Source organism: Paramacrobiotus metropolitanus, unplaced genomic scaffold (assembly GCF_019649055.1).
Source record: "Paramacrobiotus metropolitanus isolate TYO unplaced genomic scaffold, Prichtersi_v1.0 Parri_scaffold0000082, whole genome shotgun sequence".
NCBI lineage: Eukaryota > Metazoa > Tardigrada > Eutardigrada > Parachela > Macrobiotidae > Paramacrobiotus > Paramacrobiotus metropolitanus.
Window position 1 is genome coordinate 155,931 of NW_026570302.1, and position 67,537 is coordinate 223,467.

Sequence of the window (67,537 nt, forward strand, 5' to 3'; positions counted from 1 at the left end):
GAGAACGATTATCGCAACATTGCAATATTATAGCCTACGTCCTACCCTCCTTTAATAATTCGGCGGTAACTAACGGGTAAAACCGCCAGCTAGGAAATTCACTCCGACAACGTTGTCCGGATGCGGAACGCCGAATGCGCACTCCGACTAAACCGTCCGGTCAATACTCTAGACCCCACCATTTCACAACAACGAAGTGTTCAGAGTACTGGGTAGACAAAATTTATGGTAGGCGCTCTTTGAGATTGATAAGCGGTATATTCGTCCTGACGGTTTAGTCGGTTACATGTAGCGCTTTTACACCGTACCATGAAATGCTCCTTCGATGGGGACTGCCAATCCAGCCGGCGACCCTTGCGGCATTTCCAGCTGATATTTCGAAGAGGGACGCTCGAGTGCATAACTAAATGACGGCGACCATGAGCTTTTCCTATATAACCTAAAATTCCCTCAACACGCTCAACTTTTTTCAGTTTGCAGATGCATGCAGCCCAACCCAGTCGTATCTTGTTTCCCTATCAGTAATGATGTGCGATGGACTGACCATAAACGTTAAAACGCCGTGGTCATTGTTGGATGTTTTCTCCTAGGCGTAAGATGTTGCAGTAATAATTGTTGTCCGTTACGCAAGTACGAAGAACTGTCGATGTGCAAATACATCTCATGTACTAGCACGCACCAGTAACCGGCAATAATGACCCCGGCAAAAATATCTCCACTGGCAGTTTTTGGTGCCTCCTAAGGCACCATCGCAAAATAGCAGCCTTTGCTGATATTCTACGATATCAAGGAGCTACATGATAAAACCTCGGTAACTTGCTTCCTCTTCTGCCCATTAGAAGGTGAAGACTCATAGCTGCACTTCTATACCCGTGGTTAGTACTGGCTTTGTAAAATATTTTTCAAAATAGCGTTTTATCTCTAAAAATCGCGCGTTCAGAATAACTGATAAAAGTGTTTTTATCCAGTATTCGGTAAATCTGCGGCCTCTCCTATCCCTATCAAGTAGCTTAGCAGCCCTAACGCTCTCTTCACTTCCCACTCTTTATTTCGATTCATAATTCTTCCCAATCTTTGCAGTCCACTCGCGCAACTTAAGTGACCCCGGGTATGAACATGGAGATGGATGTGAAGGATTTCGAGGCAGTGTGGAATTGGCAAGCCAGTGATACGTTGTTGCGGCAATATTTGATGCTGGAGAACGTCCGACCGGCGTCCGCTCTTTTTCGGCCAGCTATTGGATAAACCTAAGTAGCGGGTCGACCATCTGTAGTCAGTCTTAAGATAATTTATGGTCTTTTCCGTTGTTATACTCTGTAAGCTAAAAATTCGACGGACATTTCCTAAAGATATTCGTATCTCTTTAGACAGGCTTACGTGTAGTGAACCTGTACTTTGTGGAATATTTTGTGGAATCCCTTTCGATTTTGATTAAACAGTTTTGTTAACTTGTTACCGCTCATTGTGTATGCTACAGCAGTACAGCGTAATTGTAACCTCACCATCAATCAATCAATAATCAATTATTTGGAGTAGGCAACTGAGTAGCTGACGTACAGCACCACTTCCTGAGAGCATCTTTGGTTTATCTTGTTGATTTCAAAAAATTAAATGGTGCTATGCGGAGTCAAAAGTGGTGTACAAAAGGTCATGTTAGCCTATTAGGAGCCAAAGGTAGTAAAAGGTGGTACTAGGAGCCTTTACCTTTACCTATTATTAATTATCAGTTCCCTGAAATTACAGTATCAGTTTATTTATGAGAATGCGGAAATGTAGACTTCCATGAACAGCATAAAATAACGCTGAACGTACGTATCGATCGAATATCATTACTATCCCCGCCCCTGCGTGACGCAGTATTGTGAGCACTGTTTATTAGAATCGGCTTACTGGAGTAGGCTATTGAATTTTCCCAGCTCACACTCACTGGCATGGCGCATTAGCAATTTATCAGATGTAGATAAATTAGCAATTTGTAATTTTTTTATTTTTATGAACATACACATATAAACAGACGCATAGCCTGAATTAATTTTTAAATCTGTGAAAATTAATTTCTAAATAAAAATACAGGTACATGCACGATTGTGTATCATAACGGGCAACGGCATGCTTACAGCTAGACTGCCGACTGGCAGTCATCAGCAAAACTGTGAATTACATTGCATGTCTTTCTTACAGCTGGTGGATATTGAAATCCGGCTTTTGCGCCACATTTGTCGCACTGGCTCACATCTGAGTATAAACAAAAAATATCTGGATGCGCGGGAATAATTTAATCAGTAATAAAGCCAATTTTGAGTAAAGCAACCTGCTGTGCTTAGCGTTTCTGAAAGATCGGGAAACGATACCTGCTGTCAGCAGGTATCGTTCCCACAAGCTGCATTTGGCACAACGTGTCATAACGAATGAGACGCTCGCCGGTTGCACCCCATGTCCTGTAGGGGGTGTTCCCGGCACTATCCGATAAAAAACTTTTTCCACCTACTCCTCATTGTATCCTCCTCTTGTGTATCCGTTAGCATTTACACAACAACGTCAGTCTCAGTGCGCTGTCAGTGTACCGTAGTGAGCAGCCCGTAATTTACGGTTCATCGGTCATTCTTATTAAAATTAAGAAGCTCAGTCCTTAACTTACGCTCTGTCGCTCTAATTAAGAAGCAGCCATGGCTTCGATATTCGATCGCCAACGGGAATTTTGGGACAACCTTGACGAAGATACTAAGAGGGGGATTTATTTCGCTATTGGACTTGTGGCCTGCATCATCGTTTTTATAATTGGTTACTGTTGCAGTAAGTGTCACATTTCTGACTACATTTAGTAGAAAGCTCGCGAATATTTTTTCCCGTTGGACGCGTTTTGCGTTTAGTCGTTGGCTCGGTCGTTGGCTCGTTATAAGGTCATACATAGCATTTCTGGCTGTTTTTAATTATTAACGGAAACAAGCTACGACAAACAGACTTTTTACCTTATAAAAATCTTTAGGTATTTTCAAGATCTAGTACCTGGTTGGTATCTAGTACCCGGTTGGTGGAAGTAAGTACAATTACTCGTACAGCTAGTTCGATGCAGGCTAATTCCGGTGGTGTTAGAATTCCTTTGTTCATCTGGTCGATCCAAAGGTTTCAGGTTGTGGTGGAAACAAAATTTTTTCTTTGATAGCGCCACAATGCGGAAAACCCAAAAAGCCAGCCAAGGCAGCCATCATCGAGCAACCTCAGAGCAACGACGGTAACGACATCGACGAAAACGACGACGACGACATCGTCGAAAACGTCACATGGGTTTGAAAAAACACACACAGTGGAGACACATTCTCAAACGCGGACAACCTTTTCCTAAACCGGCGCAAGCATTACTGTGGATGAAGCGCACCTTTTTTTCTGATTGTGAGCCTGATCTTTCATTTCCGAGCACCCACCGTCCTCCTCGCAATGTCTGGTACTAAACCAACTTGCCAACTTTTCCCCGTTCTGCATAGCTTCGTTTTTTTAAAGTGTTTGAGAAATCCCCGCAATGCAACACTGTCTCGACCGCAATGCGTACGCCGATTACCCATTTTAACGCTGTCATAATACTATGCAATATGTTGCCGGATTCTTAATAATTTGTTAAAAATTCTGTGTAGAGCAATTAAAAATTGCTCCAGTTTGTCATTGATTGTAAAGTAAATATGCCAGGGTTGACACATCACATACCTGTCATGGTTACAAAATAAATTAAGTCACGAAATAAATTACATTTTGATGTCAGTACGAACAATAAGTAATCGTAGGTCGTATTATGTATACTGCAATGATTGCAATCTAGTTGTAGGGTTTTTTTGTACGTTGCAATACCAATGCGAAATACTCTGTACGAGAAAAAAATGCTAGTAAATAATAATACATGATGAAAAAGAACGCGAGGCGGTCCATTCCATGTGAGTCTGAAGGCTTCTTCACATAGCGACTCGTAAACACACATGGTACTCGTAGTCGAAATCTGTTATATCTCGTCACGGATGTCGAAATTGTGGCGTACCATAAGCGGTGTTCCCATATGGAACTACATATTCGTGGACCATTTTGATTAAAACCGGCAGTTTCCAGTCTCCAGGACTGAAATGGCTGCACTCCGGTCTGCCAATGCATTCTTTCGTGCATCCTTCTAGTATAAATGTATAATCAAGAACAGGGAGAACATTTAAGGGTGACACTATAGCCACCCCAAACACCCCCCTGTTTTATAGCTACCCCTTTTCCACACCCCGTTAATTATAGGTACCCTTTTTTCATGAATCAATTTTCTTTTAAGACGACACCCTGTATTTTATAGGCACCCTTTTGACATTTGACAAGTTCTAAGGACTAACGATAAGGTTGTATGGTACAAGGTAGCCTCGCGCATCCGCGCTCGGCACTTAAGTACTGGATAGTATTGGCTTTGTTTTGGAAAGGTCATTATAAATATATAAAGGCTGGCGTTCGGAGTTTCTGACGTTCTGACAATTTTAATTTTTCACGTTCTGAAGTTCTGATGTTCTGACGTTCTAACGTTCTAATGTTCAGTTACTTTATGACTTTATGACGGTTTGACGTTCTGACGTTCTGGTTCTGACGTTCTAACGTCCTCACGTTCTAACGTTCTAACGTTCTGATGTTCTTACTTTATGACGTTCTGACGTTCTGATGTTTTGACGTTTTAACGTTCTGACGTTGTTTCGTTCGGACGTTCTAACATTCTGACGTTCTGATGTTCTTACTTAATGACTTTTTGACGTTCTGACGTTCTGACGTTCTGACTTCAAAAAAAATCCTAACTCACTTAATTTCAGTACCTACTCGTAAGCCAATATTCATCCGTGCTCATCTTGTTATATGAATACTAAACATCTCTAGCAGGTCTTTGGGGCCTCATGTTAGACCGCGGTAATCTCCGCTTCTGCTCATCCGATCTTCCTGCTTCAAAATGTTTTGAAAACCTTCCAGTCTGGCGGGTGATCTAAGACCAGTCGTTGTTTGTTGAATTCAGAACCGCAATCCCAGTGGTCACTCAAAAGCTTGTTACCATGGATGCCATAGGTCTAACATGGGCTGGTCTGTTACCACGGTCACAATTATACTCAAACAAGAAACAGCTTTGGCTTCGCCTCTGCGTTTCTCATGGTCCAAAATCGGACCAAACAAATGATCAAGCTCGTCTTCAGTTGATATGCAAGCTTCTGAGGAGACTATTAGCCGCTGTGCACGAAACTGCTTCAAACAAAATACTAACTGCTATTGCTTCCTCGAATACACTGCAACCTATGAATTTTAAACTGATTCATTTACCCAGTCGTAAGCCAATATTCATCCGTGCTCAGCTTGTAACATACATATTTTACCTAAAGAGCAAGTATTTATGCATCCGCTATAGTCTCCGTGGTTACAGTCACTATGTTTTAAAGCATTTTATTGCTGTGCAGTGAATACTTTTCGAGTGCTCTTTACGTACGTTTCCTATACTTAAGACCTGGTGAAGCCATCTTCTGACCACTGGTTATTAAAAACAAACAAAAATCTAGTGGCACACCTATGGAAAATATGGAATTTTTTAAGACCAAGCTGGACTTAAACTGACCACGCGTTATCGAGGAGTTAAACACGGCGCATAAATACGCTTTGGTCGGTAAGATTGTATGAATACAAGTATTGGTGGCGCTAGCGCGCCACCAGCTGTGCTTTAGGTATGGAAACACGAAAGAGATAACGAAGTCCAAATGGTTTTAGACATATTTCAAAGGAATTAAAAGGCGTAAAAATGCGGCGCTCTCAGCTATTACTGCATGTTAAGCTGTTTAGATATTTAGTAACTTCACTAAAATATTTAAACTCCGATATTTAAGTATCAAAATACTTAGGTATTTATTACTCAGATATTTAGGTATCAAAATATTTAGATATTTTGATATTCTGAAGCATTAAGGTGACGGCCCCGCTGCGCGGGGATTTACAAACGCGGGGATTTGATTTCGAGGGATTTACAAACATTTAAAAACATTTAAACATCTCAACATTTATTACAGATTAGTATTCAGAAATAAAAATATGTTCAAATTTTGATTTTTGAACAGTAAGATATTGAGGTTTTTAAATACTTTGAACGCTTGATTTCGAAATTCTGAATCGCAAAACAACTGGAGGTAAAATGTGTATTCAGATATATATTTCAATATTTAGATAGGCAGTAAGCTAATGTGATATGTATTCAGATATTGTAGTGTCTGGAAACATGGATTTTAAAACTCTGGACCGACTAGAAATATTTAAGAATAATCATCAAACAAAAGAGGAGCGTAAAGTATTTAGTGTTTTATACGGTTCGCACTTCGCAGCATTGTTAGCATATGTTGCTAAGTTTCAAATCTGTAGGTTCTGATCATTCTAGATGTTTCTAGAAATTTCTAAATACTTAAGAGCTAAAGTACTGAAAATCTGAAAACCTTTTAAAACGTTTTGGAAGACCAAAGAATTTTTTTCAAAGTGTAGATGTCCCCCCTTGATGGATGTTAGATTTTTTAAAAATATAAAACGTTCAGAAATGTGAAACTTGATTTAGGAGATAATTTCCGCAAAAAAAGGACGTAAGAGTATATTAATCTATAATCTACAAGGTAGCGGTCGCGCTAGCGCGCGACCAGTTGTGTTTGACGTAATAGAAGTGCTGAAACGTTTTAAACAGTTTTTCCTTCAGAAATGTATGGTTTTTAGAAATTCATGTCTCTTAAAACGTTCAGGAAATGTGCGTTTTAACATTTTCTGTCTCTGCCTTGGGACATGTGCCTATGTATTGGGAACAGCACCAGCATCGGCTAATTTAGATGAAATTTTCTCTATAACTAGGCCGCCTATTTTCGCTGTGGGCTGAGGCTGTGTATTCAGCGAAAATTTTAATTTCATAGAAAAATTGTGAATTTTTTATACCGCCATGCTAAATAAAAAATTCCAAAGCTGCAAGAACTTAAAGTTAATTGCGAAATACCATTCACAACTTTTCCGGAACCTTGCGCACTTCCACTTAGTTTTCCAACTCCATAAAATTTTCGGCGAGCCCACCTTGAAAAATATTTTTAAATATTTAAAACTGTTTTGAACGTGTACAAATTTACGAAAATATACAGGTAGCACCAGCGACCCCGCTACGCAGAACTAGCATTCTCTTTTAATAATAATATTTTAATATTAATAAAAAAGTTGTAAGTTTTTTAGACTTGCGTATACAGTTAGGTTAGATTATACTGAACCATTTTTGACATTATTTTTCTGCCAGAATTTCGGAGATTATTTCTTTAATTCCAGAGATTATTTCTTTAATTTTTTTGTCAAAAAATTTCTTTCAAACGTGGAAGCGAAATATAGAGGTATTGGCTCACAGCATAGGAAACTGGAGATGTTTAAGATTTTAGAGTGCCAAAATTCCAGTTCCAAATAAAAAATTCAAAATTAACGAGTTAGCGGTAAGGCAAAACATTACTTAAATAAATCAACACAAATCAAAGTTTAACAGATTCCTCGGACAAAAATTTTTTTCAGACGTGACCTTTGTTCGTCCACAAATTTCAATTTAGAAAATTAATAATCTGCAGACTTGTAAGTACGAGATGGGTTGGCTGAAAAAAAAGTTTGACATGCGCGTGCAGACGTGCAAAGCTCCCAACAAAATTACTGTACGACAGTACGAGTACCGTTAGATCGGTAAAATACGTGCACTAGCTTTAATACAGGAACACGCATGGCTGGCTCCTATTTTTGCAACTTTTAGAACAAATTTTTGAAGAACGAAGCAGTTGCTAAGGCCTAAGCTGATCATGCGATCCATATCTGTAAGAACCGTAAGTTATTCAAAGGGAAATTTCTAGAAGCTTTTGGAAAGTACTGCTTAAGTACTGCGAAAACTTCAAAGATTTTCAGATACTGTTTGCAAGACTGAACATTTTTTACAACTGCAAATGAATCTCTTCTGACATGTGTCTGAATTTTCAATAAAATTTGGAGCTGGAATGTATGAGTCTGAAATTAGTTTTGGAATTACAAAAGTAAAAAGACGCAATAGTGTATAACTCTTAAGATAAAGACAACCGTACAAGTACTACCACACGCTCATTCAGGAAAGATGGAAGAAGCTTCCAGGAAATTGACGGCTAACTGCAAGATCGGCGAAGAAAAAAACAACGGTACCAAACTATCGGCGCAGAATTTGCTAAAGGCATTAACAAGGTCAAACGGGCAAAGCGAGACGGGAAAAGCCGTTGCTATTAAGGATTGACGATATCGCAAACATTCGCATCAAAGCCCTTGGTTACAGAACTACAGTAGAAATGCCGGACCAAGTTCAGTAGAAGTACACAACGAAATTCTCGTCAGAGATTCATAGGTTTCCAACATTTAAAGCACGTATATCAGCGCATTATATGGGGATGCACGTCATTCATCATATCTTATTGTACTGTCAGGACAGGCTAGCATGTCCCGCGACAGGCCGTCGCGGGACATTTGGTTTTACGGATGTCTCGGCTAAGAACGTTCCGTTTTTGTGGCAAATAGCCATATGAATGTTTGTTGCCATAAACCGGTCGATAATTTTTCGACTTCGCAAAATCGCGCGACCAAATGTCACATAACCAAACGGCTGCGAAACCAGTTGTCCCAAAACAAATTAGCCGCTGCGACGAAAAACATGTGGCGAAATGTCCCACGACGAATTGTCCCGCGACCACTTGGGCTGTCACGGAGAAATGGCGGAACTACTGGCTGGTAAGTGGTGTACGTAGCTGGTGTACTCCGTAGAAAATTTGCAATCGCACAGAATTGGAAAAGACTCTGCCAAACATCAAACAATAAAGTACGACAATTTGCTAGAGACATTTTGCGGTGTGCCTGGAAAGGCCCACAAAACGTACGCTCTCTGTGGCTTTCCAGGCATAAGCACTACGTTAATTGATTCCAACTGACCGTCGGTGAGTGATAAGAGTTTTAGCAAGGCTAAAAACGTGTGTGATAAAATAGCAGAACAATCTGCACTCTGCCGCATAATATACACTGTTGCCAACATAGTGCACATAGTAAAAACCGCGCTGTCATGTAGCCAGTAAGCAACACGGGCAATATGATTATTAGTTCCTAAAACTGCTAACGACAACATAGTATTATTATGTTTAATGCGGTTCATATGTGCAGCTTGCTCAGAAAAGTAGATTTGAATTAAATTTCTACGTAAGTTTAACAATACGGTACTTCTACTTATAGAGAAAGGAAGAAACTAATGGAGATTAAAAACGGTTGCGTTTTGATAGAACTAAACACAAAATTGCAGTAATCAATACCATTAAAATCTTGCTGGTGTAAATACGGTCACGGTTGAAAAATCAAAAATGTACTGAGAACTTCTATACTTTGGTTTGTCCCCTCATGACAATTAACCGTCGTGCCACCGATTGTCTATTGTAAGTTTGTAACCACATTTATTGCGTCCAGTGACGTCTACTGCAGTTCCTCTGACTCGTTTGAGCGCTAGCGCTTACCAAAAAACGAAGAGCAAATCGGCAGAATTTTTATTTTAGTAAATACCTTTAGCTTTACATACTTAAAACATGATTAAGTTGATAATTTTTTAGCAGTAGTGTCTGATTGTAACTATTTCCTTCTACTGTCAATAATCAACGATACATTGTACATGAAGTGCAATTGTATCCGTAAACCGGTAATTTCTGATTCATAAAACACAGATGTACTGCATCTGTGTTTTATAAATACGTTTTTAAATGTCGATAGCAAGCTGACAACCTACGTAATGATGATGCCAGTATCGGTACTGGATCGTCTTCATGATTGTCTGCGAGGATAATATTGGATACATTTTGATGTTTCTGTGCATATCCCATAAAAAAATCGCAAAGGCAAATTGTACTTTGAATGTAGACTTCTCTCGTGGGATTCCAGATCGCTTAATTACCATGTTCTGAGTAGCAACACGCTCATGTCTAAGCTGCAGCTGACTTTAAAACTTCTGGTAGTAGCGACACATTTACACTACATATCTGCTGTGCTCCTGACGGAGCACTACTACAATTCATTTTGTGCACTGTGTGAGCTCACGTCTGCCTCTACGCGGACTCAATCCCAATTTTGAATCCGCTCTTCTGTACAAAAAAATTAGCAGATACCCTTCCAGTTCTACATGTGTTCAGATGCGGACCGCACTTGTGTTCAGCTACCTGGAAGGAATATGATCGTAACAATACTGATTTTAAAGTATGCCGCACTTACTTGTTCTCACTTACCTCACTTGATATTTGCATCTCTACCTTATATAGTCTTCGTTATCCCAAATTTGAAGTTTCATTTAAAGAACAGTTTTGAAAACAATACTTCAAGCAACTGCATCGATTATTTGGCTTGAAAATAACGTGAAATACTTGCTCAAAATGTATTAAGAGTTATCAAATTTGAGATTGCTCAGATTTGTTTCACCTGTTAATTCTTCTCCTAGTGCAGTTTCAACGTTTTCGGGTGGGAGAGTTACTTCGCTGACTACTGGTGAACTTTTGAAACCCCCCTGACAAGACTCAATTTTAAATCTGACGTTGTATAACTTTGATTTGGATACAACCGCTTCTCAAAGCAACGGAAAAAGATTCAGTTTGTAGTCCGAGCAGCGGTTTTTCTTTATGGGTATATGGGATTATTTACGGTCGACTCCAGCCGGCTGACGGCAGCAAGTACAGGGGTCAGGGAGTGCTGAAATGCGTTACCGTAATCCCCTCGTAAAGCAAATTTATGAGGGATACTGTACATGAAGCATATGCGAAGCACACATGTTTCTGTCACAGCTACCTTTAGCAAAAAACACCTTTGCAAAAGCTGCGCTCCGGTCTACCAGTGCACTGTTCGATGCATTTTTCTAGTTTTATACTTATTATGACACAAGGGAAGTCGATGGCTCGTCATACCACTTCTCTTGTACTGTGCTGCTCCAGTCATCCGCCCAGAGTTTTGCGTCATGTCTGCCCATAGGGTGGGTCTATGCAGCCGCGCGGTAATAAGCTAGTCGGATGGCCGGATGCGGTGTGCAGTTAGTTTTCTTATGCATAGCAGTACTTATTTCGATGTCGTTTCGATTGTTAATTATTGAAGTAAACAATGTACGGCAAAGCTCACGTACTATTTTAAGGTGGTGTACGTACTCCGTATGTCGCAAAATTTGTTTCTTGTTTCAGAGGGTAAGTAGTACTAGATAAGTACTGTAGACTGCACAGTGTAGGTACTGTACTTGCTGGGATTGAGGTATCCAGTTAGTAGGTAAGTACTGTAATTTTGTTCATTGCGTGAATCCTGCACTGAATCTAGAAAACCGGAATCTGCGTGTCATCAATGAATGCCTGAAATTTTCAGTCATACTAGTGAAACAGGGGATGAGCGGCTAGCTCACCCCTGGGCGGACAGAGACGGAAATTCAGCGCGTGCACACTCCCACCTTTATATCCCTCTTACATACAACACATCAAAGGCTACCGCAGCAGAATGCTGTGGGGCAAAAGGAAAAAGCAAGCAGCTCGGACGACGAAATCTGGCAACTGCAGAATCTACCAGATCTTCTGGTAGATGAGAAAAAACCAGCAAAAACAGCAAAACTACCTAACAACCGCGCGAGCGCGGGTGTATGGAGGAACCACTCCTCCTCACATAGTCACACTAGTATCATTATTATCTCACCATTTCGCACTGCCTGTGGATATTGGACTTGATTTTGTAACCTTTATTCATGATTGTTGCCCTAAGTCTGCCCCTTTTGTAAACCTACCAGTTTAGGTTATACCTGGCATCTGATAGGAACACAACCAAAGGAACAGCCTGATGCATTGGTCCGGGAGAGTTGTGTGCGGAATTAAAAAATTTATTTGCATATTTTCATGCTGTTGGGCGTGTACCCCGGTTATCCCAAAATGTTACGAATATTCCACCTGTGGCCCCACGTACGAAGCCTGTACGAATTTCCATGATAAATTAACGAAATATGCACGCATAGATTATTATCTAGGCATAATTGATAAAGTGTTATTCAGAGTTCATGTATCTGTGCCTTCGTTCTTAATTAGCACAAGACACAATCACTACGAGCAGTTTTAGTGGCACTTTCTGCAAAGGCTTATTCTGGTTCTATACAAATTTACCGTATTAATATGCTTATCTTTCGCGAACAGTGACGAAAGTTCTAACCGAGGCCGATCGTACTAAGAAAGACGGTATGGTCTACTTGCCATTTGTTAGTTCCACATCTCAGAGCACAGCTCCTGCAAAAAGGGTCACTGCAGGCGAGTTTACCCTTATTTTTGTCTTCATCGGGCGGCACTGTCTCTAAATGACATAATTATATCAATAATACTTTAACGAAATCATATTTCTTAGGTTAGTACAGACTGTATATCTTATGTTCGATATACAGTCAGAATGTCATACAGTCATATTGGCGATATTGCGCACGCTGTTATACGATTATATAGTAATTACTTGTGTCCATATGCTGGCTAATTTAATTGGCAGTGCCTCCAAAGCCAGAATCCATCTTCATCATCCCCATGGAAAATGTTACTGTCCGCCGGTTCGGTGACGCTATTTTTAACTGTACATTTAATCGAACATTTCCCTTCGATGACGCATGGGAGGACTTTATGTGGCGGTTTAATTCCAAGATCATTCGTGCTCCGGAAAAGCACCCGTTTCACGGGTTCGAACGGTATTATGATCAACGGCAGGGACGTCTGGGTGGTGCCGAGCACCCTTTATTTAATATATCCACAACCCGACGTTTGCAGTTAAATATATGGAAAAATGAGGATCCGAGGGCAGTACTGTACTGGACCTTTCTTCGACTGCATAAGGTTGACCTTTACACATCGGCGCGAGTGGAATGTTGGGTGCGCACTGATCCACGTGATGAGTGGTGGATGGTGCAAACAGCCTACCTACATGTCACCTGGCAGACGTCCATGTACGTACAGATTGCTTATTCATTTTTATTTGTTATTCTGGGTGGTCATCGGTGTAGGATTGTATATATTTCAATGCTATTAATAGGTAATTTTGTTTTCTCGTTTCTTAGGTTTTTCACAATTGCTGTTGATTTATTTACGAATTTTTTATTTTTCTGTTTTGCGTATGTACATCCATGAACGCACAGATTACCCACGGTATTTAGTCTTTTTTAATTATTGTTGCTACCACTTTCAACTTACCATACTGGTATTCATTACTGGGAATTTGTATTTGTTTCAGTGCTATTAACTGTAACAACCAGGTACGAGTTCAATTAACTTCGTTTTTCTTGTTTCCTAATTTTTTTAATTTTCTTACTTATTCCCTATTTTTTCATTTTTCTGTTTTTGCGCAGGGTTACCTTTGCATAGTAAATGTAACTGATGTAAGTGTACATAGTACTACACACCTACGGACAATAAATGATACAGCTGCTTATATTACTGTATAATTTTAGATAACCGCGCCGGCAAGGGAACGGGTTACGGAGCATAATTATTGTTATGGCAGTTCACTATAATTACCAAGAATAATTATTACAGTATACTGTAAAATAATTATTCCATTCGTTGGCTGAAGGCCAGGATCATGGTGTTGAATTAAACGAACAGCTGGTGAAAAACGGTGATCTGCAAATCCCAAGAGAAGCGTCATAATTTCTATGCATTCAATAAATTACATAGAAATTTAATAATGCTAGAAGTATGCATATTTGGTGCATGGACAGCATAGTGCATCTATGTTCCATCCACAAATGATAGCTGGACACAGTATTAATTAAAATATACTGGTGCTGCCTCGATTTTTTAATTCAGATTACCTACCGGTACACATTATTTTCCAAAATAAATGCATGATTTTTATGCATTTTAGAGATGACAAAATACAGCGTTAAAGGTTACTTATTTGTGGTGTGTATTTTTATTGCCAGTCGAGCGGGCTGATGTTGAAGAAAAATGCATTGGTTTACACTTACAAGTAAACGAACCCCAATGATTTCCTTTCTATAATTATTTTTTTATAATTCTCATGTAGCCGCAACTTTAATACAATATTTGTCATGACTTTCCTATTTGGCATAATAAACAAAATATTTTCACGCTAACAAACAGACCTCGCAACACAAAAAAACTCACAGTACCCACGAAAAAGCAAAAAACTCAAGTTTACAAACACAAAAACTGAGATCAAAAATACAGAATAAAATTCTCATTCGTAGACCAGAGCAAAGCTTTACACAGGCCGTAATTTAGGAACACAAGAAATCAACGCAAAAAAGTCAATAGACTCCACTCTATACACTAGAAAGAACCAAACCGAGATTGCTGTCCGAAAAATCCTGATTATTCTCCCCTCTAATGGGACGTCCCGAAGGATGTCCTAAAGGTCACCAGCCCCTCCCAAAAATCCTGATTACATCCCTTTTAACGCAACCATCCCTAGCATGTCTCAGAACCACCCAAAAGGTCACCAGCCACTCCAAAGAATCCTGATTAAATTCTCTCGAGCGACTCTACATCCCTTTTAACACCAATACTCCTAGCATGTCTCAGAACACTTCCAAAAGGTCACCAGCCAATCCAAAGAATCCTGATTAAATTCTCTCAGCGGACACTGATACAGCTGCTCCTGTATAATTTTAGATAACCGCGCCGGCAAGGAGACGGGCATCCCGCAGAACACTCCCAAAAATCCTAAGTCATTCAATAAACCATAATGCTAGAAGTATGCTATTTGGTGCATGGACAGCATAGTGCTTATGTTCCAAATGTGGCCGGCGTCCTCGAGGCGTACACATTATTTTCAAAATAAATGCATGATGTTTATTCTACGCGTAGCGGTATAGCTTTTAGAAATGACAAAATACAGTGTTAAAGGTTACTTATTTGTGGTGTGTATTTTTATTTTATTTGTGGTGTGGGCTGATGTTGAAGAAAAATGTATTGGTTTACACTTACAAGTAAACGAACCCCAATGATATCCTTTCTATAATTATTTTTTTGTAATTCTCATGTAGCCGCAACTTTAATACAATATTTGTCATGACTTTCCTATTTGGAATAAATAAACAAAATACTTATTTTCACGCTAACAAACAGACCTCGCAACACAAAAAAACTCACAGTACCCACGAAAAAGCAAAATACTCAAGTTTACAAACACAAAAACTGAGATCAAAAATACAGAATAAAATTCTCATTCGTAGACCAGAGCAAAGCTTTACACAGGCCGAAATTTAGGAACACAAGAAATCAACGCAAAAAGTCAATAGACTCCACTCTATACACTAGAAAGAACCAAACCGAGATTGCTGTCCGAAAAATCCTGATTATTCTCCCCTCTAATGGGACGTCCCGAAGGATGTCCTAAAGGTCACGAGCTCCTCCCAAAAATCCTGATTACATCCCTTTTAACGCAACCATCCCTAGCATGTCTCAGAACACTTCCAAAAGGTCACCAGCCAATCCAAAGAATCCTGATTAAATTCTCTCGAAGCGACTCTCCTCAGGATCCCGCAGAACACTCCCAAAAGGTCACCAACCACTCCCTTCCGTGGCCGGCGTCGGGCGTTCATCATCCAGCAGCTCGGCCACATCCGCCTCAATATTCCGCCGCTGCCGGCTCTCCTCCGCGGCCTCCTTCAACTCCAGATGCAGCGATTTCCGCGCCCCACCGTTCTCTACCGCCACCGGAATGCGGTAGGCGGACGGCTCGTTCCGAGGATAATTAATCCGTTCGTACTGCACCGACGCGGTGCGCTGGACACTCCCGTTGCTCCGCGCGTCGAGATACGAGTAGGTGGAGCTGTGCGCCAGCGCCGCCGGGTTGAGGATCAGCCCGGAGGTGCGCGCCGCCGGGGTGGTCTCCAGACGGGGGGAGCGGACGGTGGGGCCGTTGGTGGTGTTGCTCCAGGTGTCGGTGACGTAGCGGCGATACTGGAGAAAGTGCTCCTGCATCTGGTTCGCTTCCTGTTCTAAGGCACGGATGCGTTTCTTCGCTTCGCTGATGGAGCGCAGCGAGACGGAGGAGGGTTCGTCGGGGGCGGCGTGGTCGTGCGCCGGGGGTTCGGCGCTTACGCGGGTGGGGGGCGGGGGCATGGAGATCACGGGGGTGTGCGCAACTGCATAACACACAGTCTTGGTTATGTACATAATAGTAAATGCTATCAAATCATTTTTCTATATTTTCAAATATTTACAACTAGTGGCGAAATTTTCACAACATTTTATCGGCGTTCCCAGGTTTAATTTAAATGCGATAATTGATACAAACTACAAAGAATTATCAGAAAATTAAGCTGGGATAAATTCAGAAACACGTCTGTCCGATTTGTCTTTGGTTCGTGTTGTTAACCGCCCAACTTAATTATTAATCGTATCAATCGCAGTTATTACGTTAAAGTAATTACTGACAAAATTAACTATGATACTCTATTTGTGAATATAATAATTAATGATACAATATATTCGCGGGAGTTGTCAGAATTAATATAACCCGTCAAAGAAGATCTATCAACTTTCCTTTCCTCGAATTATGACAACTTTCGTAGAACAACGGCACTGACATCAATCTTCCGTATGAAATTATACGGCATACGTTATACTGCAGGCCAGTTAGTTAACCGAAGTGTACAATCTATAATTTTACGCCTTTTATTTTTGTAAAGGCAACAGCAATATTCCACCTTAATCACGCACAAAATAATATCCCACGTTTGACAATATTTTTCTAGACACGCTGCTATTTTTGTCGTGACGATAGAAAGTTTTAACTTACAACTCGGGACACGCGGCGGTAGTACTATACTGCCGATCAAATCGCTACAAAACTTTCGCAATGCTAATTGCAACTAAACACTACTGTACATCAATAACTGTCACATGGAAGTACAAACTGAGTACAAAAACAAAATTCACAACCAAAACGCTAATTAAAAATAATGAAACCGTTTCTTTCTGTGGTAGAGGCATCTACCACTGAACATAACGGCTTTCGTAGAATAATGGCTTGAAACATTTGTTCCTTCCTCATGTGTTGAATTTAAGATCAACTAACTAACGAAAAAAGTCAGTAATACACTTTTTAATTCACTACAATTATCAGACCCACGTTTCTATATTTATAACTGCAGTAGCAATAATTTAAAACACGCTGCTATTTGCTTAGAATTTTCTGAAATCTAAATGCATCGGTAACACTGCTGATTAAATCGTTAAAAATCTGCCCGTACATCAGTTTGAAAATCCGAAGCCACCCTACCTGACTGCGCCGGCGGCTGCATCATCATCCAGGTGGCCTGCGACGCCACGCCCTGCATCCGCGCCATCCTCCCATTCAACTGCTCATACCGCTCCTTCTGGTCACTCCACCGATTCCTCCAGTCCTCCACTTCCCGGGTCTTCTCCCGAATCAGCCCCCGCAGCCGCGCCCGCTCCCCCTCCCAGCGCACCCCATCCAGCAGGTTCTTCTCCGCAGCCCATCCGCCTCGCGGCGCAACGCTTCCATCCCGCGCTCCGGCTGCAGCATCTTCTCCGTCAGCTCGCGGACGGTGGCGGTGTGCTCCTGTCGTTCCTGCGTCATCTCGGCTTGGAGGGCGGCCAGCTGGCGGCGGAGGTGGGCAGCCTCGGTGTCGGCGTCGTGGAGACGGGTCTTGAGGGCGTCGTAGTCGGAGTGGGCGGTGGCCGCCGCCTTGAGCTTCTGGTTCTCGCGGTGTAGCCGGGAGAATTCGGCTTTGATTTTCTGGATGAAGGGTTTCGGTTCGGTGAGCGGCGGGGCGGAGGGCGGGAGGTCGTCGTCGGAGATGATGGTGCGGGTCAGGTGTTCCTGTTGAGGAAAACGGTGACTGGATAATTATCACAGTAACTGAATATTTTCATCCGATGAACACAACACCAGTTATTTATTATTTGCATTACTTTAATAATTTTATTTATAACTTTATTATTTCTTCAGCAGCGCTGCTACAATTTTGTAATCTGCAAACAGACTGTTCTAGTAAGTAACAGCGCTTCATGAAAATGTTTGGCGATTAATATTAATGAGTAAGAAAATGGTGAATATTTCCGCCTAGTGACCACAAAATCAGTATTTAAATTTTTTATTCCCTAATAAAATTTTTTATCAATTACTGTATCTATTTACTCTGCAGCGTTAAGTCTGAAATTTACAAAACAGATTTTTCCCCGTAACACCACTCTAAAAAAAGGTGTCGGAGTATCACTGCAACAGGAACGAAATTCCAAAACATTCTGCGCTTTAATAGCGAATATTCTAGATTTCAGCCTAAAATTTTCGACTACGGATACGGATAGTCCCATAACATTATTTTATCATAACAACTGGAACCGTAATGTTATTTCTCTAGTAAAAGAAATAATAATTAAAAATATTACTCACATTAAAACGTATTAAATGTTATTCGTAATTGTACAAGAGATATTAGGTACAAGAACAAAATCGCGTAGTCGACGGCACACGAGTGGCCCATGATGCACTTATTCACTGCACTACGAAATCTCTGTATTTTCGTATCACCTGTAATTTCAGCGGTGTGGCTTCCTTCGTCAGCCGCAATTATATCACAAATTTTTAACTTAACTTGGCAACGTAACAATTCAACGGAAATCGTAACATTATTTCCCCAATAAAACACAGTACTCTTATATACTAATTATTAAAACTATAATTTTAAAAACATTACGTTAGTACAAAAGATAATTAAAAGTATTCTGTGCTAGGGGAGGCGGGAGTGCGACGTGCGTACAGCAAATTCCGTACCTTCGAGCCAGAATGCACCCACTGCACTACGAAATCTGTGTTCTCGTATTACGTTCAATATGTTCAATATCAGTGTGGATTTTTCCTTCTTCAGCCGCAATTACAACTGCAAATTTTTATCTCGAGATAACAACGTAATTATTCAACGGAAATTGATCGAAAATATTAAAGACCCAATTTTGAAAAAATAATTATTTTTGTAAAAATACACTTAATAATTCGCATTAGACATTCTGTGCTACTGGTGTGTGAACAGGAAATTAAGGTGCACGGGTGTAGGGGAGCAGAATGCACTCACTGCACTACGAAACTCGTCAACACTCTCGTCTTACCTTCAGTTAATTAAGTATATCAGTGTGGCTTTCTCCTTTCTCAGCCGCAATTACAATCGCAAATTTTTAACTCGAGACATCAATGTAATTATTCAACGGAAATCGCAATGTTATTTCCTTAAAAATAATGCATAATTATGAAAAATATAATTTAGAAAAACTAATTATGTTAGTAAAAAATACAGTTAAGTAAAAATATTATTCACGGTAAACGTATTCTGTGCTATTGGTGTGCGAACAGAAAATTACGTGGGACTGAAAATAATGCACTACTGCACTAAGAAATCGTCTACATTCTAGTATTCTTACCTTCAGTTTCATCAGTGTGGCTTCCTCTTTCTTCAGCCGCTCTTCCCGCTCGTCCAGCTCCTTCCCACGGCTCTTCAACGCCTCCACCACCTTCTGCTCCACCAAACTGCCCCACGGCGGCGTTCTTATTCTCCAACCGCTGCGACAGCTCCGCCAGTTGTTTGGCCTTGGTGACCAGCTCTTCCTCCTGCCCGGCCAACCGGCGCCGACCGTCCTCCTCGGCGTGGCGCGCCTTCTCCTCGCGCTGCTGCAGCACCTCCTGCTGCTGCAGCAGCTCCTGTCGCTGCGCGAACTGCGCTTGTTCGGCGAGATGGAGGCGCTGGTGCATGGCGTCGTAGGCGGCGGTGTGGTCGCGCATCCGCGCTTCCCAGTTGGCGGTAACGCTGAGGAGTTCGCGGGTGTGGCGGGATTTCTCCTCGTCCAGCCGCTGCTTCATGTCGGCGTTGTGGGTCTGGGTGAGCTCGTGCCGAATAGCGGCGCGGAGGTTGGATGCCAGATTGGCTTCGTAACTGTAAACGCGATATCCACCGTTCTTATATTAATAATATTATTCTTATCCCTTAATTCTTCCGTAATAATTACAGATACGAGTACAGCTACGAAGCGTTGCTGTTGTTAACACAACAATTTTCTCACCGTCAGAAATTATCATAAATTTATTATATCACATATTCCATAATTCTAATTATTAATTTTCAAGCTTCAACTTCGATTATCACGCCCGCTAGCAATTTAAACATTAATAAAAACATTTTAATTTTTTGGCTTGATTTATAGTCAATAATTTTGAATTTCCTCATTTTAGGGATTCCAGTTTCTCGCACTTTTATTAATATTACTTACTCTGTACAAAATAATATTACTTGATTTTTTCTGCATTCTACAGTATCTGTAGCCTGCAATGTCTACATAATTATTCTGAAGAAATTTATTTAGAAAAAAAACTCAAATTTGCCGGCAAACAAATCCAAAAATTAACAACTTTCAGAAACAAAAATTCTATCAGCTAAATACGGACTTTTGCTATATCATTCAGAAGAAAGAACATTTTTAAAAAATAAAAATCGCCTGAACCTTACGCAAGAATTTTCGAGTTATTATCAAGGTAATGTGCAAAAATAATCACACCCCTTTTGCTCATGCCAGTGTTGTTATTATTTGAAAAGCATGACAGTAAATAATCCAGTCGCAACTCGCAATATAAAATGCTGACGCAGTCTGTTTACTCAGCGAAAATTAAAGCGCTCTCGGACAATGAAAGCGTCTTATGCTGATAAAAACCGCACAAAAAGCCCATACTTTCCGGCTCTTATCGGCTGTTTACCCAAGAGTGTCAATGGATGTATTAAACGGTGACAGATACATGTAACCATCTATCTCAAGGGAAGCGACGGCGAAGATGGATAATCCAATTATTCCCCTTGAAAATCTGACACCTGTCAAGGCCGCTTCGGCACAAATCAGCCATTTTCAGCCGGCTGTCAATTATTTTCTTATATCGACACCAATCCGTCTGATTGAAAAGCCGGGAAAAGGATTTTACGAAAATTTTGTAAGTCAGACAAAGCGTGGGAAAATGTTGTGCCACACAAAATAAACTGATCTTCGGGTATCTCCTTTGCTTTTTACTGTACGCAGAATCCCGAAAATAACTAAATCCAAGAAAATGTTAAAAAGCGGGTGTTTCATTGAAATTATGTAATGAATAAAAAAATCATTTTATATCAATATGGTCACGAAATTCCCCAAAAACTGACGAAATTGCTGCTCGTACAATATTACACCGATAAACAAAGCTTCAAAAATTCTCATAAATACATATTTCAACTTCAAAATAATGTAATCCGGACATACATCGTCACAGAAATTTCGGAAATTTATTCAGTAAAAAAACCGACAAACAGGTAGACAATATTTTTGTTAAATATTCTAAATACCTAAGGACTTAATTTTTTAATTAACAAACAATCCAAAACTCGACATTAACATACCAATACTTCAGAAAATACTCCTGCGCTCCAGTAATTATTTTTATTTAAAAAAAGGCGAAATTTTATAACAACCAGCCTGTTTTTATATAAAACTAATAAGAGAAAAATATTTGAACCACAAAAACTCACAAAAATCAGCGAAAAAGTCACAAATTACAAACGTACCGTTCAAACGCTGCGGCGACATCCCACCGTCCCGTCTGCTCCCATCCCAATCGTCTCCGCACCTCCACCATCCTCAACCGTTCCTCCAACGCCAGCTCCCGTTCCTCATCCACCTCCGTCTGGACCTCCCGCCCGACACCCCCCTGCTTCCGCTCCCCATTCCACCCGACCCCTTCATCCACATTCACCGGCAGCTTCTGCATCAGCCAACTCAAAAAACTCCCCTCCTCCCCGGACACGGGCCCCTTTACCCGCAGGAAGCGCAGGAGATCCCCCCGCGGCATGGGATGGACGTGGCTGTTCAGTCCGCTCTCCGGGAGGAAGACGGACAGGCTGAAATCACAGGCGGACGCGCGGAGATGCTGAGCCACCACGGCGTGCGACAGCTCCCGTAGGGGGTCCGGAGGGCGGTCGGCGGGTTGGGCGGTGAGGATGTGCGACGGGGTGAGGTGCAGGGCCAGGGTGGCGCGCATCTGGGCTTTGAGCTGCGCGGCCAGGTGGGGCGACTGGAGGCGGGCCAGGAGGTCCTGCCGCAGGGCGTTCTCGTTATCCATGGGGTTCCCTGTGTCTTCGTCATCCTCCTGGTCGGACAGGGGGAGGTGGTCAGCGGGATGACCGTTGCGCAGGACATCCATCCAAAAACAATAATTTATCCTGTATCACTGAGTAAACGCGTTGAGTCATGCCATGTTGATCAGATTAGATCGTTAACACAGCCGCAATCGATGTCAAGTTCAATGTCCGGATGGCAGTACGCAAATTATCCACATTGAGCTGGGAAATATTTTTTACGATAAACGGTGTAGGTTTTGCAGAAACGTGGAGGAAAAAATCACGGTTGATCGGATAAAAGTTAATGAATTATGGATGAACCATTTATGTAATTTTGGCTGGGAAATCAGAAAATGCACTTTGAAGTTTGTGAGCGACTGATTTGAATCGCTGCAAGGCACGGATGCTGGCTGGCAAGTGAGGACATCGCGCCGGCTACGGCTCGGTTCCGGTCCGTATACCAGTTCCATTGGAGGCCGCGCAGCTCTTGTAGTCTTGACAGCGCCAAATGGGACAGTTTTCCAATACCAGTGCAGACTGGAAGTGGAATCATTGACTCACCGAATAAAATGAAATTTTCTGCTCTTTTTCGAAGTTTTTGTTACTGTAGTAAGCTGTAAGTATTTTGATTTTCGCACTTTTCTTTTTCTAACTTTTCTTATGATTGACGGGAGTTTCCTGGACTTTCGGTACTCTTTATTTTTATGCTTTCAATCTTAAGTTCCGAATTGTATTGAAGTTTTGTAATCTAGTTAGACTAAGTTAGTAATCTAGTTTTCGAGCTTGAAATCCGAGTTTAGCAGCTGGCAGTTTCTTTTACTCCGTGCTTTCTGCTTAGTGCCTACAGAAGTTAATATTCCATGGTGCGCAGTTAGGACCGCACGGAATTTTACTGGGACTTCCGATTTTGAACCAGCTGTTCTTTATTTATGCCTTACTGATTTGAATAATCCCAATTTTGGTTCTCATCAATGATCCTCGCTTGAGGGAGCTTATCATTTATTTCCTCATCATCTGCGCAGGCAAATCGTGGAAACCCAGTTTCAGCATCGTGACAATTCGGGAGGTCCCTTCTCCAACCATGACGACCGCCAACCCCGATCCGCGGACCCCCGCCACTCCATCCCCGCGCGGTGCTGCCCCCGTGGACATGCGCAGCCCCTACATGCCGCCGCGGGCCCTGACGGCCGCGGAGCTGACCGCCGAACGCGAAGCCAAGGAGCAGAAGAGCGTGCTGCGTCTGTTGCGCCGCTACAAATGGACCATCATCGCCCCCACCCTGACCATCTGGTGCATCTACGCCGACTGGCAACGCACGCAGCGCGACAAAGCCTCGCGGGCCGCCCAGACCGCCCTGCCCCCACCGGTCCCTCCCCTCAGCGTCCCGGAGAAGGCTCCGGCGGTGGCGAAGACAGTCGCAACTGCGGCGCGATCGTAATGATGGGCGATCGGGTGTTTTTGCGACGAGAGTTGGTGTTGTGGGGTGTCGAGCATCCCCGGAAAATTTCTGGTGTTTTTTTAAACCTGTTGTTCAGTTTTTGTGAATAATTTGTTGTGCTGGTTCAGCCTGGTTGAGGAGAGTGGTCTTTGCGAAGCGGTGAACATACTACGTTACATAATAAACGACTGGTAGTGACAGGTAGTCGGTAGAATTATTTGAATTAGCTTGCTGTCAGTTTATTTAAATTTAAATTAATAAATAATAAGATTTAATAATTTTATTTGAACAAATTTAATATACATAAAATGTACCCATGGAACTGATGGAAGTAAGTACGCAGTACGACTACGCACTCGTAGCTGTTTTACTCATTTTTAAAGTAGTTCGTAGGTGTGACTTGCGAGTTAATTTTGCGAAATGTGAATAATATTGCAGCTAATTGATGGGGAATGATGTAGTGCACTGGCGCTAGGCAAATTTGCTATTAATTTTTGCTCACAATAATATGAATATCAGTAGCCTACGTGCTACGTACACTGAGAGCATTGCTCACACTCAGCCTCACAGTTGTAAAACTTAAAATCGATTTTGCTCTGAGCAATATTTTGACGCAATGCGGCCACCGGGAATCAGATGTTAACCATCTTACTCACAAATGACGTCATGCGCGTACGCTATCAGAACGCATGTGATTGGTTGGCTGAGAAATTGGCTCTGTTTTTTAAATTATTATAATTTCTTAGAATAAAAATTATTTTATTTTCTTTTTCTCTCTTTACGTACTTATTTTATTATCTTTATAGAATCTTCGGTAATTAAATCATTTTGGCAATAAATCTAAAAAACAGTCAAAACCGGATTTAATGAAATTCTGCAATTGGTCCAAGCCATATCCGCTAGGCGGAGCCACAATTTGGTCATTAGCCTTTGACTTGATACCGAACGGCGGCGAAGAGCATCGAACACAGTTTTTTCGCTTCTACTTTTTCCAGTTCCTGCTTCGGGGTTCTTTCGTCAGTGAATTAATTTTATTGCTTACACGAGCTCTGAGCGCGGCAGGGATCTTTCACTTTTCGATTGATCATTTAATCCACCACGGTAATGCTGATATTTTGCCACTACTAGCAGGCACAACAAGCACTTCTAAGTTACCTGTTCCTGTACAAACCTGTTATTGACTATTCTCAGAAATTTGTTTTCGAGGTTTTACGTAGGATTTCTCTCATTCTGCGAAGGATCTCTCCTTGGTAGTGGCATCAGTCTTTAGTGTTCAGTTGGTAGTTGATCATTTATAGCCATCATCTTCTCTTAACTATACACTTTATCTCCATTCGTTCCCATTTTGGGGGGTTCCCATGAAACTGAAATCTTTGAAAAACCTGGTCAGCATTGCAATTTGCATGCGAATTTCACTGCTTGCGAAAAAGAACGTCATTGTGGCTGTGTAATTTTCAATGAAAGATTCGGCTGTACAGGGAATTACAGTGGTCGGTTTTTGGTCTAGTTTGGCATCAACATGTCCGCCACCGCCACCAAGCGGGCTTGTCCCGATGAGCCCACGGCCTCCCCCGCCAGCGCCCCCTCCAACGGACACTCCCCCCGCTGCGGGACGGCGCCCCCGGTCCGGGGAGGGGGTCCCCCGCGCGGTCCCTCCTTCGAAGAACTGTGGATCAACCTCCATCCCGGGCTGATGCAGATCTTCCAGCTGGAGAGCATGACCCGTCGCAACTACATGATGCTGCATTCGTACGTCAACCCCCTTCGCAGTGTCCTGTCATTTTTCCGGGATTATATAGGGAAATGTTGGAAAAAATTCCTGAATAATCTTAGAATAATTATACTAATTAACTAATAATAAAAAAATGATTATTAAAGTTATAATTCATGTTAAAAGTATTTATAATCTGCAAAATACATTATAAATAAAATAGATAAATCATAAATGTTTATCATTTTATGTGGATAAATATATTAATAATTTTAAGATGCATAATTTTCAGGCAAGTGTACAGTTATTCCACCAATGTGGCGGATGAGCAGGAGCAGAATGTGGATCGGCAGGCGTTGGATCGCAGCCGGCATAAAGGCCGCGTACTGTATACGAAACTGCAGGAACTCATCGCCGAGCGGCTGGCCATCGTTCTGGAGGTGAAAATAAGAAAATACAAATAATTTTATTCATTGGCATGTTATCATAAAATCATTAAGTGAAATAAATCACTAAAATGTAACGTAGTAAATTAAAAAAAAGCCGTAATATCCGTTTAGCCACTGCGTAATGGTCTACCGCCCTGGCCGATTGGTGTGCTGTAGGGGCGGCCTGGGGTACGGGTACATGCGACTTCCGGTCGAGCAAAAACTGCCCAAACATTTCGCTGGATCGTTGTAATCCGTATTTTTTGTCATTTTAAAATTTATTAAAATTGTGGTGCACCATTATTAATTTTACAATAATTATTATAACTTTTAACGACTTAGCTGGAAGTCTTTTGAGAATTTCTTGATGTGTGATGGTTGCGCTGAACTGAAAATGTTTCCTGCTAACCGCATCAGTTTTCTTTTCCATTCTGGATCTCGAATCTTGTCACAAATTGTTTTTATTTTGAATGCCTGCTGCAGGTTTTTGACTTTTTTCTGTTGTTGTTTAGACGTTCAGTGGGGACCGCGGGGACGGCATCTACCTGCTGCAGCACTATCTGGGGCGCTGGAAGGATTTCCGCTTCTCCAGCCAGGTGGCCAACGGGATCTGCGAGTACCTGAACCGTGTATGGGTCAAGCAGGAACAGGCGGTCGAAGGTGTGGATGACGTGTTCACCGTGTTCGGGGTACGTTGACACTAAACTCTTCACCCTTCCAGTTATTTTCTAATCATGCTTATTAAAAAATCCGGTGGGCCTTCGCGTGTTTTGATTTGTCCAGTAATTTTCTGGACCTTTTTTACCAGTTGATCATTGAACTGAATTGCGGTTTGTAACCTTGGGAATTTTGTTTTGCAGACGTGTTTTGTCCAGTGGAAGAACTGTGTGTATCAGCCGTTGGATAAATCGGTAAAAATGCCGTTAAAAAGATGTTCACTCTGAATTTGCGTTGAATTCTTCCATTATTTGTGGTGTCTGTTTGTGGGCAGATTATGCGCGCTATTTTGGATCTGTACGCCGCGGATCGCAATGGCGAAGTGATCGAAAGCCAGCTACTCCACAATGTCATCCATAATTTCGGTAGGTGACAAACGGGAAGATTTATTTAATAATTTGAAATACTTATTATTAATTATGATTATAAATAATGATGTTGTCGACCAGTTCAAATGAATCCAGGTTAAAAAAGATTTCGTTATTTTTCTGAAATTAATTGAGTATAATTATGATGTTAGTTGATGCGAGTAATTATTAAACAAAAAAAGTGTATGTGCAAATAATTGGTCGGTTTAATTAGTCAGTTAAGAAATGGGTTTTTGTGATATTTTCCAGTTGAATTGGGTGTAACGGCCGACGATATTGGCATCAATCTGGATGTGTACAAGAAGCTGTTTGAGGAGCCGTTTCTGGAAGCCACCCAGGCGTACTACGTATGGGAGAGCGCCACGTTTTTGCAGACTAACTCCGTTTGTGACTATGTTATGAAGGTAAAGAAATGCGCGAGTTTCTACTTCATTGTGCTAGTATTCAGTAATTTGTTTTCTGATTTTGTTGAGAATATTTTTTGCCGTTTTTTTGCGTTATTGAATTTATTATTATTTATTTACAGTCCTGAGAATTGGGGTTTCTGGTCGGTTTGAGTTGTTTTTACGCAGTTTCTGTACGCATTTTGGTAACCTAAATTTCTCCAAAAATTATTGAAATGGTGAATTGTTTTTCTTCATGTTTTGTGCGAATTTCGGCGACATAATTTCTGTTGAGTTGGATTTGTTTTTATATCGTTTTTCCCATAGGTTCATCGTCGCTTGCAAGAGGAAATAGAACGCACCGCGAAATATCTCCATGAATCCACATCACAACCACTGACCAAAGTCCTGGAAGAGGCTCTAATCATCCATCACAATCACATTTTTGACGCCGAATTTACCAGCCTGCTTACCCGGGAACGGGTCGAAGGTTCGTCGCATTAGAAGATTTTGGAACAAAATCGAAAATCTTTCGAAATAAATTTTACCTAAACCCGAAAATTGGCTATTATCAAGATTATTCGTTTGAAAATAAGGAGTATTAATTTTGTTTTCGACGTTTTCGGTGACACTTCACGCACTGTTTTGATTTGTTCGTATCGCGCTCCTCGGGAAAAGAATATAGCTAAGGCTCAGCAAAATATTTCCAAAATAATCCCGGCAAAAATAAGAAAGAATTCCACAGAATAATACAAGTTTACTTACGTATATATTTAGTTATGATTTGTCTACATTGATTTTATTGTTACATTTTTTTACTGGGTCTCTGGTGTAAATAAAGCCCGCTAACAGCGAAAACTGAAAAGCTTAATAAACGCGGACAGGTATTCAAGCCCTTGCTGCTTAATTGTAGAATTGTCGATCATCGATAATTTGCTCAGTCGGATTCCGTCGCGGACGAAGGATCTGCATAAGCTGCTCGTCACGCACATCACCACTCAAGGCGGGGAGGCCATTTCCAGCAAAGCGGACAGCCTCCTCAATGATCCGCGGGCCTTTGTCATGTTGCTGCTAGAGCTGTACGACCGTTACCTGCGCATCGTCAACGGGGCCTTCAAGAGCGATCTGGAGTATTCCAATGCCATGGATCGGGTAAATTTTGATCGGAATACATAAGTGAAAAAACATAGAAAGCTTCAAAGAAGTTTTATGATTTTAATTAAAAAAAATCAGTCTAGAAAACCTTAAGCAAATTTAAATGGTTACAGATTTCACTTTTTGTCATTTGGTTTTGCTGTCTTCCGTAATTCCTGCGGGACTGGTTAAGTCGACTTGAGTGCATAGTTAGGATTCATTAAAAATAAAATGATTTAAAAGTTGTTAAAATTCAGTTCAATAAAAATTAGTTTAATTTTCGATAACTGTGAGCGAATTTCAGTAAATTCAGTTTGAATTTCGATGTGCGTTGTTTTGCGATGTTACTCAGCCCTTACAATAATTTCTACGCGAATCTGTAGAGTAAGGATTTATTTTTAACATTGTCTCTTTTACGGAGACAATTTTTATATTTTTTTCTGGTATTTTTTTTTGAATTAATGAACTGGAGCTTTTGGATTAACTGGCAAAATATGTATGAATGCTTTCGTCTATCTGTACGACAGGCGATGGAGACTCTGGTGAATAAGAACGCCGTGACGGAGATGGCCAAAAGCACCCAGAAAGTGCCGGAATTATTGGCCCGCTACTGCGATCTGCTGCTGAAGAAAAGGTAATAAAATTTGACCGAAAGTGTCACTTACACGGGTGATACGTTGTCGTCTACGAGTATTCGGAGCACTGTGTTCTATTTTGTTTCTCTGGTAATGCAGTCCCCAGAATCCGGACGATGCGGAGCTGGATAAATGTCTGGATCGTGTGATGATCGTCTTCCGCTACGTTGAGGATAAGGACGTTTTTCAGAAGTATTACACACGCATGCTGGCCAAGCGCTTGGTGCACGGCTTGTCGGCTAGTGACGATCTGGAAGGCGCCATGATCTCCAAACTGCGGGTCAGTATCTCTGTCCGACGTATTTTTTTTTTGTATATTATTTGTTATTGTTAAATATATTTTCAAAATTACTTTTGTATTTTTGTTATAGTTTCGATATCGTATTTTTTGAATTTTCGTTATTTTATTTTCATTATCTTTATTTATGTATTTTCTTTTTCATTATTAAAATTTTCTTTTTTGTTTTTATTATAGTTTTTATCGTCATTATTATTTTTGGTTTTGTTTATTGTTGTTTATTTGTACTTTCAGCTATGATTAATTTTCTAATTGGCTTGCATTATTATTTTCAACGATTTTTCGCTTCGATTTTCTACGATTTTTCGCTTCGCTTCGATTCTTTTTTTCTTCGATTCTTCGATTTTTTTTTCGCTTCGATTTTCAACGATTTTTCGCTGGCAAATTAGTTATTTTTAATTGATTTTCTTTTTTACTTATTTGTGGGAAATTGATTGTTAATTTTTTGTTTTATGTAAATTTAAGTTAGCTTCGTACTGAGAGGTGCTTTTTGGTTTAACACTTCGTCGACTGGCAGTTTTGAACAACGAGGTCTACTTTCATGGTGTAAGCCACCAGAAGCCCACGATTGGTCATTAGCTTTTTCTGCCCAATGGTGCCTTTTGTTTTCATTATGTTTGACCAATTCCATGAAGGGAGAAAACAAAAGAAACAGAGTCAGACAGGTGCGCCAGATTTACTTGTGATGAAAGAGAAGGGAGACAACAGAGCAGTGCTATCTCTTTCATCAGCCCAGCTGACCCGGATCAGCCATATACCTACATCGGCTTGCGGTATGCTCACCTGCGCTGCGTCTTCTCGGCTGCTTCAGTTGTCTTCCATGTATGCCGTTTTGTCGAGCACGGGAATCATTGGGCAGTCTTCTCAGACTTCCCAATGCTTCCCATTTTTTTGTTGGGCAACGGCACAACATATATCGCTGAAAATTTACCAGTTACATACGAATGTTGTTTAGTACGAGGCCTGATTTTCTCGAAACCTTTCATTCACGCAGCAGGACGGTGTGGCCTTTGAATGCTCATGTCCCAAAAGGATGGTGACTCACACCATCTCGATTTTGGACTTCCGGTAGCACCGAGTAGGTCAAAACCAACACGATCAGAAACTAGACCCGTTTTCACTCACATAGCCAAAAAGTTTTGTTAAAAAATTATTTTTTTGAAATTTGTTACTGAATTAATAAGGTCACTTCTGGTGTGAGTAACCGTGCTAGTAGACGAAGTGTTAAAATACCCTCGGGTTATTTTTGACGGGTTGCCGCTTCGGGGTGCATGATCGAAACCTGATGCAGGCGTGTTTATACTCGTACATCAGCTGATTATCTTGAATGAATCATCATGTTGTGGTTTGCTCTGCAGACGTTGTGCGGCTTCGAGTACACCATCAAGCTGCAGCGCATGTTCCAGGACGTCAGTCTGAGCAAGGACTTGAACGAGGAATTCAAGCACAGCCCCGATCATAAGCGTCTGCCGGAGAAGCTGGAGTTCACTCTGCAGATCCTCAGTAACGGCGCCTGGCCCTTCACGGAGAAGGTCAACCTCAGTCTTTCGGCCGAGGTAAATTATCAGAACAACTTCAAGGTTTATTTAACATTGCGGATGATTGGGTCGATTTCGTATTTTTTGATTTTGTAAGATTTTTTAAATTTATTTGTTATAATTTTTTAATAATTGCGACACTGCATCCAACAGTTCATTGGCGTTATGTTCCAGTTTCCATTTTAATTTTTTTAGCCTTTTGTAATTTAGCGAATGGATCGGTAAAGTTCCATAGCACTTTATTTTAATTTATTTTCATTGTTTATATCTATGGTGGTTTTTTATGTTGTTATCATATTTCTTGAAGAATTGATTTTATTTTAATTAAATTTTGTGATGCATTTTCGCTAGCCGTTTATTTTTATTTATTTTCATTGTTCATCTACAGTAATTTCTTATGTTAATAATATATTTCCTGAATAATTAATTTTATTCCAATATAATCTAATCGTACATTCTGGTGATGCACTTTTTCGTTAGCAGGTTTTTATAATTTATTTTTCATTAATTTTGCCGTTTCGCAGCTGGAACGCCCGCTGACGGTGTTCACCGACTTCTACCGCAACAAGCACGCCCAGCGCCGACTGCGCTGGCTGTACTCGGTGTCGCGTTGCGAAATGACCACGACCTGCTTCCCCATGCGCCACATCCTGCAGGTGTCCACGTACCAGGCCGCCGTGCTGCTCTTGTTCAACGAGATGGACGCCGCCCGCATGGAGCAGCTGGCCACACTGGCTAACGTCGAGATGGCGCTGCTCGTGCAGATCGTCATTCCGCTGGTCAAGAGTAAGATGTTGCTGACGGGGGAGGGCGCCGGCGACGTGGAGGAGAAGGATCTCCTCCCCGAGACGGAAGTGAAGCTCAATTTTGGCTTCCGCAGGTGGGTGTTCGGACGTGATATTGATTTTTATAATGAAATAATAGTTTTGGTATTTTCATTAGGTTTTGTTTCTCATCGGTAAATTTCTGGGAATAAAAAAGGCTCATGTTTTAACGGAAAGTATTAGTTTGTATTATTATAAATAACTTATAGTTATAGTTTCGCAAATATTTTGAGCATTTTTAAAAATTTATAAATTTGTATAAATTTACTTACACATAGTAATGTTTTTTTCTTGTACACGTGTAATTTATTAGTAACATTGTGGGTTTGATAGTAATGTTGTGAAAATAAAAGTTACAGGAAATCAGTGGCTGTTTCCCATTTTCTGGCCAATATCTGGTGCTAACGGAATGTTTGATTGAATACGGTTCTGTAGTAAGAAGATGCGCATCAACCTGAACATGCCGATGCGGGCCGAGCAGAAGCAGGAGGAGGAGGCCACGGCGCGCAACATTGAGGAGGACCGCAAGATTGTTATCCAGGCGGCGCTGGTGCGCGTCATGAAGATGCGCAAGACCCTCAAGCACCAGCAGCTCATCGCCGAGGTCCTCACCATCCTCTCCACCCGTTTCAAGCCCACAATTCCACTGGTTAAGGTCCGTATCCGCATTTATTTACCAAATATTCTACGTAATGTATAATCTGTTTCTTAAGAATTTTTAAATGTTTTTAAAAATACCTTGACATGTTTTATTCGAATATTTTTAAATTCTTCGTTGTAAAAAATGATGTGTTTACAGGAAAATGAGCCGGATATTAAAATAATGCTGTTGTGGATTTTTCTGACATTTTTTTGTTTTTTATTTATTTGAAAAATGCTGTAAATAAGTTAGATATCTGCATTGTCTTGTGTCCTTTTAATATTTTGTAAGGATTTTTCAAAAATATCTTGACACATTTTATTGGTTTTTTATTGCAGAAATGTATTGAGATTCTGATCGATAAGGAGTACATGAAACGCGACGAAGAAGACCAAACCCAGTACAGTTATGTGGCGTAAGACTCAGCCGCGGCCTATTTGCCCAAGTAATCGCCGTGTTTTATGTTTTTAAGCGTAATTTGTTTTCCCTTGTGGATGAATGACGTTTTGCATCAGCCATCATGTAATTTTGGACAAATATCTGGTTTTAAGACGGAAAAGAGAAGGATCGCATATTTTGTTCGGTATATATACTGTTTGCCTTGTGTTCACCTTTTTTTGGGCCATTTTGATCTCTCTTTCGTTGGAGATGAGAGTATTTTGACGATGTGGAGAAACTGTCTTGTGTTTTACGCAGTTTTTGATCGCTTTTGATCTTAATCGGAAAATATTGGTATTTCTTTTGTCGGTTTTGGACAGCTGAATAAACGTTGAATAAAAATCGAATAAGAGAAAAAGCGCTCGATTTTATTGCTGAATGAATGCTGGTTTTATTGCTTATTATGAAATTCGGGGATTTTGAAATTAAAATAAGCTTGCTGGATGCTCGTTCAATCTTTTTTTTAATAACAAACTAACAACGCAAGAATAATATTACTGATCATAATCAAAAATTACAGCGATTTTTTTAATAATAAAAAATTACTGAAGCAGTGATAAATTGATAACAGTTGTTAATTAATAATTTTAATACTCAATAATAATTATCAATAAACTTTCACTGCATTTATAATCTATCTAGCAAAGATTATTATTTTCTTTTTCTGGCAGAATGGCAGCTGTTTAATAAATTCTGAATAAAAATTATTAAGGGAAGGATAGGCAAACATTTGTATTTGTTGAAGCTGGTATTTTTTCTGGTTCTTACAAAATTAATGTTTTGTTTTAAAATTATATTCATTTTAGGTAATTCACAAAATTTAAACTGGCTCTTTTAAACAATTATAGAAGTATTCATTTTAATGTTTGTAAATTTTAGCGAGTTAATTGTCCATAACATGCATAAAACTTGCATTTATCCTATTCATCAGTCATCTAACAAGTAACAAAGATTATGGCAATAATTAAAACAATATAAACAAACCAACAGCATGCAAAACTGTTATTGGCAAAACAAATTGTAGAATTATTTTATCAAATTTGCGACGTCGAAACGAAGGAGAATCATTTATCTCCTCTTCCTCCGTATCGCCGGGATAATTGTCCGGCGTGGTGGGCGGATAGGTGTACCGTTCGCGATCCGTGCAGTAGGCCATGTCCGGCAGTTCCGGTGCCGGTTTGCCCCAGACACGCTGCAGATCGGCCAGATGCCAGCTGTTGCAGCAGTCGCTTTTACACGCGCAGACCACCGTTTTTACCACGGTTTTCGGATACTCCACGGGATGCTTCGTCATAAACTTACCTGCAAATCTGCCACGTAATCACAAATTTTCCGGAGTAAAATTGGCACTGACGTCACAAAATAAAAATATTAAAAACAATAAATGTGTAAATGCATTTCACTAATATGCTAAATTAGATCCGACTATTTTAAAAACTATGTAATTTCGTAACGAAATAATTTTTTAATACTGAATGCATAAATTTATTAATCTTATGGATGCATGTACTAACATACCATTAAATTCTTTTTGTACTCTCCAGGAATTTCTTTGCACGAGATAAATAAATCTTTAGTAAATCTTTAATCTTTAATTTATACAGAAATTAAACAAATATACTGAAGCTTAGAACAAACAAATTTAAGAACATTAAAAATATTTCTGTAAAAAATTTGCTAAAGAAAATAAAAAAATATTTCTCCAGTATACTAACGCTTAGTTAAAATCTAATAAGTAATGATTTAAAATCATTTCCCAGTTTGCCAGAATTTCACAGGCATTTAAATTAATGCATTTATGAAGCAAAGTCGTGATACTTCACAGAATAAAAAAGGCGAGTCAAATACCATGGAAAGAATGAAGTTAATTATAATAAAAATATTGTTAATAGTCACTGGAAGTAGCACTTGAGCATTGGCCATGTTCTAATGAAACGGAATAAAAAAGACGAAAAAAATTAAACTAAAAATTCAACGCAAATAACTATTTTTAAGCTATTACCATCTGCATATGACTCGCAATAGCGCGATTTCCCCGGCATGGCGCAGCTGCGCGTGATGGTGGCCGGGAAGTAGAAGCGGCCGTCGTCGCGCGGATCCGCGTAGGTGGCGTTGACGAGGCAGAACTCCTCGCGATTATCACAGGTGCGGAAGGCTTTCGCCGTGCCAATCATCCGCTCCGTATCCTCACAGGCCATCTTGCTGGCCGGATCCCGAAAGTTGGGTCCGTGGCAGTACAGACAGCGGATCTGCTGGCCCGTGACCTTTCGCGGTAGCATCGCCATGCTGAGCAGCATGCACCAGAGCATACACACTGCTGTCGTAATCCGTAGAACACACACAACTACGTTTCTATAAGCATTAGTATATTAAAAAACTGCGCGTAGGATGAACTTAAATTCATCCCTGATTCGTTTTCAGGTATTATTTTTACGAAGCACCTTGCTCAGAAGTGTGCCCGAACACACGATGGAAATTTGATTTGAACGCGACTTATATAAATTACCCATAAATACTTAATTACTCGTAAGTCCTAAGTGAAGAATTTGAAAATGGTTTTTCGAAAACTGTATTTGATTGTTAATATTAAATTCACAAAATATAAAATAAAATTTGAATAGCGCAGATTTTATTTAGTTGCGTCGTCACTCTATACGCTGTTCGGTGATTCTACTCTGTATTTGGTAGAAGCAGAACAAACGCATACGTCAGGCGCTTCATTGAGTTTATTTTGTTACGGTATATTATTGTACCTTGCACTGGGATTTCTGGTTCATGAACGAAATTTTTTAATGATTATGACAATGGTTGCTACGTATCGAAATACAAAATAATAATATTTTGTATTTCGGAAAATACAAAATATTTTTTTATATTTTGTATTTGCAATAATACTATATTATTGCAGTACCAGTAATACTCATATTATTTCAGCGGACGAGAGCAGTGCTTCGACATGTACCGGTTATACTTGAATCGTTCCATTATTTTTGAATGAAAGACGGTATAAAAGTTAGCAATAAATATGATTATTTTCGTACAGAGATTGGTCAGAAAACAACACGTATTACAGTGTTAGTAATGCGGTTCTAACAGGCTTCCAACAGATCGATCGATTCAACAAACGCCAAATAGTTGAAGTAAAAATATTAAATTTAGCCTTCTAAGTTTTACGATATTAAAGAGCTTAATACACTAGAAAGCAGCTTGCACAGCCAAGAACTAGGAGGTGCTCGTTTCTGAATCAACACCCCTTATTCAATCCATTCCACATCATTTACAGACAATTTCGCTGCCGGAATTCCACACCGCTTTATTGGCATTGTCGTAGATTACCAGATTGCGGTCATCCTGGAACACCAGCCGACGTCCTCTGCCCGCTGTCTGACTGTTCCACACGGCTTTGTTGGCGATATCGTAGATCACCAGATTCCCGTCGGTCTGGAACACGGCCTGATCCCCGCGGCCGGCGGTATGGGTGTCCCACTTGGAACGACCGCTACCGTCGTAAATCACCAGATTGCCATCCGACTGGAAATTCAACTGTCCCGCCCCCGATCCGAACTGTACCCGGCATTCGAAGTTGGCCGGGATCTTGTCGCCGCGGTTAAACGAGCAAGCCGCCTCCGATCGGCCTGAAATACACGAAAGGTCACCGCGACCGCATACAATTTCACAGAACAGAGACGTCAGATTATGAACGTTTTTCACCAATATTAATTTAATAATTTCTGTCTTGCAGCGATTCGTACGCTCCGGGATATACACGCATTTTAACTATTTAATCGAAAAAAATTAATAAATTAGAATAACAATACTTAGGATAATTACTACGTATTTTCCTACCGGCAATTTGGCATGCGATCAGCCACACTTGGACGCCATAGAAAAACACCGATTTGTCCAGCATTGTCGGTTTAAGCGAAAAATACGAGTAACTCAGTAATTTGTTCGACACTTCTGTTCAGCAGCCCTTTCAAAATATTGTACATACATTTTTCCAGTTACACTACCCGAGTAGTGCTTTTATACTACCCAGCTGCGTTTGATGGTTCCGCTTCTGTAAAAATTTATACAGATTCCATATGTGAGTGACACACCTGTGCAATGAAACCAAGCGTTCAGACAATAAAATGCACACACCGAATTCGTCGCCGTATGCCGGCAATTGACGTACGGAAATAATCCGCTATTGCCGTGAATCCTCATGCAGATGGCGCGTTATTTGTAGAATGCACATTATATATTCCTGTTATTTTTTTTACTGCAGCATGCTTGAGTCACTTAAGGCATGCAAAGTGTTTCTCATAAGCCGGGATTTTATGGGCTGCTTGCATAAAATGGTCGAACGGTTACCTCGAGTTCGAGCAAGTTGATTTTCGTTATAAAAATCCTGATAAGAAGACATTGTAGGTAATGTCGGATTGCATACCAAATAAATTAACTCAATTCAGGACCATGGAGTATTAAGTGCAAAAACAGATTGCTTTAGGGAAAAGATCCGGTACATGTTGCCAAATTCGGGTACATACACGAAAACTTCCCCTTTCGCGCACTCCAAACACTTTTTGCATCGTTTTATTGCATTTTGTAGCCAAATGTTGTGTACGAGTATAAGTTGATGTGAAAGCTGAAAACCGTTTGTGCACGCAAACATCGATCCGGTTGAAACTATTGCTAAATGGACAACATACCCAGATTGCGGAGTATTGTATACTGCCGCCCGTGTTAATTTTGGCTCTGGATTATTTACATTTTTTTAAATTCGAACATTTTTATTAGTGTAAATCAGCGCAGGCATGTTGTTATGTTATGTTAAGTATCCAATAAATTATTTACATACATTATTTTGGCTTTTGCTTAATTAACATTGGATTTTGGCCGACTTGACGCTAGCACAAGATAACTGGAGCAGCGCTTCTAGTTTTAAGGAACAAAGTTAGGTTTATTTCTGTTGATCTGCATGATGTACTGAAGTATATGAAATAATCTATATATCAACCACATAAATATGTTATGTACAAAGTACAGTACTCGTATAATCACTAAAGCACATAGATATTGTACAGATTATCTATACTTCTATAGTACTTAATAATTTTTTACCAGAAAGTTTTTGCCTTGTTACATTGCTGTCTTATATAATTAATTTGCAAGTCGTTATTTACAGGTGACGTAAGTTTTAGAATTCCAAACGGATTTGCTAGCGTTGTCGTAGATAACGAGGTTGCGGTCATTCTGGAAGACCAGGATGCGGCCCTTCCCTGCTGTATGACTATTCCACACGGCTTTCTCAGCAATATCGTAAATGACAAAATTCCCATCCGACTGGAACACGGCACGTTCAGCACGGCCCGCTGTACCGGTACTCCATTTGGCAAGGCCACTGCCGTCGTAAATCACCAGATTGCCGTCAGGCTGAAAGGTCAAGCGCCCGTATGCCGAACCATACTGTACCCGACATTCGAAATTCACCGGAATACTCTCGCCCCGGTTGAATGTGCAGGACGCATTCGTCCGGCCTGAAGAGTTATGAAAGCAGATTGTAAAAGGTCACGACAAAGCCGAACGCACGCCAGAACCGAAACGCAGTAGAGACTGAGTTAGGTCACCGCAGATAATACTACATTTTTCTGCAGTTTACACAGTAAGTACAAAATCTATCAATTTTCCTTACCAAGAATTTGGCACGCGACTAGCCACAGTTGTACAGCAGTGACAATATATAGGGACGACGTAGCCATTTTCCTTAGTTAAAAGTTAAAGCTGGAAATGTAGCATAATACAATTACTGCAGTTATGTATTGAAGGATGCGCCAGCCCTTATATTTATATGTAGAAAATAACGTGCCATACAGTGTATTTTGACGCGTTAAGCAAAATTATATCGTCGCATTATGCACGTAACCGGTGCCGTTATGTTTAAGAGGATTTTGATTTTCGGTACATGGTAAGTGTGACCGTGGGTCAACGAAACCTAATGGAATTTATGTGTACCGTTTTTGAAGTCTTTATGCCAATTTTTAATAACAGTAACGAAATTTTATTTGTACCATACGTGCTTATGTAAATTTTCGTCTGTATTTGTTTAACATCCCATTTTGTTAAGTGTTGACCGGAAATGGGTCAATCGTTTTACCTGACCCATAATTCTGCGGTTTATTGATTGATTGCTAATAACGGCTGGTGACCCCAACGGGGAAGCAAAGTGCCGATTTCATGTTGTACAGTTCGGAATAAAAACGCTCATTTTAAAGTCATCATCTGACGACTGCAGTGCTGCAGCTCTAATACTGAATTATAAACAAGGACAGGAACTTAACTGTAAGCGATAAAACAACATATAAAACAGTTTTACCTACTGAGTAGTCTTTCAGTCTTAAGCTGAATAATAAGTTGATCAGTATGTCCAGATGGTTTTAATTTCCGTAATTGTGATATGTGCTAAAAACTAAGCGTGCATAATATCATTTTTTGCTCTTGTACGGTAGTTCTTTAATACTAGCCTATTTCAGATTGCACGGTTTGTGTTGAGTTCGGCTTCGGTTACATGTGGAACCTTCGGTTCCGGGTTGTTTTACGTCCGTTCGCGACGTTAGCAGCTGTAACCTAGCGTCGTGCTGTGACGCGTAAAAACTATCCGCCCTACGCCGGATCTCTAAAACGGCATATGCTGAATGCCTATGGCATGTGCGTTTATTAGGCCCATGGTTCATTTTTCCTAAAACCATCGTTTTGCCCACTTTGCAGACAGCTATAACCATTTGTGGAACCCAAATATGTCTGTGGAACCGGAAGCACCGCAAGGGCCTTCACAAGAGAAGAACCCAGAGAAGCGCAAAAGGCATGTTTGGACGCACGACGAAGAGTGTGGAGTTCTTCGGTCTTACCGCTTCCACGCAGGATACAGCATCCAGACAAACAAAAGAGGCAAAATGTGGGAAGACATTTATGAAGAATGCAAGAAAGATGGTGTGGACCTGCATTCTCCACGGGCAATACGAGATCATGTCGCGACGATGATTGCCAAGTTCAAAAAAGACAATCCGAACTGGGAAAAGCTAACGGGAGATTCTGAAGACGGAAACTTTACCGAAAAAGAAATCCTTCTCCTGGAAATCTGTCAATTGGAAAAAGAGCACGCAAGGACCCAGGAAAAGGAGAAAACAGAAGCAGATCACAAAAGAGACCGTCATGAGCAGAAACTTATGTGTGCAGCCAAAAACAGCCGGAAAAAGCGAAAGCAGCGTGAGTGAAATATTGACTTTTTCATAATTAACCAGGAGGAATTTCAAGTAAACAGAAAACATAATCAGCGACATAAATATTTTACAGTGGAGCAAGAACCGGAGGAAGAACCTAACACCGACGATGAATTCAACGCGGCTGTCAACGCGACTCAGAAGGCAAAAGAATCAAAACCCAACAAAGAACGAAAAGGATCCTGGCAAGCAGCTGTTGCGGGATATTTCACCGATAAGCGGGATGAAAAGTTGGCTGATCGTAAACTGGAAGAGGCCAAGCTGGACATCGAACGCGAAAAACTTCGACTCGAAGAGAAACGACTTGATCTGGAATCGCGAAAACTGGATCAGACACTAAAAGATCGGGAAGCGCTGTACGAGAACAATCGCATGATGGCGCAGATGGTAACTCGCTTCACGGAGAGACATTAAATGGGCAAAATGTTTGTGAAAAGCGGTTAAATGTTTGTAATTTTTTCCCTAAATACTGCCGCAAATTTTGTAATTTTTGAGTTTTTTTGGTATGGGTTCTATCCAGAAAACTTTCTCATTTCCGGTTCGTGATTTGTAGATGTTGTTCCTGGAATCTCATTATTTAGTATCGGTGTGTGTTTGTCGTTCCGCTGTGTGGTTGTGTTTTGCACTACATGTTTGCTTTCTCTACGGGTGAATAACAAGAACGGCACAAGTTTATTTCCATTTTTCATTAATCTTCATTAATCCTAACATTCCTCAGATATTCTTTTAAAGAAGGAGGATCGACTCCAAAATAAATTCCCGTTTGACTTCCATAGAGAGCAGTGTGACAGTTTGTTAGAATTGCAGCTACCAGAAAAAATTTGCCCACTGGCTGCATCAGCACTTTTAAATTCTTCGAGAAATCGACAAAAGCAAAATACTGCACAATTTTGTTAAATCCCCATTCTACACATATCCTGCACCTGCTCATATCTTCGTTGAACTGCTCTTGATCCTCCGGAAGTGGCGCCATGCGTCTTCGAAATGGTGCCTCAATGTATTCGTTTGATGGATAAGCAGGATCTCCGTATAAAATAAACTTTTTCCCAATTTCCACCATTTTTTCTCGGAGTTTATCCATTAGGCCACTATCGGCGAGAATTCCTGCATCATGTCTTCTTCCTGGCCACGGACCGTCTAAATTCACGATCATGCCATTTGGAGCAACGACAGACTGGAAAATCATGCTGTGCATGCGATAGTGTGCATTCCAGACTACACGCTGCCCCTCAGAAGGCCTGCAAATCGGTCGCACAGTGCCATCGATATAGCCCCAAACGTTATCCAGGGGCGCCCCCTTGGCAAGGGCTGCATCAGCAAAGCCCTGCAAATCATCTCGTGTAAGCCAACACAAATCCAGGGTATTCAAGAGATGAATGAAGTGGCAATAGATATGCTCAATAACCCAGTGGAAGGCCATACAAAGTTCCGTTATGGATCTGTGGAAGATTATTGTCAGATCTGTATAGCGACACGGATATGCTAGTCGACGGAGAAGAATGCACAGAGCTTCAGTTCCTTCGTAAATCGACCCGGATTCAGTACGCACCACATCCGGGATGAGCAGCTCCTTGCGCAATAATTCGATATCCTCGCGTTGGAATCTGAACCAGTCGACACACTGCTGATCAGGGATGTCTTGAAGAGCGAATTTCTTTCTGGCAGCCTTTTGCTCGGATTTTTCTTGGTTGTGGAACGCCAGAAAAAGCGCGATCTCTTCAGGTTCGAACTCATCCACGGCGATGACAGTTTGTAAAAATTTATTGAACGAATGGGCCATTATTTTAACAAATTTATTTGGAATATCAAGGACTGTTGGAGTAACTGCAGGAATACTGGCAGGGTTATAATTTTAAAAATTTTGTGCATAGAAGGAGTAATTATGATTTTCGTCTTGGTATTTATACCAATTTATGATGATTTACCGTGCATATTCGTGAGAATCAGTGGCACAATATTTTTGAATTTTTCTGGCTGATATTTCAGTGTTATTGTACGTCACTGCAGCTGTAAATCTGAGTGTTTCCGGTCGGAGTCGCGAGTATGTTACGGCGTACGGTCTACTGAACGAAGCGTGCATAATATCATTTTTTGCTCTTGTACGGTAGTTCTTTAATACTGTGGCGCCGTAGAAATGTTTTCTACATGGCACTTTCAGCGTCACTATTTGTAGTTCAATTATTTCTCTAAAAAAAACGAGGTGTTATTCAGAAAACAAAAAGTAAATATAAAATATTATCAGCTATCTTTTTAATACTATCACGTTAATCCTGATTAAGGGACAACTGTACAGTGTTTGCTAATGCGAGTGTAATAAATTATTACCGGTACGAGTACTTCATATGCTACTAAAACTGCCCAGTTTTATCTTTTTATCAGCCTTTGTCAAAACGTTATCAGCCAGTCACAATCTCTTAGATGAAAATCGTGATAATAGATTACTTTCAAACCTCCACTTTGAGGTTGTAGTAAACTGAAGTACTTATGGGGACTGTAACTGACTTGTAATATCAGGCCACGTACTCTGTACATCATAAATCTCTTACTATCATCAGCCAGTCAACATAAATAATATTTGTTGACTACCTCAAGATCCTTTCTGACAGTATATCTGTACCATCAGCTGCTTGTGCACGAGTAGAAACGTCTTTTTTATTGCTTGATTAAGTACGTTCAACCAAGGAAGCAAACATGGGTGCTCCGGGAAATCTGAGTTTATGCCGTCAGAACTATCATGTGGAATGCGAAGCTGCGGTTAACCGCCAGATTAATATGGAACTAACCGCCTCGTATTTTTATTCGTCGTTGGTAAGTTGAATACAGTAAACTGAGACAGACAACTACTGATAATATGAATAATAATGACTAAACAGCATACGAGTTAACGAGAATATGTATCACACTCTAAATAAGCATTACCATACTCTAACATGTAAAATTTCTTATGTAACACGCGGTAGAATTTTTAATGCGTATCTAACTGCATCTCGTCTTAACTAGAAGATATTATGATGTGATCAAATTACCACGAATTAGTCGCTATCTACGCTTCAAATATTAGTTTATGTGAAGTTATTTGTTGTCGACAGCAGGGCTTCATGAAATAAACAAAACCAAAGAGGCGTCTCACGCAATAATTATTTGATATAACTATTTTTCTACGCGTGCTTGTAAAGGAATACGTGTACTTACATTATGAACATAAAGGGGATGCATATTACCGTAGTTATGATTGCTGTTGATTAATAATGATTGCTGTAAGCGAGATACTTGCAATTGTGCATATTAATCTTGATTATTATTATTTTAATTATTATTGATTATGATTGCAATGTTGAATTTAGTCGGCATACTTCGATCGGGATGATGTTGCACTACGTGGATTCGTCAAATACTTCAAGGATTGCAGCGATGCCGAACGCGAAGACGCCAGCAAGTTGATTCATTACCAGACACTTCGAGGAGGACGCCTGGTGCTGGGAGATATAAAGGTCAAACGTTTTACTGCAACCAGAATGCATGTTATAATAATCATTAATCAGACTCCGTAGTGATAACAGTTGATTAAAATCGCGGTCAGGCTCTGCACATGTCATGCGTGATAATAATCGGTGTGTTTGCACAATTACGATGTGGAGACGGGCAATCACAAATTATTATAATAACAAAACTGAATTTAGAAAAAAATATTGTAAATTTATTAGCGCTCTTATGGCTGAAATACATAGCGCATACAAAATTCGCGGAAGTTTTCGTGATTCGTGATCATATTTTTCGACTTAACGGGGTAGTAATTTGATGTCATGAAAGTCACTGAAAATTACGAAAACTCCTGCACATTTTGCACGCCACAAAAATATATCTAAATTTTATTATAAATATCGGTAGATGCTGCTTTTTACAGAGTCGTGTATCCAATGTTATAAATAGAAAAATAATCTGCAAATGATAAATTTCGGACAACAAACATGATTTGAATAGTTTCTGTTAATTACACTACGAATTACTAGAAAAATGACACTATACAATATGTCTGCGCTTTTTTAAAGAATTCAAATTTGAATTCGAATCCATACGAAAAAATTCTTATTCTCACTGTGTTTTATTACTTAGAGAGCTGAACGTGATGAATGGGGTGTGGGACTGGACGCCATGCAGGCCAGTTTGGAAATGCAGCGCCGGATTAACGCGTCCCTCTTGGAACTGCAGGAAATTGCCGGGCGTCATAAAGATCCACACGTGCGTAATTGTTTTCCCTGTGTGTAACGCCCACTATGCTGATCATGATATACGAGCCTCTTTATTATGCGACAGATGACGGACTTTTTGGAAGAGGAGTTTCTACGCGCACAAGCTGAACGGATGAAGAAGATGGCCGATCACATAACCAATCTCAAGCGCGTCGGTCCGGGCTTGGGTGAATACCAGTTTGACCATGTTGCGCTGCAAGAATCATGAACCCTGATCCCGCTGCTAGTCTCTGCATCCCGTTCAAAAAGATGAATGTGATTCTGTCCCATTGTAATAACGACTGCTTACATTAACTTCCGGTTACAGTAGTGCTGTCCAAACGTTTAACGATAACTGACCAACACAGCATGTTGACTGACCATTGAAATGCTCCCTCTACTGCGTCTTTGACAAGATTCTAGTTATTTGTTTGAGCAGAGACCGTGTTAATATGCGTACCGGTTTCTTTGTACGTTTTTCACCGAATGTTCAGCATGTTATTTTGCGTTTAATTACCAGTAAATAAATTACTAAAACTATAATTACAGATTCGTATTCATCATATTTGTGCCTATGTACTTCATTGGCCTTTACCGGTATTAATGACTGTTATGCACCAATCACATTAAGAAACCAAAACGCAAATTTTTAAAAAAAAATCAAGACATTGAATTTCAAATCACTCGCGTTATGCGCCGAGTTTATTTCGTAACCGACTTAGCGTGGCTATTGCACAAAGATTGAGATACTGACTGTTCGGCAATAATGACGCGTCAGGTACTATGCACTTAACGACTGCTCAAGAAATTAATTAATAAATCAATAAACTAATCTATAACGTCAACAATAATTGCTTTATACGATTTCCTGACTTATACGATGGCTTTCTGACGTAGGTGGCAAAAACGCGTACGTAGGCGCTGGCAGTGATTTCATGGATTCCTGATCATCCATCTCATGGATATTTCCGATAGCTGTACAAAATTTGAGAAAATTTTATAATTCCGCAGATTTAGTAGTTTTCGTTCTTCATGTTTGCATTACTATTATCTGAATAAATAATGTTTATATTTGTCATCTGATCAACCTCACATCCTCGGCAGCCATATTTTTGGCGTATATTCTTATGTTTCGTGTCGCGCTTGGAAGTCGCCGGTGCATACAGAAGCACACTGAATGGGTCATTGGCCAGTTGAGCTGCTGCTTGCTGTCACACGGGGACGACGAGGACGAAATACAATGAACGACTAATCCGGTATTTCGTCATTTCAGCTGCAAGTCGTATCGCGTATTCTACGACGTCCATTTCCCGTTTTAACGAGCGTCATCTCCTGAGATTTCTATCCAATTTACGCTGTACCATTGCACGATGAAATGCTCATTGCTTCTTCCCTCATATAAAACCGTACAATAAAACCGTTCTGCCTGCGTTGATCGTCATCTTGCCCTTTACTTAAGACCACTTGCGTAAAAGTGCATCAAATGCCGTACATGAAAGTGCAAACCGAAATTTTGTTAATCAGTTTACGCCAGCAATAACCCCTAGCACTACTACTGGGAGTTTTTGGTGTTTTTATGCAACTGTTGTCGATTTCTTTCAAAAAAATCGATCTTTGTGATTTCTTTTGAAAAAAACACAAGCGTCTTAACGAGGTTATTAGTTATTGTACAAATTAAAATCCACTTAAAGACCTTCGCGACGCACCATCGACAGTTTTGTTTGGGGGAACACGCCTCGGCGCGCGCCACCACGGAGTTGTTATTCTTTTTGAATTTTTCCCAGACATTCACAGCTTGAGAAACCGTCCTCCTGTTCCTCTTCTCCATGCGGATTTCATTCCTTTCAGACGCTCGGATTACTCGATTACCCTCAATATTTTGTTTTTTAATGATTCGTTCTATTCTGCCAAAATGGCACAGCGGAGATTCTTAATTCTGTTTCAGAGTGTTTGCACGGCGACCTTGATCGTTATCGCAGGTAAGCCTCCTTTTCAAGCTGCTTGGCTGCGATACCCGCGATTCCCTGTACTAGTAATACTGTTTTATTATGCAGCGCACAGTATTGGTAAAGTATTTGCGCGGAGTTGTGTAGACGTTTTCTTACGCTAGAGAATTCGTTTTGATACGATCTTCTACAACGGCGCCTGTGGGTGTTTCGTACCGTGAAAAAGGGAACTGTAATTTTTTTTATAATAATAGTGGCTTTGAAATTTCATCATCATGAGGATGAGACGATCAAGTGATCAGTGCGATTTTATAAGTGTCTGGCGGGGAGGACACCGAGTGACGCTAGCGCAAGCAGGTTATTGCGTCACATTGCGGGGTTCCGTCGTTTCTTGATTTTGTCTCGGTGTATTTTGCGTGTTCCTGGCAGGATACAGGACATCCTGTAGGGGAGTTTACTGTTTTTCACAGTCGATTCCATACCGTTGTCTACAAGCTGGCCACCAGTTGATTTATTTGTAACTACCTGTTATTATTAACTTGTAGCAATTCAAAAATCGTATTTCTGCTGCTTTTCATGTTACAAAAATTCGTTTTTTCTTCTTTACACTTTAGTGACTTTACTAAAACTTCCACACTTCTTCGACAATAAATCGAAAGAGATTGTGGCTGCTTTTTGCGAACCTATATCAGACAATTAAAATACCGGGAAAAACTAAAAAGGCGTGGAAGTTTGACTGAAAAAAAATGTCTTAGAAAAGTGTACAGCTGTACATCAGTACTCGTACGGTTCTTATTATGCAGCTGTGAGGTTTATGTGTTTTATTCCTTTTAAAAAGGGTTGTGTTGTGATACCGTAAATAGAAGATATCTGTGTTATGAAGGTATCAGTCAACCAGTAAAACGATACCGTTGTGAGATGACAATTTAATTACCAAAAATTTACTACTTTATTATTTAAAAAAACCGATTTATTTTTTTGCCTTTACAGCCGGGAAGATCATCAGCCTGGTACCGCCTCCCCCGCCGGAAAGCGGGTATTATAATGTGGAAAACAAGGCTTACCTCTATCAGCACGGAGTGCTGATGACGTGTCCCTTGAACGCCAGCGATGCGGCCGACGATGTCATCTGGGAACGGCGGTATTTTTGGGATAATCCCGACGGCAACTGGACGGATATCTCCATGCTGGCGACCAATAAGACGCAGTACAATCTCATCATTGATCCGGAGGCGGGCGGCTGGTATCGCTGCCGGTTACGAACAGGAGGAGATCCCGTCCGAGTTTTTGTTAACATCCTCTCGAGTATGCATCCAGGTTTAATTCATTAATTTTGTAAATTTATAAATTATAAATTACGTTTGGTAATTGTAGAATAATTATTGCTGAATTGTGTTATTTGTATATTATGCACCTCGAAATTTAGTTATCGATTTCGGTTTTTCGACATTTTCGCCAAAAGTTTATACCGCAGATTTTTTGATAACTTTATGGAATTTTATAATAATAATAGTAATAATATTATTATTATTAAGTACTGCATGGTGCTGTATAGGTGTTCTTGCCGAATTCGTTGAAGTTACGGCAACAATTTTTTTATGGATTGTTGTATCAGCTTCCATGTTATAAAAATTCATACAGTTTAAACAAAATACAATGTGAAGTTTTTTAAATACAGTATTAATACTTTTTGATCGTTACCGTGCATAGACAGACTGTGCTGTGAATAATTACAAAATTACTAACTGTAATTAATGTTTTTAGTTTTGTTGAATGTTTTGGTTTTTTCGCTACTCGTTTTTTCACATTGTGCTTTGCAGAGCAAATTTTGATGGCACAGAATGTGACCGCTAATAACGGCACAAAATCCGCTGTTCTCGCTTGCCAACAGAATCTGAATCCACCGCTGCCGCTGAAGTGGTACAATGCCAGCGGTGTACTGATTGCCAATGACACCGCCAAACGCGACAACGACAGCGGTCTCATATACGACGTGGGCAATGCGACCAATGGCTATCGGCTGAGAATTACGGCGACACGTCGTTATCCGCTCTTCACCGGTGTCTATCGCTGCCAGCTGGAAGTGGACGGCAGGATTGTCGCTGGCCAGAATGTGTCGTATTACGGTAAATAATCCTGATGTGCACAATTAAATAGCTTTCCAGTCATAGTATTATTGCGGGATACGAATATTGCAATTACGACATACTACTGAGTAGAAAATTACCAGATCGAGCAGTAATCATAAATAAAAGCTACAAAATAAGTTATATTAGAAAAATTTTGTAAACTATAATAGTTAAAAAATAAGCTAATAAAAAATACGCTGATAACCCAGAACTCCCGAGCGGACCGAAGCGTATGTTTGAGCGCAAAAACGGTTTTTTCAATTTTCCCGTGCCTACATATGCGTAAAGTCAGTAGCAGACCATATGGCTGCACAATGTCATAAAACGATGGAAAAAGTTTTTAAGATTGAACGAAAGCGCAAGTTCCGGTGCATGTACGCGTATTCGATACCGTGTACCGGGTACTTTAAACCTGAAAGCACATATCAAACAAATTTAATTTATTGATTTTTCCTATGTAAAATGCATTTTCTGCTTACTAATGGGGGCTTATTACAACCTGAAACATTTAAAAAAAGGTCGAAATCATGAATATTTCTACTAAATGCAGTAATGACATACTCATTACTGTAGTATGTGCACTCAGATCGTTTCGTACATAATAACATGCATTGCGTTTTATTGATAATAGAAAGCAGGCGTTAAAACTCTGGCGCTGCGCCGATGTCTTTAATAGCGATGTGAAAATTATGCGATAACGGTGTAGCTTATCTTACGTACAAGAACTTCTATTAAAATCCACAACCATTTAGCACATTGATAATAAAAATAATTATGAAGAACATAACACTATAATAAAATCTAATATTTGGCGCGAAATTAAATCTTTCGAAAATGTGAAACACAGTTCTGTTGAAAGTTATTCCATCTCTTTACTTGTGCTTTACTCAGCCGCACCCGATGTGGAAATTCGCAACGGCACCACCCTGTCTAAGCGGCCCGTCTACCACGGCGCCAACTACAACCTTACTTGCTACTACCAATCGGAAACCGCTCACGCCAACGTCACCTGGAGGCACATCAACGCATCCAACGGGAACATCACCGAGTACGTTCACTATCGGAACGACACGAACGCCACCGATGAGCGGGTCCGCTTTAGTATCGATGCGGCCTGGGAGGAGGAGACCCGGCAACACAATCAGACCGTGCTGACGTCCATCCTCACCATCAACAACGTGGCGCTCAGTGACGAAGGACACTACGAGTGTGTCGTCAGCAATCAGCACGGCAACGGCAGCTCCGTGACGCGTATTCGTGTTATCAGTACGTGTTGTTGATAAGTTGGCATCTGATAAGCTCATTTGTTTCCGAAAATTAATGTGCATAATTAGCACTGTTTGCTAGCGTATTTAAGTATTATTAAAATGGTTAACAGATATCCAGTAAAAACTCAAAATGAGAAAAAAAATTTAACTTACTATAATCAGCGATATTACAAACAAATTTATTTCAGATGTGTGTGGTTTGGTTTTCGAAAATTAACATTGATTTTTAAAACTTTTTCCTACCCAGTGGCGTATTTACGTATTATTAAACTTGTTAGCACATGTATACAGTAAATAAATCAGAATTAGACTAATTTAATTTAATATAATCAGCGATATAAATTATTTCAAATTATTTAGTAATAACACTATTTTAATGTATATATAACAGTATATTACTTAACAAGTAGAAAATTTCGAAGAGAAGAATTATTCCTAGGAGAAGAAATATCCACAAGAGAATAGAGATATTATTGTTGTTATTATTGCAACTATAGTAGCCAAACCTCATTAGCGGATAATCTAATAGAGAAAGGAATTTTTGTGTTAATTTTGTAAATATTATGCTTTTTTTGGTTTGATTTTATGAGATAAAAATTACCCAACGTAGGAATCGAATTAACTTAGTAGTAATGTAACTGGAAGGTTCAAAAACTCGAAAATATTGATGAATAGGTTTGAGTACTTTGGTACATGCTTTGTACATGACGAACTTGTAATTTAAATTACAGGTAAATATGCGGCGTTTTGGCCGTTCTTGGGAATGACCCTGTTTGCTCTGGTCGCCTGCCCGGCGATATTGTGCTACGAGAAGGTCCACCTGAAACGCCTACAAAAGGCCCGCGAACAACCGAGTCATACAGCGGCCACACAGCCGACCGCCATCACGAAAACCGTCATCCACGAAGAAATCACAGTGCGCACATGATTTTCTGATTTTTCTCCTTAATGTCGATGGTTTGTTATTTATTTGTTTTTTCACGCGATCGTGCAGACTCTTGTTGTTATTGTTCGCCTATACAGTTTGCTCAAGCTGGTGTGCATGCTCTTTTTTTGTGTTTAATGTTTTTCCCTTTTCTCCCGTTAACCGTTTTATATGTGTGGAAATTCTGTGTAAGAAGTGTGAAATGAGAAGCTATAGTAGACGATGCAGTTAATTGTGAAGAAAAATATTTGTTAAGTTGTGCCAGTTTCTCACTGATAGTCAGATTCACATCCGTGTGACGCGGGATCCAAGCCACATTTCACAAAAATTCTGTACGTGGACTACTTCTACTCGTAATAAGTGTGCATATTTATAAAATAATAGTTACTCAGTATTCTTATTATTTCTGAAAAAGCACTTTGTTGGCGGTACTTTTAGTCTTTTACGGATAGCAGTTCAAAGAGAGAAGGCTTATGATGAAACTAACGGATTTAGAAAAAGCCGAGCATGACCTTTTTAACACCCAAACACAACCTTGATAACAACCATACATTAACCATTAGACAAACTACACAACAGCAAAAATACCTAACAAACTTCAAATTAATGTCTTCAAACTCGTCATCCGTCCGGTTATTTGCCACGCTTTGAACATCCTCCTAATGGCTATGGCTCCTCAGCGATCGAGAATAATATTCTTCAGTTTAAACAAGAAGTACAGTGCAATCGCCGACAGCTTCTCCAATTGTACATCCTTCAGACCGTCAACGCACCATTGCTTATTGCGGTGATGCGTGGATGGACGCGGGTCGGCGGACTGTGTTACACACAGTGCCTAAAACAGTCATGCAACTTGGATAACCATGAACATTATAAATAATATTATATCGAGTATGTTTTCCTTTATATAGTATATACGTCTAGACTTTTAATAAGTATTGCATGTAAGTATAAACCGAGCACCGAAAACACGATTTATAAAAAAAATTCACCGGTATATTACAGATTTATAACACGCACGATCCTTCACATTCAGCACCCGAAACCGCACTCACCCGACACACCCATCCCCGGTGAGCGTGGCTCTCATGAGCCCTTACGGACGCCAACCAAGCAGACCGAATATCCAGCTGTTTTTTGTTCGGCGCCGGCGTCCCTGTCGTCCCGGTCTCCAGGACATCCCACACCGCGCAACCCACATCACCGCTCTGCGGCAACCGAACGTCGGGCATGCTAACCGACAGCCGAATCTCCTTCCTCTTGTCCACCTTCATATAATCCAAATCGATAGAACAGTTGACCAGATGAACGGCATCACACGGCAGGTCACTGCATCCCGTAATAAAATCCACCAGGCGATAGTTCGGCGACGGAAACGGAGCATTGTTCTTCGCGTCAGCGCTGTCCTGATGCAAATAGCACCGGTCGTCCTCAGCATCCATGGTGTTGCTGAGCTGCAGCTGGAAGCGGATCCCCACGACATGGATCGTTCGCAGTCTACTGCCTGTTTGATGCCCTGTATAGTGTATCATCTCCATCAGCTTTAGAAAATCTTCGGTACCCATCCACCGGCTTCGCCCGTCCACCACGATGTGCTGGGTGGATGGGCGGAGGCATTTGAAAATCGTTGCCGTCAGAAAATAATGCAGCTGGTTGCGCTTCGCGAGGTACTCGTGCTCCGGGGTAGGGTTGGTGATAAGGATGCAGGCCGTCAATACCGGTGATTCCAGAATACCGTTCCATGCAAAGCAGACGGTGCGCAATCCGGTCTGGGTCAGAGTGTCCAGATGAGAAAACACTTCCCCTAACACGGCTGACGAGAGCACTTTAACATTACCGATTTCCTTGCACTCCAGAGATCCAGTACGTATTGCGGCTGGCGCGGTAATGCCTCGTATATATGATGCCACTGCGATAAGACGATCAGCTACCATACCATTCTGAAAATGTTGATAGGATATAAAGCGGCAGAAACGGCATAAGAATTAAGAAAACGCCATAAAGAAAAACGGCATAAGAATTTAACAAAGATACCGCATTTTACGAATTATACTAAATTAGTACTAAATTTTCGTAAGGCGTCGGGAGGGGACAATATGGCACAAGGACTACAGTATATTTCGGGCGAGGGGATGTGTACATTTTCGTTATAAATTGCTCCTCCAAAGCCATAGCGAAAGTGTATGTTTAGCGACGAAAACACAAGAAAACACTAAAGACGCTAACATTTCGCGAATGCTGCGCAAAAATCGTGCAAAAGAGATTTTGAAAAGTGAAAACACGTCGTTCTTTAAAAGTTTAATCAGGTAACTGAGACACCGGGGGCAAGATTTTACGAGAGGACGAATTACTTGTAACTTGTAAGGGATAGGGGAGGGGGCTTTATTGCGGAGGGAGGAGAAGGGGGGGGGCATAAATTGACAAAATACGGTATTAAAAACATTTCTGTATCAGCACGCTTCCTTTGAGAACAATTTCCTGAGGGAAGAATGTGTCTGAGATTACCTCAAAGCAGTCCGTCTCTTTGTAATGACTTTGATGTCCATGTCGCCAAATGTACGGCACACGCCCGTCCACAATGTCAAGGATGGAAAATCGTCCGACACCGTTATCCGTGTAACGATACGCTTTGCCCTTCAAGTGTTGGAGCAGTTGATCGACTCCGACATCATGACATTTTTTCGGTAACAACATACTAAACTTCTGGAAAATCCCGTCCGCAATCGGCTCCGGCCAAGCGGCCATGCCCTTTAACTGAAAGCCGCCACCATTCCCGCTGTCGACGTCTGCGGAGGGGGCTTCCCGGTCCACTATGGCCCACCATTTGGCCATGACCCTCCAACGCAGTCGCTGCAACGGAACCAGATCCATATGTTCCATGTCGCCTTGCATCCATTGGGCCACGGCTACGCTGCTCGCCCCGTGACAAATCCCACGGTTCACATTGACGGCAACCGCGGGGAACCAGGCCCAGGGACCGGAGGGTGTCTCTCGCACCATTACTTCCAGGGGGATGCGCACATCGGGTGGGGTGTACGCATACGCATGGGCCAGTAGAAATTCATTCATCACGGAGTAGGCATTCTGGAAAATTCGGCCGAACGGGGTGAATTCGCGGCGCCGGTTGGGACAGAAGTCGATGAAGAGCCCGTTGTCAGCCACGTCCACCACCAAGCCGCTACGGAAGGTATCATCGTCACCCAAGACTTCGACGCGAGTGTTTTGCCAGTTGCCGTTAGACATGGCTGCAAGCCTGGAACTAAAGAACATCCAGCCTCAGAACTTGTGAATATCCAATCGAAAAACTAAAGAAAATTTCTCCTGTTATCACCCTTCTGTAAGTAAATCCCCAGCCAAGAAGGGCTGACAGATTTAAATCTAGCGGTGAACACGAAACTTCTCACTTACAGCCTGTTTTCAGTCAAAACAAATGCTCATGACAGAAAACTTACTTATGTCTGCTTGTAATACAGTACTGTGGTGTAGTGTTGGGTAGTAAAAGTCCTCGCCAGTATACTTACTTTTACTATCTGCTTTTGGAAGTTTACTTATTTTTACTTACAATTTAAAATTTTTCGGGACTTTCACTTACTTTTACTTACTATTTCAATTTTCCCAAGGACATTTACTTACTAAATTAAAGTAAATTTACTAAATAAATGTAATTTAGCACTGAAAGTTTCGAATTACGTCAGTTTGAAAGCGCAACAAACTACTGAAAAGTAAAAATAGTGCAGATAAATTTCTCGTGAATTAATCGAGCTATAGCAGGTGCATACTGAAAAGTACGTACTGTTGCTTTTGAGGGCGGCAGGCTGGCAGCCGACTAATGCGCACACTCACTTTACCTGCGAGTGGCGGTTCCTGATACGCCAATTTTACGTAACGCTGATAAAACGAATTAGTAAATAATTTAGTAAATGATTTTTATTTATTCAACGCTGAACCTTAATATTTACTTACTTTTTAAAATAGAGAGTGTCGACTTACAAGCAGAATGTCACAAGGAACCAAAGCTAATCGGCTCGATTTATCATAATGATATAATAAGGTGCAGTCTTTAATGAATGCGTTGCAAAATAGCTACTGAGTACTCGTACAGTAGTGTTCAAAGCAGCTCAATTGGACCAGCTTAACTGACTGCTGCGCATACGTACACAAGACTAAGAGCAAGGCACTTCAATATCAGCTGCCACATCGTCGCTGTTCAGTGTTCAAGATTTCTGTTCCACTGAGCCATGCGCCGCTCCTGTGAATGGCGATGAGTCAGAGTGCTAGGTGCCCATGCGGCATTAGCGGGGAGATGTGAATTTGTGAAATCAAGATAAAAACCAAGAAGAAAGCTGTGGTAAAAAATATATGTCAAGTGTTAACAAATTTAAGGAGCATTGTGAACGGCGGCAGAAATGATTTCCACCCAAAGCGGACCGCGAGACACACTTTGTTAAGGTTCATTAAGCTAGAGTACTAAAATTTCCATCCCGACTGCCCAAGTGGAAGATATTTGTAAAATTGTAATGCCCACCACTTTACAGGTTAAGTCAAACAATCACACATGGCACACATAACCAGTGACAACTGACAATCAAAGAAGCTACAGTTACTGTACTGTACAGTTACTGTAAAACTACAGGTAATTCGGATCAGCAATCACCGCAACTTCGGTAAGAAATATTACTTCCCTAGCTATGGCAGAGTGAACAGCGGCAACATACAACACAATAAACACGTCAACAAAATATACTCGTAGAAATCAGAATACAGACAACGCTATGCATTGCAATACCGACGCTAAATATTCCATTCCTCGATAGAGTTCGCCAGGAGGATAAGAAAACGCAGCGTAATACGGGTCAGCTTGTCCAACTGCAGCTCTTGCAGTCCCTCCACGCACCATTTCTTCCCAGGGTAGTGCGACTGCGGCCGCGGATCCGATGACTGAGCTCCACAAAGTATCTGCAAAAGAAGGTGCTTCTTCATAACCGTGCAAGAGGATTTTTCAGCTGCATCTCGTAGTTGTTCACCAGATCAGTCACGAGCGGGAACTTTTTAATGCACGGCATACTTCACAAAAAATTGTGACTTCGCCAGCTTCGTGCACTGCTGACCGTGAGTGTTTCTTAAAATTATTCAGCGAAAGCGGTTTTGATAAGAATAGCAAAGAGCTGCACTTACAGACAAACACTTTATTTAAGCCACTGTGAATCCGTTTATGCGGTTCACGGTACATCCGTTTCTGAATTTTAAATTTTCATGCAAATAAACAAGAAGATTAAACGCGCTTCCTTGCTACTTAACAAAAGTCCGATGGTGAAGCATGGCTGCAAAATGTCCATATTGTTAATGCGGATGTAAGTACTGACGTACTGTATACTTTTTAAGCAACCATGTTGCGGAACTTGCGTCCAACTATTCTGACCATCTTACCAGTAGCCCAATATGACTGAAAATATTATCTGAAGCTGACCAGGCTATTTCTTATTTTGATTTTATTTTTCGCTCTGCGTTTTGATTAAATTAGGCCTGCGATCTGACCACGAAGCCGCAAAGTGATCTGGTAATTCTCGCTTCGGGTAATCGTAATCTTAACTGACTGGTGACCTTACATCCGTTTTCAACCTGAACAGCCGTGGAGCTCCCTCGAAGCGCTGAGTAAGTAATTCGAGTTGAGATGCTGTAAGAGCATCGGTTTATGGCGCTCCATGGGGCTTGGTGGATCGTTTAATCTGAAGACGATCCTCAACCTACATCATCTCACCTTGCACACTGCTTTCTCCCACGCCAACCCCACTCGCGACGCTGCGTCTTTCTCCGAGATCACCCACGCTAAGAATTCAGACAATGTTCCCCGTTTCGCGTCACTAATCATCGGTAACCCCGCTTCCAGGACATTCCATATTGCATGCTCTAAACCATCGTCAACCATCAGCCGAACTGCAGGAATCCGGACAAACAGTCGACGAAGAGCTCTGTCAGGCGTTGCATTGACAAACAGGTCCGCCGATCCGCCGATCAATCGTATGGAATCGCACACAAATCCCCGAAAGATCGCAAGGAAATCCCGGATATGACCGGCATTAAGGCTACTGGGGACTGATTGGCTCCCGTCATCGTCATTATTCAGATGCAAGCCGCAGTCATTCTCCGCACGAAGGGCATAAACAAGATTAACTGGAATGAGCCAGCGGAAGCCCACAAGTGTCACCTCTTTCAATCGGATGTCGGAGTTGTTCTCCGCCACATGGCGTATCATATTCACCATTTTGAATAGCTCTTCGTCACCCACTCTCTGCCACCAGTCAACCACAACGAGGCTCTCGGTCGTGGAACGCAGACATTTGAAGATGGGCGCTGTCAGAAGATAATCCCGTCGTTCCGGATCGTCACTGCTGTCAAAGCTCGTAATGACAATCGTAGTCGTCAGCAACGGTGAATCCAGAATACGATTCCATGTTGCACAGACAGCGCGTAAGCTTGTCCGCATCATTGTGTTCAGGTGGGGGAACACGTCCAGCCACAATTCCGGCGGCAGCGGCCCAAAGGCATCCGTGGTTTCGGAAATCTGGTCTGGCAGTTTTGAAAGGCCGATAATACGAGAAAACCATTCGGTTAACGGATGACGAAGCTTCCGAATTGGTTTCTATAAATCACAAGACAGGACTATAAATCACCAACCGGCGCTAAAACAAAAAATGTGCAACAGGAGCATCGAATGCGTATAAACTACGAGCCTGCCAGTGGCCCGCCATTTCGTCGGCGGAAATTCGCGAACAGACACGATGTCGACCCGTCACACAGTCGAGCTAGCGTATTGCTACTCCCTAGATTTCCTAGATCTCCAAGTTATCTTAAGAGTTTTTTTCGGGTTTAGAATTTGCCTAGGTTTCTCAGTACTTTGTAGATTTCTTAAATATTTCTTCGATTTGGTAGTGTTCTTAGTTAGCTGGTTTTGATAGTTTACTGAGCCATAACGCTCGTGACCGTCGATGTCGTGTTAGGGGACATAGTTTCGGTGGGCCAAATTTTCAGCACCAGGCTCCAACAGACAACTGCGCTCGTTAAACAATTTGCGTTAACACGAAGCACCTACTCTTTTAACTGTACACTGTGCCGTCTGTGCGAAGTAGGTACTAACACGCATAAAGCTAAAACATGTATAAATTATAACAGTAATGTTTACCGGATAATCTGGATATACTTCCTCTTCCTTCGGCGGCCCATAACCTCGCTCCAGATAATACAAGCTCCCATTCGAGACTTCCACAAGCGTAATGAACCGACCATTCAGTTCGCATTCAGAGCGCAGCAGTTTGCGAAACTCCTTAATTGGTATCGAGGCAAGCTCATCCGGTACCTCGACGCTGCGCTTAACAAACGTCCATTTGCCCACGCGCTCGGCACCGATATACAGCCGATTCGGCATTATCTCCGAACGTGGCCGTCGGGTTTCAGTCCACCGTGTGCTCGGGATGGGCAAACGAATACGCTTAACCGGAACGATATCAAAACGCACGAAATCGGTACCCCATCGGACCACTGCGGCATGAAACTGTCTGTACTGTTGAGCAGCACTGCGAGGCGGAATAACCATCTGCGCAGGAAACCAAGTCCATGGGCTTGAGGGACTCTCCCGCATCAAGACTTCCACGGTAGGGTGAGGTTCCTGCGATTCGGCCCACACAGCGGGCACGATGTCCTTGCTTAATGGATGTCGACGGTCCGAAAGGAAGACGCTGCTGTCGAAATGAAAGAAGCGGCGCCGTCCAGTGGGACAGAGAAAGTCAACGAAGAACCCGTTGTCAGCGACATCCACCACGCGCCCGTAGCGAACCAAGCCACCACCCACCACGACGTCAACGCTATTGCGTCGGTAGATTTCAGCAGTCATGACTGTTGAATGTAGAAAACTGAGAACAAGAAACTGAAGACAGCAGCGCGGAAGGCAACACCAATGAACGCTACGCTGGAGAAGATGAACCTGAAATTTTCTTCGTCTCGCTCCGGAAGTGAAACGACTGAAACTCCCAAGAAGTGAAACGACTGAAACTCCCAATCGACTGAAACAGCATCCGAAACAAAGTTGAGAACACTACTTACTACTTAGTATTAGTATAATTAATCGAAATTTGAAAAAACTCACAGTCGACCACAAATTCACAATCATTACTAGTAAGTAATTCATACATTGCTGAAAAATATCGTAACTGTGCACAGGGTGCGGTTGTAGTGTAGGTACGAATGCGAGACGGTTATTTCTTAAACAGAGTTCTACTTCTTACTACTGTATAATTCTAGCAGCTGCCTGTCTGCAGAATTTGATGGGCGGTTGAGGTGGCGACAACGATATCCGGAGCTGTCAGGAAATTAAACGGTAATTGTACAGGCGCATGCGCTGCAGCTATTGATCGAAAACTGTACGGTAATGGTACGGTACTTATGTCGCTGACTGACCTATAGCTAGTGAAGTAAAACGAAAGTAGCAGTAGTGCGGTCTCTCACTAACCTAAAGGGCTTTTTTTAACAGGCAGTAGTGGTAGCTTGGTCATTCACTGACGTGATTATGTGTATAATGGACAGTGAACGTTTTTCGGTCACCCACTATTCTAACGGGTTCTGTTATATGAATATGTTACATCCTGCACTGGTAAGTCAGATTGGTTATACCGCCACGTACAGGTACAGGAAGTGTGCCGGGTTGAAACAACTTCAAAAATAAACAAAAGCAAAGAACAACATCATAAAACAAAACACAATAACTTCCGAAAAAAGGACAAAGCCAATCTATAGCAGAGAGATTGCTCGTCGCAATATTCAACAATCTTCCCATGCCGATTGCGGACGCGTTATCTGTCCAATAGGCTTTCGTGTGTATTACGCGAACCGTAACCATCTTTCTAGTCATCAATCATCATCGCTCTTCAAAAATTGATGAAAATAATCCGCCAGATCGATCAGGATGTCCAGCGCAATCGCAGACAGTTCACTCAGCTGGAGATCTTTCAGACCGTCAACGCACCACTCTTTGCCGCGGTAATGCGAGGATGGACGCGGGTCGGCTGACTGTGTCGCGCACAACGCCTACAAGGTAAAACCCAGATTTGACAGCCACCGTTTTCACAGCCAGCGCTACCGTTTCCGCATACAAAAACGTCATTTTGTCCCCGACCGAGGCTAGCGCCTACGATTCATGAGTTTGTGCGCAAACGCAATACGATTTGAAGAGAAAATTATTAGACGCAGATATTGCAGAACATAGCAAAACCGGTGACCCCACCTACCCTGCAAACCAGTCCCCGCTCCGCATCCAGGTTCTCCTTAGCAGTGACGCACGCCAACCACTCTCTTAGCATACGGTGCGTTTCCTCACAACGCTTCGGCGTGGATTTCTCCAGTGCTTCCCATGTCACGCTGCCCACATCGCCAATCAACGGCAGCCGAACCGCTGGCATCTCAAGCCACATCTGGATTTTTAACCACCCGTGTATCTTCGCATAAATCAGTTCCACGGTACAGTTAACTAGCTGAATGGCATCGCAGGGCAAATCGCCACAGCCTGCGATGAAATCGACAAGGCGATAGTTAGGCGAAGGAGCAGATGTACTTTTTTCCGCGTTATCACTGAGTCGATGCAGCGGACACTTATCATAGGAAAACTCATAATACTCCGCGTCCAGCGTGTTGCCGAACTGCAGTTCTAAGCGGAGCCCAACTAAATACATGGTTCGCAGTCGACTTCCAGTTTTCCTGCCAATGTAGTGTATCATCTCAGTCAGCTTCAGAAAATCGCCGGTATTCATCCACCCTTTGCGACCATCCACAACAATGTACTGTGTGGATTGGCGAAGGCATTTGAAAATAAGTAAAGCCAGAAAGTAATGCAGCTGCGTGCGATTAGCGGCATCATCTGTCTGACAGTTACTGTAAGGATTTGTGATAACGATAGAGGCCGTCAACTCAAGTGATTCCAAGATGTTGGTCCATCCAGGACACACTCTACGTAATCCAGTTTGCGTCCTAATATCCAAATGGGAAAGCACTTCCAGCAACACAGAGGGCGTAAGCCAGCGGATATCATCGAATTCCTTACGTTCCACAGAGAAATCACGTTCTTCGGTCATCAGCCCACGGATCTCTCGTACACGTGAGACTAACGCTTCATGGCATGCAGTGAGTTCGTACTGGAAAATTCAAACCAATCTGGAAAACTGTTGTCAACAATAATCATAAACGGCAAAATAAGCATGAGAATGTTATCACTGCCCCATTTGAGCGAATTACTGAGGATTCGAAAGTTAAACCCTAGCTAACTGTTTTTGATAACACAAGTTTGCCCGGAGAAACGCCAATCGACAACGCATGGAATAGTTCTCACTTCTCATACAGTATTTCGCGGTTACCTCAAAGTGGGCATGGACATCTGGTTTCAGAGGCTCAGGCAGACGTGGCCAAATGTACAAAGCGTGTTGTCTCACTGCACCCACGAACGAAACTAAACCGTAATCCAGCAATTTAATGCGAAACCCTTTGCCGTTAAAGTACCGGAGCACTTTGTCGATATCTACATCGCGGCAGTCTTCCGGAAACGGCAGTTTGAGCTTCTCGAATGTTCCTGGTTCGACTGGCTCAAACTGAGTGGCCAGTCTGCTCAAAAATCTGGAGTTACCGTTGTGCCGCTTGTTTGAACCCGAAGGCTGGACTGGAGCTCTTTGGCCAAAAGAGACCCTCCAATCGTTTGGCACTCTCCAACGCAGTCGCTCCAGCGGTACCACGTCCGTATGCGTCCCGTCCTGCACCCATTGCACAACTGCTACTCTGTATGCGTTGTGATGAATAAGGCGCGCCACATTGACGATTTCAGCTCGAAACCAAACCCAGGGACCGGCGGGTGTTTCGGGCATCAGCACCTCCACGGGAATGGTCGTGCCGGGTTTGATGGAAGCGTACGCATCAGCCAGGTCCTTTTCCTTCAATGGTTTGATATTTAGGAAAATCCGGTCGAAAGGGATATACCGGCGTCGTTGGTCGGGACAAAAGAAATCGATGACGAGCCCATCTTTCGTCACGTCCACAACGCGTCCAGTACGAAACACATCATCGTCGCCCAAAACATCCACGCGCGTACGCCGACAAATGTTTCTGTACATCGCGGACGCTAAAAAGTATCCAGGCGTCAAACGTCTGATGGATAACCAACAATCGTTCAAAAAAGGGTAAATCAGTTACAGGTAGGTCGTAACGTCATAAAGTCCACGCTCTATTGTTACTGTATGACGAAGATGTCTTGCTAAACGGGATTATTCCGTGCAATTACATATTTTTTATCAGTCTGTAACTCTTTCACAGTCTCGCCATAACTTATCACTTCGCCAAGTCAGCCTTAACACTTGCAGTTGTCACCTATCAGTCGTCAATCAGCTGCAGACTGCCGTGATGCATAATACGGAAACTTACGAGAGTACGGAGACGTTGTTCACCTTTAGTTCGGAAAGCGCATAAAGCCCCGTGACACGATCAAGACAAACGCAAGTTATCCCGCATAAATACGAGTATGACGGAATGAAAAGACTTAATTCTTAATACAGGAATTATTGGGAATACATATAATAATGTGCGCGTATGCGGAATGAAGAAAGCTGTATCGGCAATCTCACAGACTCTCACTTAACTAGAAGCGTGCACAGTGGCAGTGCAGACTGCAAAGTAGGAGAAGGCCCCCCAGCAAGTCTGCTACAAATGCAGTCTGCTATTACTCAACTTGGACAACATCATGTTTTGCTTACTGGCTACTGCTGATGCCAGCATCAGACGTGATCGGTTTTGCACGTACAAAAACACTTCGCCAGTAGTCATTTGTTTATGTCACTCTCTTATAGTGTGTTTTTTGTATGCCCCATTTCATATGGTGTACGCCTCATTTCACATAATGGTACATGGATGATCGGTGGCTCATATATTGCGGCCCTGCGGAATGCATAAAGGAACTAGTGAAAGTATGCAACGACTAGCTGGCAGTACAATTCCGTATCAGCCGTTTGACTTTGGAGAATGATAAGTGAGCGCACCTGCTACGCACACAGGTAGAATCAGCGTCATTTTAGCGCTTTTTTGGATCACATTAATTCTGAACAATATATTTCTTATTGGAAATTTCTTGAAGATATGTGTGTAAAAAACGTTACCATAATATTGCCCAAGAAGATCATTTTATGGTATTAATTTCATTAAAACGATGATGTTTAGTATCTCAAAGGGAATGGCTCAATCCGACGGCGGCCCGAACCGCCTTCGAAAGGTCTCTCGGCTATCTCCGACAATCGTTGGAATGTAATTTCGAAAAATCTAAATGCCGGGGCTTGGACCCATGCGCTCTATGCAACAGAAGCTATGTCGTGCCACTGACCAGGGTACATGTTCCGGGTCCAGAATCAGATAAATCACATTTTTTTTGCATTGTATATAACATAGTATACCATTGTACATGCAAATACTGTAATTTAAAAATAGCTTCATCTGCAGAGGCTCAAAGGGGTGGCCAAACAAAATTAATCAGTACGTATTACACATGCACATACAGAGTAGTACCGTATTACAACGCACTAGCGAACAGACTGTTTCTATGAAACTAGTAAATCAGTACAGTTCCATGTTCTGCAGAAATGTACTAGACCAACATATCAGGATTAATAAAATATTGTGGTGCCAGGTGAAATCCGGATTTCACTTGGCAGTTGGCACCACAATAATTTCAGGTGCACAGCTTAAGACGACCCATTACAAAATCCATTTTGTAGTTGCGATTCGTTGCGGTATTGCAAGAGTACACAGACGTACTACATGCTGCCATTACGTTTGCAAATCTAGATTTTGCATCCTGGATTGAATTGCATATTTGCGGCAGGGGTTACCTTTACAAGAATCCGCCATACCAGGCAAAATGGCAGGTATAACAGTTATTTCGCGGGTGAAAGAGTTGTTTAACTAGACTAGGAACGATACTCTTTCCGCATTCTGCTGAGAAAGGTTCTGTTTTGGATAATAATAATCACTCGAATCCATCTGTCACACATACAATCTATTTTTTAAATTTTTTGTGTTTTGGGGGACGCCTTGTTGACCTTTGCAACTGACAATAGTTATCTAAGCGTGCTACAGTCGCGCAAAATTTGAAAATTCCTGATTTATTCTTAGGTTATCACTATATCACCCCTTTTCACCCCCGTTTTTATAGCCACCCCTTATCGCACCACGTTTAATACAAGCACACTTTTTTACAATTACGCCCTGTAGTTAAGTAAGAACACCATGCTTGCGGTTATGACAGCCTACAGGCACCCATTTCAGTGCCAGTTTTCAGGAATCTGCGATTTCTTTAAATTTATGACCTCTCCAGTGGGCAAAATGACAATACCAACTGAAACGTTTGGATCTTTGATAGGAATTTCGTTGAGTACTGTACGTGATCTAACATTTCTACCGCAGTTCTGCAAACCTCGGTCGGTTATTTCCTCTTTGATGCCAGTGTTTGCGATATCGTCAACACTTAACACCAACAGCCTTGCCCGTCTTTTGCCCATTCAAAGTTGTACGGTTGTTAATGCCTTTAGCGACTTCTGGACTGATAGTTAACGACTTAATGAAACCATTGCTTTTTTTCTCCGCCAAGCTTACAGTTAGCCGTCGATTTTCTGGAAGCTTCTTCCACCTTTCCTGAATGAGCGGGTTGCTGTGACCCCGGACCGCAATCAATAAAATACAGGATGTCGTCTTAAAAAAATTAATAAAAGGCCTATAGTTAACGGGGTGTGGAAAGGGGGTGGCTATGGTGTCCTACTTATTATTATTATACAACAGCTGCAGGAGTATTGTGCTAGTGCATTGCAAAACAGTATATCTATATACAAAGTAGTACTGCGTACTAACTAATTTTTGCGGTGGTGTCATCTGGCGGCGTAGCACCTTCCTATGACTGATTCCATGATGTTTCTAATATCGTCTCCTGAAGCGTACATGCTTCTAATCATGCGATTCCCGAATATGTGCAACAGTACAAGTATTTGTGTTGCTCAATTACAGCGTCCGCGCTTTTCGGAGACGGGATTGTACACACTTCACAACAATGACGGATTTATTAAAATAATAATAAACAATAACAATAATTAGGGGCTGTAAAAAGAATGCTCATTCGAAATCCATTTTTGGGACGTTGAGGTTATTTGATACAACAAAAAACAAATTCCGTCGAAAATCTCGCAAATCCGACGGAAATACTCCTTTCTGGAATGCTAGTAGATATAGCCACGGGCGGATATCATAACCTGTCGACATCTTTTGCCAGCTGCATGAGGAAGTGCAGCGCAATGCGTGACAACTTCTCCACCTGCAATCCTTGCAGCCCATCCACGCACCACTGTTTTCCGAGGTAATGCAATGAGGAGCGCGGATCAGCTGTCTGCGTCGCATGCAGCAACTGCAAAACGACACACTAAGTTGCACTTTTTTGATGATCACGTTGACATTATCAAGGGAAGTTACCCGGTACATAGGTTGAAATTCATGTACATCCACGGGAATTGCGCTTTCACATTTCCAAACAGTGTTTTGGACTGCTTTTTGACATTGAATAGCCAAAATATTTGTGTACATAGGCGTGAACTCCGTTTTCTCACGCAACATCCGGTTACGGAGTTTTGAGGATGACAAAATCCCAAACCGTTTGCATGGATTCAAGTGTAACAAAAGTCTCATTAGGGACCTGATCTCCAATTTTTGCACGTACTTGCACATAAGCATGAAGATCGTTCTTACACCGGTCCAGACTTCCACGATTTCTTTCAAATTTAAATGATTTTTTCTAAATTTTGAAATCCATGTGAAAAGCAGGCTACAGCAGTGGATCGGTGCATTAACGATCTAGATCTTCATGGTTACGTATGAGCATTTAGTGCAAAGGAGGTCCATAATGAGACTTCTGGTACACCTGAATGTATTTGAACTTTTGGAAATTTGTTATTTTTAACCATACAACCGGATGCTTCGCGTGAAAAGGAGTTCACGCCCGTGTATAAAAATCATCCGGCTACACATGTCAAAAAACAACCTAAAAGAGTGCTTGGAAGTGCGCGAAAGCGAAATTCCCGTGGATACATACGAAGTAAGTGCCATGTACCGGGTCACTTTCCTTAAAAAACCACCTTAAAAAACCACTGCACATTCTTAGAGTTCTGTCACACTTCACAGTTTACCCTGCAAGCCATTCTTTGGTAGTATCGAAACTTGCGATCTTCGTCCGGCACATCCGTAATACGGGCCAACGACGTCCGCAGTCCGCGCAGCTGGTCCTCGCTCGGCATCGGCAAACCCGCCTCCAATGCTCCCCACACCGCGCCGGCCAGATCATCGTTCACTGGAAGACGCGCAGCGGAAATCTGGACAGCAAGTTTAAACACGCCCGGCGCCAGGTTAAGCGATAATATAAAACGGCATCGGCTCAACCGTACCGCATCGCAGGGAAGACATCGACAGGCCGCAATAAACTCATCCAAGGAACTGTCCTCCCTGTCTCCTAGCCGGACGGCGGCCAGTACCGCTTCAGCAAGCTGCATCGTACATTGTGCCATCCTGTCGCTGCACTTGAAATTCACAACACAAGCATGGTGCACGAGATACACCTCGGACAAATGCACTCTGGGAGTCGCTTCCTGAACATACCGCACTATATCCGTCATTTTCAGGAAACTACTCATTTGTCCGCAGTCACTGAACGGTGCCGGTGGGTTGGCCTGAATGAGGCGGCGCGTGGATGGCCGCAAGCATTTGAAGATAGGTGCAGTTAGATTGTAGTCACGCAGCTCCTGAGCATCCAGTTTCCGAGATCCCGTAACGATGTTGGTAGTCAGCAGAGGGGACTGCATGATAGAAGCCCAGTCGGGGCACACACCGCGCAGTGAATTCTGCGTCAGCGTGTCGAGATGGGAGAACACCTCCAGCCACACATCTACTGGCAATACACTAATATCGTCTGAACTGTCAAATTCCGTTGACGGAGATTTAGACATAGCCAAAACGTATGCAAGATACATAGCGACCATATGCGGAAATTCTTCCATCCCCTGTAGCAAACACAATCTCGGAATGCAATAAAACTGTAGAGTGCTAGAAAGTAGAAACAAAGCAGACTGCAGTACTTACAGCTGATTGCCTCGCAAATTCTTCTTCGGCTTCTTCTAACTCATAGCACTTAAAGCGTCCTTCAAGATACCATAAAAATCCATCCCTGATATCAACCAGTGCAATTTCCCTTTCGTTCGCATAGTTACAACAACGGAACTCATTCGCCAGCGTTTTCCGCAGATTATTTAAAGAAATCGACCAATATTTCTTCGCTAACTTAATTCGGTGCATCACGAAAGAATGCTTGTCAACTCGACTTCCTACACGATGGCTAAGGGTAACGCGGTGGCTAGAGCTCTGCATTGAAACGCCGTATTCACTGCGAAATTCTCTCTGCTGTTGTTGGTTTTCAACCCTGCCCCACCAAGTCGTCGGAACTCTTGGACGGATTCGCGTAGCGGGTACGATGTCTGCACCTGACAAGTTGTTGCCCCAGTTGACGACAACGGCGTCGTACGACTCATGGTTTCTGCCACGCGCCAGATTGATCATTTCTGCAGGAAACCACTTCCATCGACTGGAACCAGACTCACGCATCAATACTTCCACGGGAATGAGCAATTGTGGATGGGCATACACACTAGCTATATCCATCCCGTACGGATGACTAGATCTCGTTGTCAAAAAGACATTGCTGTCAAAAGGAAAAAATCGACGTCGTCCCGTGGGACATAAGAAATCCACGAAAAACCCGTTGTCAGCCAGGTCTATCACGCGTCCGTAACGCACTAGACCGTCGGCGCCCACAACATCCACGCTGTTTACTTGCAGGAGTCCGTTGAACATAGTGAAATGTTACTAAAAAAGTTACCGTGTTACCGTAAAAGCCTGCGAAAGGAGGCTCAAACGACAAAACTCAACAAAATTTGCGGACTA

The 67,537-nt window shown here is 41.6% G+C and overlaps 13 protein-coding genes and 1 long non-coding RNA gene across 26 annotated transcripts in view; 5 read left to right on the forward strand and 9 right to left on the reverse strand.

The window, feature by feature from the left end:
• Window positions 1–978: 978 nt before the first annotated feature.
• On the reverse strand, window positions 979–7,697 carry LOC129595796 (uncharacterized). Of its 2 annotated transcripts, none has more exons than XR_008691364.1 (3): window positions 7,562–7,697; window positions 7,004–7,077; window positions 979–1,247 (listed from the first exon to the last, which is right to left on the reverse strand). It is a non-coding gene; the product is annotated as an uncharacterized LOC129595796 (long non-coding RNA). The 2 variants fall into 2 exon arrangements; XR_008691363.1 differs by having other exon boundaries at window positions 7,395–7,697.
• Window positions 7,698–11,148: 3,451 nt separating this feature from the next.
• Window positions 11,149–13,828, forward strand: LOC129595729 (uncharacterized). Its single transcript, XM_055492813.1, has 5 exons — window positions 11,149–11,240; window positions 11,413–12,004; window positions 12,222–12,332; window positions 12,562–13,009; window positions 13,511–13,828. Exons 2-5 carry the CDS (start codon window positions 11,875–11,877, stop codon window positions 13,512–13,514), a joined length of 693 nt encoding a protein of 230 aa, XP_055348788.1. The 5' UTR covers window positions 11,149–11,240; window positions 11,413–11,874; the 3' UTR covers window positions 13,515–13,828.
• A 1,249-nt stretch (window positions 13,829–15,077) lies between these two features.
• Window positions 15,078–22,571, reverse strand: LOC129595728 (trichohyalin-like). Its single transcript, XM_055492812.1, is given in 6 exon segments — window positions 15,078–16,174; window positions 17,314–17,532; window positions 17,535–17,877; window positions 19,473–19,577; window positions 19,579–19,981; window positions 21,629–22,571. Coding segments are annotated over 6 exon segments (2,292 nt in total). The 5' UTR covers window positions 22,264–22,571; the 3' UTR covers window positions 15,078–15,587.
• A 108-nt stretch (window positions 22,572–22,679) lies between these two features.
• On the forward strand, window positions 22,680–23,796 carry LOC129595730 (uncharacterized). Its single transcript, XM_055492814.1, has 2 exons — window positions 22,680–22,796; window positions 23,019–23,796. Exon 2 carries the CDS (start codon window positions 23,262–23,264, stop codon window positions 23,616–23,618), a length of 357 nt encoding a protein of 118 aa, XP_055348789.1. The 5' UTR covers window positions 22,680–22,796; window positions 23,019–23,261; the 3' UTR covers window positions 23,619–23,796.
• A 778-nt stretch (window positions 23,797–24,574) lies between these two features.
• LOC129595727 (cullin-1-like) lies at window positions 24,575–33,176 on the forward strand. 2 transcript variants are annotated; one of them, XM_055492811.1, is made up of 15 exons: window positions 24,575–24,719; window positions 25,126–25,367; window positions 25,622–25,769; window positions 26,270–26,446; window positions 26,618–26,668; window positions 26,749–26,839; window positions 27,092–27,246; window positions 27,553–27,715; window positions 28,139–28,377; window positions 28,887–28,993; window positions 29,094–29,274; window positions 30,651–30,848; window positions 31,355–31,710; window positions 32,090–32,309; window positions 32,633–33,176. In XM_055492811.1, the coding sequence occupies exons 2-15, from the start codon at window positions 25,138–25,140 to the stop codon at window positions 32,711–32,713; spliced, it is 2,397 nt and encodes a 798-aa protein (XP_055348786.1). In that variant the 5' UTR covers window positions 24,575–24,719; window positions 25,126–25,137; the 3' UTR covers window positions 32,714–33,176. The 2 variants fall into 2 exon arrangements, with proteins under 2 accessions (XP_055348786.1, XP_055348785.1); XM_055492810.1 differs by having other exon boundaries at window positions 24,599–25,003.
• Window positions 33,177–33,585: 409 nt separating this feature from the next.
• LOC129595782 (uncharacterized) lies at window positions 33,586–35,429 on the reverse strand. Its single transcript, XM_055492892.1, has 2 exons — window positions 34,735–35,429; window positions 33,586–34,034 (listed from the first exon to the last, which is right to left on the reverse strand). The coding sequence occupies exons 1-2, from the start codon at window positions 35,039–35,041 to the stop codon at window positions 33,697–33,699; spliced, it is 645 nt and encodes a 214-aa protein (XP_055348867.1). The 5' UTR covers window positions 35,042–35,429; the 3' UTR covers window positions 33,586–33,696.
• A 270-nt stretch (window positions 35,430–35,699) lies between these two features.
• Window positions 35,700–36,908, reverse strand: LOC129595784 (comitin-like). The gene is made up of 2 exons (XM_055492894.1): window positions 36,579–36,908; window positions 35,700–36,367 (listed from the first exon to the last, which is right to left on the reverse strand). The coding sequence occupies exons 1-2, from the start codon at window positions 36,640–36,642 to the stop codon at window positions 36,006–36,008; spliced, it is 426 nt and encodes a 141-aa protein (XP_055348869.1). The 5' UTR covers window positions 36,643–36,908; the 3' UTR covers window positions 35,700–36,005.
• Window positions 36,909–37,892: 984 nt separating this feature from the next.
• LOC129595758 (uncharacterized) lies at window positions 37,893–38,476 on the reverse strand. Its single transcript, XM_055492861.1, has 2 exons — window positions 38,410–38,476; window positions 37,893–38,254 (listed from the first exon to the last, which is right to left on the reverse strand). Exons 1-2 carry the CDS (start codon window positions 38,474–38,476, stop codon window positions 37,893–37,895), a joined length of 429 nt encoding a protein of 142 aa, XP_055348836.1.
• Window positions 38,477–40,675: 2,199 nt separating this feature from the next.
• LOC129595759 (uncharacterized) lies at window positions 40,676–41,774 on the reverse strand. The gene has a single exon (XM_055492863.1). It carries the CDS (start codon window positions 41,772–41,774, stop codon window positions 40,683–40,685), a length of 1,092 nt encoding a protein of 363 aa, XP_055348838.1. The 3' UTR covers window positions 40,676–40,682.
• Window positions 41,775–42,491: 717 nt separating this feature from the next.
• LOC129595731 (soma ferritin-like) lies at window positions 42,492–44,766 on the forward strand. Its single transcript, XM_055492815.1, has 4 exons — window positions 42,492–42,802; window positions 43,339–43,485; window positions 44,108–44,233; window positions 44,309–44,766. Exons 1-4 carry the CDS (start codon window positions 42,686–42,688, stop codon window positions 44,450–44,452), a joined length of 534 nt encoding a protein of 177 aa, XP_055348790.1. The 5' UTR covers window positions 42,492–42,685; the 3' UTR covers window positions 44,453–44,766.
• A 1,244-nt stretch (window positions 44,767–46,010) lies between these two features.
• Window positions 46,011–50,752, forward strand: LOC129595771 (basigin-like). Its single transcript, XM_055492876.1, has 5 exons — window positions 46,011–46,202; window positions 47,160–47,474; window positions 47,990–48,295; window positions 49,190–49,564; window positions 50,298–50,752. Exons 1-5 carry the CDS (start codon window positions 46,136–46,138, stop codon window positions 50,492–50,494), a joined length of 1,260 nt encoding a protein of 419 aa, XP_055348851.1. The 5' UTR covers window positions 46,011–46,135; the 3' UTR covers window positions 50,495–50,752.
• Window positions 50,753–50,918: 166 nt separating this feature from the next.
• LOC129595741 (uncharacterized) lies at window positions 50,919–57,800 on the reverse strand. 11 transcript variants are annotated; one of them, XM_055492828.1, is made up of 6 exons: window positions 57,672–57,800; window positions 56,250–57,131; window positions 55,282–55,447; window positions 52,997–53,750; window positions 51,547–52,431; window positions 50,919–51,326 (listed from the first exon to the last, which is right to left on the reverse strand). In XM_055492828.1, the coding sequence occupies exons 3-6, from the start codon at window positions 55,386–55,388 to the stop codon at window positions 51,168–51,170; spliced, it is 1,905 nt and encodes a 634-aa protein (XP_055348803.1). In that variant the 5' UTR covers window positions 55,389–55,447; window positions 56,250–57,131; window positions 57,672–57,800; the 3' UTR covers window positions 50,919–51,167. The 11 variants fall into 11 exon arrangements, with proteins under 11 accessions (XP_055348803.1, XP_055348810.1, XP_055348804.1 ...); XM_055492835.1 differs by having other exon boundaries at window positions 55,278–55,447; XM_055492829.1 differs by lacking the exons at window positions 56,250–57,131; window positions 57,672–57,800 and having other exon boundaries at window positions 55,282–55,459.
• A 1,362-nt stretch (window positions 57,801–59,162) lies between these two features.
• Window positions 59,163–62,082, reverse strand: LOC129595785 (uncharacterized). Its single transcript, XM_055492895.1, has 4 exons — window positions 61,943–62,082; window positions 60,889–61,643; window positions 59,770–60,669; window positions 59,163–59,569 (listed from the first exon to the last, which is right to left on the reverse strand). Exons 2-4 carry the CDS (start codon window positions 61,633–61,635, stop codon window positions 59,393–59,395), a joined length of 1,824 nt encoding a protein of 607 aa, XP_055348870.1. The 5' UTR covers window positions 61,636–61,643; window positions 61,943–62,082; the 3' UTR covers window positions 59,163–59,392.
• A 2,574-nt stretch (window positions 62,083–64,656) lies between these two features.
• The window catches only part of LOC129595780 (uncharacterized), a 2,932-nt gene continuing 51 nt past the window's right edge, over window positions 64,657–67,537 (reverse strand). Inside the window, exons 1-3 of the mRNA XM_055492889.1 lie at window positions 66,680–67,537; window positions 65,734–66,600; window positions 64,657–64,958 (exon numbers count right to left, since the gene is read on the reverse strand). The exon at window positions 66,680–67,537 is cut by the window's right edge and continues 51 nt beyond it. Coding sequence (XP_055348864.1) covers window positions 64,800–64,958; window positions 65,734–66,600; window positions 66,680–67,447 — 1,794 coding nt within the window. The 5' untranslated portion in view covers window positions 67,448–67,537 and the 3' untranslated portion in view covers window positions 64,657–64,799. The remainder of the gene's footprint in view (window positions 64,959–65,733; window positions 66,601–66,679) is intronic.

Coding starts and splice junctions, on each gene's coding strand:
- LOC129595727 (XM_055492810.1), top strand. CDS start 24,977: ATGAAACTGAAATCTTTGAAAAACCTG. Junction 26,447..26,617: donor ACGTGTTCACCGTGTTCGGG/GTACGTTGACAC, acceptor TTTGTTTTGCAG/ACGTGTTTTGTCCAGTGGAA. Junction 27,716..28,138: donor TACCCGGGAACGGGTCGAAG/GTTCGTCGCATT, acceptor GCTTAATTGTAG/AATTGTCGATCATCGATAAT.
- LOC129595730 (XM_055492814.1), top strand. CDS start 23,262: ATGACGACCGCCAACCCCGATCCGCGGACCCCCGCCACTCCATCCCCG.
- LOC129595785 (XM_055492895.1), bottom strand. CDS start 61,635: ATGTACAGAAACATTTGTCGGCGTACGCGCGTGGATGTTTTGGGCGAC. Junction 60,670..60,888: donor ATGTCCATGCCCACTTTGAG/GTAACCGCGAAA, acceptor TGAATTTTCCAG/TACGAACTCACTGCATGCCA. Junction 59,570..59,769: donor AGCGGGGACTGGTTTGCAGG/GTAGGTGGGGTC, acceptor TTTACCTTGTAG/GCGTTGTGCGCGACACAGTC.
- LOC129595784 (XM_055492894.1), bottom strand. CDS start 36,642: ATGCTGGACAAATCGGTGTTTTTCTATGGCGTCCAAGTGTGGCTGATC. Junction 36,368..36,578: donor GATCGCATGCCAAATTGCCG/GTAGGAAAATAC, acceptor CGTGTATTTCAG/GCCGATCGGAGGCGGCTTGC.
- LOC129595771 (XM_055492876.1), top strand. CDS start 46,136: ATGGCACAGCGGAGATTCTTAATTCTGTTTCAGAGTGTTTGCACGGCG. Junction 47,475..47,989: donor TTTTGTTAACATCCTCTCGA/GTATGCATCCAG, acceptor TGTGCTTTGCAG/AGCAAATTTTGATGGCACAG. Junction 48,296..49,189: donor CCAGAATGTGTCGTATTACG/GTAAATAATCCT, acceptor TGCTTTACTCAG/CCGCACCCGATGTGGAAATT.
- LOC129595759 (XM_055492863.1), bottom strand. CDS start 41,774: ATGGCCCATTCGTTCAATAAATTTTTACAAACTGTCATCGCCGTGGAT.
- LOC129595741 (XM_055492828.1), bottom strand. CDS start 55,388: ATGGTGCGTGGAGGGACTGCAAGAGCTGCAGTTGGACAAGCTGACCCG. Junction 53,751..55,281: donor CGAGGAATGGAATATTTAGC/GTCGGTATTGCA, acceptor GATGTTCTTTAG/TTCCAGGCTTGCAGCCATGT. Junction 51,327..51,546: donor ACCGGGGATGGGTGTGTCGG/GTGAGTGCGGTT, acceptor TGACTGTTTTAG/GCACTGTGTGTAACACAGTC.
- LOC129595758 (XM_055492861.1), bottom strand. CDS start 38,476: ATGGCTACGTCGTCCCTATATATTGTCACTGCTGTACAACTGTGGCTA. Junction 38,255..38,409: donor AGTCGCGTGCCAAATTCTTG/GTAAGGAAAATT, acceptor ATAACTCTTCAG/GCCGGACGAATGCGTCCTGC.
- LOC129595731 (XM_055492815.1), top strand. CDS start 42,686: ATGGGTGCTCCGGGAAATCTGAGTTTATGCCGTCAGAACTATCATGTG. Junction 43,486..44,107: donor TGGTGCTGGGAGATATAAAG/GTCAAACGTTTT, acceptor TTTATTACTTAG/AGAGCTGAACGTGATGAATG. Junction 44,234..44,308: donor GGCGTCATAAAGATCCACAC/GTGCGTAATTGT, acceptor ATTATGCGACAG/ATGACGGACTTTTTGGAAGA.
- LOC129595729 (XM_055492813.1), top strand. CDS start 11,875: ATGCATTGGTCCGGGAGAGTTGTGTGCGGAATTAAAAAATTTATTTGC. Junction 12,005..12,221: donor TGGCCCCACGTACGAAGCCT/GTACGAATTTCC, acceptor TTTCGCGAACAG/TGACGAAAGTTCTAACCGAG. Junction 12,333..12,561: donor TGCAAAAAGGGTCACTGCAG/GCGAGTTTACCC, acceptor TTTAATTGGCAG/TGCCTCCAAAGCCAGAATCC.
- LOC129595782 (XM_055492892.1), bottom strand. CDS start 35,041: ATGCTCTGGTGCATGCTGCTCAGCATGGCGATGCTACCGCGAAAGGTC. Junction 34,035..34,734: donor TTGCGAGTCATATGCAGATG/GTAATAGCTTAA, acceptor GCAGATTTGCAG/GTAAGTTTATGACGAAGCAT.